General features: G+C 42.0%; 2 long non-coding RNA genes across 2 annotated transcripts; one reads left to right on the forward strand and one right to left on the reverse strand.

Annotated features, from left to right (window-relative positions):
* The first annotated feature begins 24,604 nt into the window (after positions 1-24,604).
* LOC117086651 lies at positions 24,605-27,027 on the forward strand. The gene is made up of 3 exons (XR_004438510.1): positions 24,605-24,907; positions 25,218-25,331; positions 26,540-27,027. It is a non-coding gene; the product is annotated as an uncharacterized LOC117086651 (long non-coding RNA).
* Positions 27,028-39,521: 12,494 nt separating this feature from the next.
* On the reverse strand, positions 39,522-53,164 carry LOC117086652. The gene is made up of 3 exons (XR_004438511.1): positions 52,994-53,164; positions 50,993-51,157; positions 39,522-39,841 (listed from the first exon to the last, which is right to left on the reverse strand). It is a non-coding gene; the product is annotated as an uncharacterized LOC117086652 (long non-coding RNA).
* Between the last annotated feature and the right edge of the window lie 18,925 nt (positions 53,165-72,089).

The raw sequence follows: 72,089 nt of genomic DNA on the forward strand, positions 1-72,089 counted from the left end.
CAAATCAAAAACCATACAATGGATACACACAAAAAGCAAGAAATTAAATCATACCACCAGAGAAAATCACCTTCACTAATCAACAACAGGAATTTTGGAAACTATACAAACACATGGAAATTCAAGAATGTGTTCCTGAATGACCAGCAGGTCAATGAAGAAATTGAAAAGGAAATTGAAAATTTTTTTTGAAACAAATAATAATGAAAACACAACATGTCAATATCTACGGGATACAGAGAAAGTAGTACTAAAAGGAAAGATTGTAGCTGTAAATGCCTACATCAAAAGAGAAGAAAACCTTCAAATAAATAACCTGATGATGCATCCTAAAGAACAAGAAAAGCAAAAGCAAATGAAACCCAAACTTAGTCGAAGAAAAAATAAAGATCAGAGCAGAAATAAATGAATTTGAAATGAAGAAAACAATATGAAAGATCAGTAAAACAGAAAGTTGTTTTTTTAAAAAGATAAACAAAATTGACAAACCTTTAGCCAGACTAATAAAGGGAAAAAAAGAAGACTCAAACAAATTAAATCAGTAAGGAGAAAGGAGACATTACAAGTGATACGATAGAAATCCAAACTATGGCTACTATGAGAAACTGTATGCCAATAAATTGGAAAACCTAGAGAAAAATAGATAAATTCCTAGACATGACAAAGAATACAGGATTTACAGAATTTGTTTGGAGGATTTATTAAACAAACAACAAAAAAAACTATTACACCACCAACAAAACAACACCAACATCAAGTGCTGGGGAGAAAGAAGAATATGATTTCCAGAGTTACTACATTGTATTATTTAAAATATCCAGTTTTCAAAAAAATTACAAGACATAAAAAAAAGTATGGTTCATACACAGAAGAAAAGTAGGCAATAGAAACAGTTTTTAAGGAAGCATAGATGTTGGAATTACTAAAATAAACAAAGACTTTAAATCAGCTATTTTAAATATGTTCAAATACTGCATTCTGAGAAGACTATTCAAGAGATGAAGATGGATAGCCTACATCATAGAGCTGCTAGGCAGTATCCCAAAGCACTTTACTCTATTTGTAAAGTGTTTTGGGGAATTCTTCAATCACAAAGGAGAACCACAACACATCACCAGGCTAAAAAACTCTAGACCCTCTTTGATGTACTTGTGGAAAAGTAGAGCTGGTCCCATGAAGATGTGGCACAGTTTACAAATTTTCTGATACTAGAAATGGTTCCAGAAAATTAAGCTTTGGTTGGCAAATGTCTTTGGCATGCTTGGTTGAATTTTTAGCAAATTCTACCAATATATCATTCTGAGCTAGCAAATGTTCCCAGTACATTTGACCTAAATGGTGATTCTCTTTCTTTAGCAAATTACAAGTGAGCTGGCTTCATTCTGGCCTTTATTTTGCTTTGAGGTACTGTTGTTTGACATTTTGCTTTTTGTGCACTGTGACCCTGGGTAAGGGTAGTCTTTTGTCTTCAGCTAAGTAGTTTACTGACGATTTTCTTCTGCAGACAATAACATGTCTCATGTCTCTAAGCATTGTTTTTGTGCTGTGTAATGGTCAAATGTCTTTTTTTCCCCCCTCTGTGTCTTGGCAGGTTTTATAGCTATTTATGAAGAAATGTGTTAGTTGAGTACTATATAATTTACAATCTTAAGAAATTATCAAGTCGGAACCCAAAAATAGCAAGGAAATGTACAATTTCATCTCTGGCAAAGGGATATAATTCCTGTATTATAGTGTATGTGAATGCAACCTATAAATGTTAATTTCCATTAAATATGAGATTGGGACTCCAATTTCAGAAAGCTATCAAGTCTTAAATGTTTTGTAGCCTGGGTTGCATGTAGCCAACTTTAACTTATCCAAGGAGTTGTGTGAACTTTTCATTCCTTAACAGTCCTTTTATATTGGATTTTAGACAAAGTGGCTCAAGGTTACAAGATGTCATTTCCTACATGGCACTTTGAAGGAAGAAAAAACATATTTCTCATTCTAAAATATGCATTGTAATTTAGCAGGTTCATTTGTATTTTCACACATTTTTAAAAGTACTTTTAAAGAAAAAGAGTAATTTCCCTTTGAAAATGTGATTGCCCAGTACCATATGATGTTACCTCCCTCAAGTGCTGAAAGTTAAACTCTATATAGATTAAATTGCAAAAGAGAAACATGTTCAGTGTGTGTAGTAAACATACATATCTATATATGTTTACTTATATATATGAACAAATAACTAAAGGAAACCATGTCTAAAGAGCTAAAGGAATGTTTGAAAACAATGCCTCACCAATAGAGAAAAACAATGAAGAGATGGACATTATTAAAAAGAAGCAAATAAAAATTCTGGAGTTTAACAGTTCAATTGCTGAAATGAAAAATTCCCTAGAGGGACTCAACAGCAGATCTAAGCAGGCAGAAGAAAGAACCAGAGTAAGAGTCAATTGAGATCAGCTACTCTGAGAAACAAAAAGAAAAATGAACAGAGCCTCAGATACTTGTCAGACACCATCAAGCACATGAGCATATGCTCACTGGGAGTCCAAAAGAGCAAGGAAAAAGATAAAGGGTCAGAAAGAGTATCTGAAGAATTAATGGCTGAAAACTACACAAATCTGATGAAAAACATTAGCACTCATGCAAAAGGTCATCCCAAAGTACCATAAATTCAAAGAGATCCACACCTAGACAAATGTTTGGAGAAACTCAAAACATGTTTCCTCTGCTCTCATACCACAACACAACAGTCAACACAGAAGACTTCTGTGACTCCAAAATATATAAAGATTTCTCCCCATCAGCAGCAAGCAATCCATTCTGCGGTAGACACCAGCTGGATGTCCTTTAGTTCAATTCTGACACAACCTGCTTGGAGATTATGTCATATTCCACAGGTTTGGGGCTCAGTCCTTGAAATGTCCTCACTTTCAGACACCAGTCACAAGCCCAGGACTCTGGGACTTCTGATTGACTAGCTTCAAGTTGGAGTTCCTGCAACCAACTCTTTGGGCTTGATTAATTTGCTAGAGCAGCTCAGAGAATTCTGGGAAACACTTATGTTTGCTGATGTATTATAAAGACTATTACAAAGGATACAGATGAAGAAATGCATAGGAAAAGGCATAGGAGAAGGAGCATGGAAATTCCAGGCCCGGCCCAGGCACACCACTCTGTAGTAGACAAGGAACCTCCACATGTTTAGCTACCCAGAAACTCTCCAAATTCAGGTCTCTTGGTTTTTTATGGAGGCTTCATTACATAGGCATGGTTGATTAAACCATTGAGATCAATTTGATTCTCAGCCTCTCTCCATCACTCAGAGGTTACAGTGTGAGTCTGAAAGTTCTAATCTTCTAATTATGTCTATGTTTTTTTCTTATTAGTCAACATTAGCATGCAAAAATGTAGCACTTTGGAAGTTCCAAGGATTTTAGGAGTTTTATGCCTGGAGCAGGGATGAAGATCAAATATATATTTTACAATACTACCATGCATAATAACCAAATCTCTGAAAGACTAAGATAAAAGAAAAATTTTGAACAGCCAAAGAGAAATGACTAGAATAATCATGTTCAAGGCATCCTCTATGAAATGAATACTTAACTTCTCATTAGAAACCATGGAAGTTGGAAATCAGTGGGATGACATATTCAAAGTGCTAAAGAAAAAATAAAGCTTTCAACTAAAAATTCTATATCCAGAAAAATTCTTCTTCAAAATTTGGGAGAAATTAAGATATTGCCAGATAAACAAAAACTGAGAAAACTAATCACCAGCTGACCTGTTCAACAAGAAATTTGTCCTTCAGGCTGAAATGAAAGGACACCAGACAGTAATCTTAATCTACATAAAGAAATGAAGAGCACTGGTAAAGGTAACTACCTTGATTTAAACACAAAAGATAGCAAAAAGATATTTTTTGTTTGTAACACTTCTCTCATCTTATTTAAAAAACAATTGACATTTTACTTTTTTGGCACTGTGATCATAGGGAAGAGTAGTCTTTTGTCTTCAGCTAAGCGGTTTATTGACCATTTTCTTCTGAAAACAATAACGTATCTCTAAGCATTGTTTTTTTATTTTTTTATTTTTTTATTTTTTTATTTTTTTGAGACGGAGTCTCGCTCTGTTGCCCAGGCTGGAGTGCAGTGGCCGGATGGATCTCAGCTCACTGCAAGCTCCGCCTCCCGGGTTCACACCATTCTCCTGCCTCAGCCTCCCCAAGTAGCTGGGACTACAGGCGCCCGCCACCTTGCCTGGCTAGTCCCACCACCTTGCCTGGCTAGTTTTTTTTTTTTTTTTTTTTTTTGTATTTTTTAGTAGAGACGGGGTTTCACCGGGTTAGCCAGGATGGTCTCGATCTCCTGACCTCGTGATCCACCCGCCTCAGCCTCCCAAAGTGCTGGGATAGCACTGTTTCTTGTGTTGTGTGACATTCAAGTGTCTTTTTTTAATTAAAAGTATTTTCTCCTTTGTGTTTTGGCAGGTTTTATAGGAATTTATGAGGAGATATTTTAGCTAAGTACTATATAATTTACAATTTTAAGGAAGTATCAAGTTAGAACCCAGAAATAGTAAGGAAATCCACAATTTTATATTCTGGCAAAGGGACCTAATTCCTGTATTACAGTGTAAGTAATTGTATTAATAAATGTTAATCTCCCATTAAATATGAGATGGGGACTCAAATTTCAGTGACAATTACAAGTCTGTGTTGGGTATGCAATGAATAAAGAAGTAATCATGGAACAATAACAGCATGAAAGAGGTAAGAGGGAATGGAACTACACAGGAATAAAGCTTTTTACACTATTGAACTTAAATGTATGTTAATCCAAAATAGATTTTTATAAATCAAGATGTTAATTGTGACCCCTTAGGCAACCATTAAGAAAATAACTCATAAAATATATAGGAAAGTAAATGACAAGACAGTTAAAATAGTAGACAAGAAAGTATCTGTTTAACACAAAAGAAGGCAATAACAAAAGCATAGAGAAATAAAAATAACATAAGACATAGAGAAAACAAATGGAAAAATGGCAGATATAAATCATACCTAATCAGCAAGTACATGAAATGCAGATGTTTTAAATACTCCAATCAAAAGGCAGAGACTAACAGTAAGTATTTCTAAAAAATATCCAACCATATGTTGTTTAAAGGGACAAGGCCGGGCGCGGTGGCTCAAGCCTGTAATCCCAGCACTTTGGGAGGCCGAGATGGGCGGATCATGAGGTCAGGAGATCGAGACCATCCTGGCTAACACAGTGAAACCCCGTCTCTACTAAAAACTACAAAAAACTCTCCGGGCGTGGTAGTGGGCGCCTGTAGTCCCAGCTACTCGGGAGGCTGAGGCAGGAGAATGGCGTAAACCCGGGAGGCGGAGCTTGCAGTGAGCTGAGATCCGGCCACCGCACTCCAGCCTGAGCGACAGAGCAAGACTCCGTCTCAAAAAAATAAAATAAAATAAAATAAAATAAAATAAAATAAAGGGACACACTTTAACTTAAATCTAAGATCTGAAATCATAAAAATTATAGAGGATAACCCAGGAAAAATTCTTCTGGACATTGGCCTAGGCAAAGAATTCATGACTAAGACCCCAAAAGCAAATTCAACTAAAACAAAAATAAATACATGAGACCTAATTAAATTAAAAAGCTTCTGTACAGGAAAAAAAAAAAAATCATCAGAGTAAACAAACAGCACACCAAATGGGAGGAAATATTTGCAAACTATGCGTCTGAAAAATGACTAATATCCGGAATCTACAAGGAACTCAAACAATTCAACAAGAACAAAAACATCCCACCAAAAAGTGAGCAAATGATATGAACCCACATTTCTCAAAAAAAAGACATAAAAATGGCCAACCAACATATAAATGCAAAATTAAAACCACAATAATATACCACTTTACCCCTGCAGGAATAGCCATTATTAAAAAGTCAAAAAACAATAGATGTTGGCATGGATGTGGTGAAAAGGGAATGCTTATACATTGCTGGTGGGAATGTAAATTAGTACAACCTGTATGGAAAACAGTATGGCGATTTCTTAAAGAACTAAAAGTAGATCTACCATTCAATCCAGCAATCCCATGATTGGGTATCTACCTAAAGGAAAAGAACTCATTATATGAAAAAGACATCTTCACATGTAGGTTTATTGTAGCACAATTTACAACTGCAAAGGTATGAAACCAACCTAAGTGTCCATCAACCAATGAGTAAAGAAAACATGGTATATATACACCATGGAATACTACTCAGCCATAAAAAAGGACAAAATAATGTATTTTACAGCAGCTTGGATGAGGCTGGTGACCATTATTCTGAGTGATGTAACTCAGGGATGGGGAAACCAAATACTGTATGTTCTTACTTATAAGTGGAAGCTAAACTATGAGTATGCAAAGACATACAGAATGATATAATGAACTATGGAGACTAAAAAAGGGGAGGTTGGGAAAGGGACAAAAGATAAAAACAACTACATGTTGGTTACAATGTACACTACTTGGGTGATGGGTTCACTAAAATCTCAGACTTCACCACTGCACAATTCATCCGTGTAACTAAAAACTACTCACACCCCAAAAGCTATGAAAAAAAAAAAAAAAAAAAAGCAGGCCAGGCGCAGTGACTCACACATGTAATCCTAGCAGTTTGGGAGACCAAGGTGGGCAGATCACTTGAGATCAGGAGTTCGAGACCAGCCTGGCCAACATGGCAAAACCCCATCTCAAATAAAAATACAAAAAAAAAAAAAATTAGCCAGGCATTGTGGTGCATGCCTGGAATCCCAGCCACTCAGGAGGCTGAAGCAGGAGAAGCACTAGAATCCAGGAGGTGGATGTTGCAGTGAGCCAGGATTACTGCACTCCAGCCTGGATAACAGAGTGAGTGAGACTCTATTTCAAAAAACAAAACGAGAACAAAACAAAACAAAAATACCCCGTGAATATATTTGTAAATAACCACATCAGTAGTTCTCAAGGCTTTTCATCTGGGAACAAAAAGGGCTTTGATTTACAATGATATTTACAATACTAGAAATTTAAAATGAGAAATTCAAACAAGACAGAGAGAGACACTTTAAGACCAGCCACTGTGGCTCATACATGTAATACTATTATTTGAGAGGCTGAGTCAGGAGGATCACTTGATGCTGGGAGTTTGAGACCAGCATGGACAAAACCCCAACTGTATATTTAAAATTTTTTTTTAAATTTTAATATTTTAGAAAAAGACACACTTTAGATTCAAAGAAACAAATAGGTTGAAGGTCAAATGACAGGAAAATACATACCATGCAAACAATAACAAAAAAAAGAGATGGAGTGCTTATACCAGTATTACACAAAATGGACCTGAAGACAAAAATTTTATAGACAACAAAAGACACTTTATAACAATAAAGGAGTCAATCCATTTATGAAGAGATAACATTCATAAACATGTACACACTACAACAGAACCTAAAAATACACAAGGTTAACAACTGACAGAATTGAAGGAAAAAATACACAGTTTAAAATTAATAGTTGGAAACTTAGAAAACTCCACAACAGCAAAATATGAATTATTCTCAAGTGCATGTAGAGCATTCTCCAGGCTAGATAATATGCTAGTCTACAAAACAAGTCTCAATAAATTTAACAAACCTGCATGTTGTGCACATGTACCCTAGAACATAAAGTATAATAACAATACAAAAGGATTGAAATCATGTAAAGTACATTCTCCGAACACAATGGAATGAAATTTAGAAATAACTAAAGAAAATCTAGAAAAATTACAAATAGTGGAAACTAATACAGTCCTAAACAACTAATGAGTCTTAGAATCACAAGAGAAATTAGAAAACACTTTGAGATGAACAACAAAAACAACATACCAACACTTATAGGATGCAGTGAAAGAGCATGCAGAGGGAAATTTATAGCTGTAAAAGCTTACATTGAAGAGGAAGGATCTCAAATGAATACCTTAAGAAACTAGAAAGAGAAAAAAGAAAAGCAAACAGAAGGATGAAAATATTAAAGATTAGAACCTTGATTAATAAAGCAATAAGTAAATAAAAATAGAGAAATGTAAAGAGAATCAAGGACACCAAAGGTTGGTTTTTTGAAAAGATCAACAAAACTGACAAATATTTACATTAAACTGACCAACAAATAAAGAAGACTCAATTACTAAAATCAGGAATGATTTCATAATTCATTTAGCAGTGATTTTAGTAATTCAAAAGAGAGAACATTGCCATCAGCGTTACAGAAATAAAAATAATTTAAGAGAATAATATAAGCAATTATACAACAGTAGATAACATATGTTATATGTTATACAACAGTAGATAACATATGTAAAATAAGAGAATTCCAAGAAAAACGCAAAGTTCCAAAACGGACTCAAGAAGTAGAAAACCTGAATAAACCCATAATTAATAAAGAGATTGAGTGGTAATCAAAAAATTTCCCACAACTAAAGCTCAAGACCAGATGGTTTCACTGCTGAATTCTACTTAAAATTTCAGAAAGAATTTACACCAATCCTTCAAAAACTCTTGTAAAAACAATAAAAGAGACAGGAACACTTCTTAACTCATTACATTAAGCCAGTATTACCTGGATGCCAAAACTAGATAAAGACATTACAAGGAATAAAAAACTACATATCAATACTTCTTATAAATGTAGATATAAAACTTCTCAATAAAAAGCTAACAAACTGAATATAGTAACATATAAAGGATTGCATATCATAACCAAGTGATAGTTATCCCAGGAATACAAGATTAGTTACATATAAAATCAATTCATGGACAAATTATTTATTTACCATTTACTTGTGTATTTATTTTTAGATGGAGTCTTCCTCTGTCACCCAGGCTGGAATGCAGTGGCACAATCTCTGCTCACTCCAGCCTCAACCTCCCAGGTTCAGGCCATCCTCCTGCCTCAGCCCCTCAAGTAGATGAGACTACAAGCGTGTGCTACCACACCTAACTAATTTCTCTATTTTTGGTAGAGACAGGTTCTCACCATGTCCCCCAGACTGGTCTTGAACTCCTGAGCTCAAGAAATCTGCCTGCCTCAGCCTCCCAAAGTGCTAGGATTACAGGTGTGAGCACCATGCCCAGCCCAAACCATATTTTAAAAATGAAAAACAAACACCGCGTAATATTTTCAAGAGATGCAACAAAAGACAAAATCCAAAATATTTTCACAAAAAAAAACAACAACTGTGCAATAAACTAAGACTAGAAGGTAAATTTCTCTACCTGATCAAAGACATCTACAGAAATCCCAAGGCTAACACCATTCTTAATGGTAGAAGGTCAAAATCTTTCATTCTAAGACCAGGAACAAAAGAAAGATGTCTGCTCTTACCACTTCTATGCAACATTTTACTGGAGGTTCTAGCCAGGGCAGTTAGGGAAGATAACAAAATAAAATGCATTAACATTGAAAAAAAGAAGTGAAACTATCTCTGTTCCCAGATAACATGATTTTTTGTATAGAAAATCCTAATAAATCCACACACACACACACACACATACATATACATTTAACAAATTTTAGAAAAGTTGCAGGACAAAAGATCAGTATACAAAAATCAAGTGTATTTCTCTGCACTAGCAACAAATAATCTGAAATTACATTAAGAAAATAATTTGACTTAAAATGCATCAAACACAATAAACTACTTAGAAATAAATTTAACAACAACAACAAAAAACCTGTAAGACTTGCATACTGCAAACTACAAAACACCACTGAAGAATAAAATTAGAGAAGACATAAATAGAAATATATCCCATGTTCATGGATTGGAAGATTTAAAATTCTTAAAATGGCAAGACTCCCCAGATTGATCTGCAGATTCAAAGAAATCTATGTCAAAATCCCAAGTTTTTTTTTTGGTTGAGGCTGATCAAAAAATTCATATGGAAATGCAAGGGACCCAGAAGAGCCACAAAGAAATAAAAGCTATGATGACATACTTCTAGATTTCAAAAGTTAAACTGCAGTAATCATGACTCTGGTACTGGCATAAAAAAAGACATATAAATCAATGGAATGAAATTGAGAACCCCAAAATAAACAGTGATATTTGTGGTCAATTTATTTTCAACAAGGGCACCAAAAACATTCAATGAGGAAAAATTGTCTTTTCAACAAATGGTAATTGGACAAATGGGTACCCACATGCACAATAATGAAGTTGTACCCCTACCTCACACCATATGCAACAAATTAACTCAAAAAGGATTAAAGATCTAAATGTAAAACCTAAAACTGTAAAACTTTCAGAAGAATGCATCGGAATAAATCTTATGACACCAAAAGCATAAGCAACTAAAAAAAAATAGATAAGTTGGACTTCATCAAAATGAAAAGCTTTTGTGTTGCAAAGGACACTACTAAGAAAGTGAAGACACAACCCACAGAATATTAGGAACTATTTACAAATCATATATCTGATAAGAGACCATATCCAGATACATAAAAAAACACATACAAACATACAGACTTAAAACTCAACAATAAAAAGGTAAGACAAATAAGCCAATTGCAAAAGAGGCAAAGGGTTGGGATCTACATTTCTTAAAAAAAAAAAAATATATATATATATATATATATATGGCTAATAAACATATGAAAAGATGTTTAACATCACTGGTCATTAGTAAAATACAACCCAAAAGCACAATGAGATATCACTTCACACCCACTAGGATGGCTATGATCAAAAAAATAGACAATAACAAATGTTGAAGATAGTGTGGAGAAACAAGAAGCCCCACACATAGCTGATGGGAATGTAACATGGTGGAGTCTCTTTGGAAAATAGTTTAGTAGTTCCTCAAAAAGTGAAACACAGTTACCATACGACCCAGCAATTCTAGGTATACACCCAAGGCAATTAAAAATATTTCCACACAAGAACTTGTATGTGAATGTTCATAGTACCATTATTTATAATAACTGAAAGGTGAAAGTAACCCAAATGTCCATTAAGATATGAATGAATAAACAAAATGATACAGACATAAAATATAATATTATTTATCCACAGAAAGAACGAGACACTGATACATGCTACAAAATGAGTAAACCTTGAATGTATTATGCTAACTGAAAAAAGCCAGACACAAAAGGCCACATATTGTATGATTTCATTAATATTAAATGTCCAGAATAGGCAAATTATATAGAGACAGAAAGTAGCTTAGTGATTGCCAGGGGTCAGGAGAAGGTGAAGTAGACAGTAACTACTAATAAATACAGAATTGTTTTGTTGTGTGTGTGTGTGTGTGTGTGTGTGTGTGGTGATGAAAATGTTCTGTAATTAGATAGTTGTAATGGTTGCACAACTTTGTGAATATACTTAAAACCACTGAATTGCATATTTTAAAAGAAAAATTGCATAGTATGTGAATTATATCTTAATCTAAAAAAGAAAAAAGTCAACAGTAAATTAAAATAATCAACCAAAAAACGTTACCTAGATTGAGCAAGAAAAAATGAAAGAAGACCTAAATGGCCACTATCAGGAATGAAAGCAGAAGCATCACAACTGACCCTACACAAATGTAAATGCTTACAAGGAAATAAAATGTATAACTTTTGCCAACAAGTTAGACAATTTAGATGAAATGCACAAATTCCCGGAACCACTCCAAATACCAAAACTGATTCAAGAAGTAGAAAAATTCTTAACAAAATATTAGCAGACCAAATCTACCAACATCTGAAAAGGAGTATACACCATGGCCAAATGAGATTTAACCCACAAATGCACGGTTGATTTAAGATCCAAAAATTGATATGATACATTATGATAGTAGAATAAAGGACAAAATAAGATTAATTTACCAATAGACACAGATAAAGCATTTGATGAAGTCCAACTCCCACTCATAATAAAAACTCTTAATAGGGATAGATGAGAACTTCCTCAATCTTTTTTTTTTTTTTTTTTTGATTGAGTCTCTCTCTGTTACCCAGGCTGGAGTGCAGTGGCGCAATCTTGGCCCACTGCAACCTCTGCCTCCCGGTCCTGGGCTCAAGTGATTCTCCTGCCTCAACACCTCAACTGGCTGAGATTATAGCTATGCAGCACTGCGCCTGGCCAATTTTTGTATTTTTAGTAGAGACAGGGTTTCATCCTGTTGCCCAGGCTGGTCTTGAACTCCTGACCTCAGGTGATCCACCCGACTTGGCCTCCCAAAGTGCTGGGACAGGCATGAGCCACTGCACCTGGCTGAGAATTTCCTCAATCTTATAAATGCACCTGTGGGAAAGTCCTACAGCTAACATAATACTTAATGAGGAAAGACTGAATGCTATCCCCATAAGATCTGGAACAGGAAAAAAGTTGTCTCACCTCTTCTATTCCACATTTTACTGTAGGTTCTAGTCAGTGCAATAAGGCAAAAATAATTCAAAGGTATGCAGATTAGAAAGGAAAAGTAAAACTTTATTCACATATGACATGATCCTGTATGTGTAAAATCTTAATGAATCTGCAAAAATAATAAAAGCCAATTGGAACTGAAAAACAAGTTGCTATGGTTTGAATGTGTCCCCCAAAGTTCATGTATTCGAAACTGAACCCCCAATGCAACAGTGTTGGGAGTTAGGGCCTAATAAGAGGGCTCTGCCCTCATGAATGGATTGATGTCATTATCATGGGAGTAGATTGGTTATCTCAAAAGTAGGTTTGTTATAAAAGTGAGTTCAGCATCCTCTTGTTCTTTTGCACATGCTCTTGTTCACTTCCACTTTCCACCATGGGATGACACAGCAACAAGGTCCTCACTAGATGCGTCCCCTTGATCTCAGACTTCCCAGCCTCCAGAATCCATAAGCCAAATAAACTTCTATTATTTATAAGTTACCTAGTCTGTGGTATTCTGTTACAATAACAGCAAAAGCGACTAAAAGTTTAGCAAGATTGCAGCCTATGAGATTAAGAAAACAATGCCATTTACGATAGCATCAAGAAGGATAAAATATTTAGAGAGTATATTAACAAAGAAGTGTAAGCTGAAAGATTAAACACTGCTAAGAGAAATTAAGGAACATGAAAATAAATGAAGAGACATTTCATATATTGGGCTGGAAGACTCAATATTATTAAGATAGCAACACTCTCTAAGTTGAGGTAAAGATCCAATGGAATCTCTGTCAAAACCACAGCTGGATAAAGTTGCAAGATACACAATCAACATACAGAAATCACTAACATTTCTATGCACTAACAGTGAACTCTTTGAAAAAGAAATCAAGAAAACAATGTCATTTACAATAGTTACCAAAAAAATACTTAGGAATAAAGTTAATTGGAAAGGTGAAAGACCTCTACAGTGAAAACTGTAAGACACTGATGAAAGAAATTGAAGAAGACACAAGTAAATGACATGATATCCCATGCTGATGGTTTGGAATAATTAATATTATTAAAATATTTATACTAATCAAACTGATCTATAGATTCAATGCAAACCCTATCAAAATTCCATTGACATTTTTGACAGAAATAGTAAAAACAATCCTAAAATTTGGAGCCACAAAAGACCCAGAATGGCCAAAACAATCTTGAGAAAAAAAATAATAATAATTCTGGAGGCATCATATCGTACAACTGTAAAATATACTACAAAGCTATAGTAATCAAAACATCATAGTATTGGCATAAAAACAGGCACGAACCAATGGAACAAGATAAAGAGCCCAGAAATAAATTCCTGCATTTACAGTTAATTGATTTTTGACAAAGTGTCAAGAACACGCAATGAGGAAAGAACAATTTCTTCAATAAATCATATTGGAAAACTGGATATTCACACACAAAGAAAGAAATTAGGCCAATAGCACAAGCAACAAAAGCAAAAATAGACAAATGGGATTACAGCAAACTAAAAAATATTCTGCACAACAAAGGAAACAACCAAGAGTGAAAAGACAACCTACAGGATGGGAGAAAATATTTGCAAATCATACATCTGATAAGAGATTAATATCCAAAATATACAAGGCACTCAGCTCAATAGCTAAAAAACAAATAACCCAATCTTAAAAATGGACAAAAGACCTAAATAGCCATTTCTCAAAAGAAGACATACAAATGGCCAAAAACTATATGAAAAAATGTTCACTAGGACTGATCATCAGAGAAATGCAAACTAAGACCACAATGACACCTCACACCTGTTAGAATGACTATTATCAAAAAGATGAAAGATAAGTGTTGGTGAGGATGTGGAGAAATGGGAATCTTTTTACACTATTGTTGGGAATGTAAATTACTACAGTCATTATGGAAAATGATATGGCTATTTCCCCCAAAATTAAATCTAAAACTACTATATGATCCAGCAATCCCACTACTGGATATATGTCCAAAGGAAATGAGATATCTGTATCGAAGCGCTGTCTGCCCTCGAATGTTTATTGTGGCATTATTCACAATAGCCAATATATGAAATCAACCTGAGTTTCCATCAACAGATAAATAGATAAAGAAAATGTGGTATATATACACAGTGGAATATTACTCGGCCTTAAAAAAGAAGGAAAGAGTGTCAGTTACAATAGCATGGATGAACCTGGAGGACATTATGTTAAGTGAAATAAGCCAGGCACAGAAAGACAAATACTACATGATCTCCCTCATATATGGAATCTTAAAAAGTTGAATTTATAGAATAGAGAGTAGAATAGTGGTTACCAGGGGCTGGGGGTGAGGAGAAAAGATGCTGGTCAAAGGGTAAAAACTTTCAATTAGATAATAGAAGGAATAAGCTCAAGAGATCTACTGTACAACATCGTGATTATAGTATATACCAATGTATTATATTCTTAAAAATTGCTGAGAGTAGATTTTAAGTGTCCTCACCACAAAAAATAAGCATATGAGGCAATGCATATATTAATTAGCTCAATTGAGTTATTCCACAATGTACACATATTTCAAAACATCATATTGTACACAATAAATATATATAACTTTTATTTATCAATTATAAAAAACACAGCTGGCTTTTTTTAATAAAAATTGACAGACTAATCTTAAAATTCATATAGAAGTGTAAAGGGCCCAGAACACCCAAAACAATTTCTAAAAGAAACAAGAAAAAAGTCAGGATATTTACACCTGATTGATTGGAAAAGTAACTGTAGAACTTCAATACTCAGGACAGGGTAGTGTGGGCGCAGAGATACAGAATACAGTATATAAATCAACCTTTACATTTATAGTCCATTTTTTTACCATGTTGTCAAGGGGATTCAGCAATGGGAAAGGTACAGTTTTTTCAAAGTTTTTCATGCTTCCTGTTTCCAGTTTTCTCATGCTTCTCTGACAACTGAATATTCATATCTCACACACAACCACACACACTCACACTCAGAAACTTAGCCCCTTGTCTCACAACTCAAACACAAAAATTAACTCAAAATGTATCACAGACAGAAATATAAAGGCTAGAACTACAAATCCTAAAAGAAAACACAGTAGTAAATCTTTATGATCTTAAGTTAGGCAAATAGTTTTTAGACATGATACCCAAATCACCATCCACAAATTAAACATTAATAAACTGACTGTACGAAAATTAAAAGCTTTTGCTCTTCATAAAGCACCATCAATAAAAGGAGAAGACAAGCTACAAACTGGGTGAAAATGTTTACACACCATGTATCTGACAAATGACTTGAATTCTACATAAACAACAAACTCTTTTAGCTCAAAAATAGTAAGATAAAACAACCCTATGTGAAAACGGCCAAGATCTAAAGAGCACTTCACCAAAGAAAGTGGCAAATAAGCATTTGAAGAAATGTTCAACATCAGTAGTCATTAGGGACAGGCAGATTTAAACCTCAATGAAAGCTGGCATAGTGGCATGTGCTGGAGTAGCTGAGGCAGGAGGCAGGAGGCAGGAGGGTCACCCGAGCTCAGGAAGCCGAGGCAACATAACACCCACCCCATCTCAAAAAGAAACTCAATGAAATATTACACTCTTATTAAAATGATTAAAATATAAGCAGTACCAAGTACTGATGAGGATACAAAACAGATCTCTCACATATTGTTGATAGAAACGGAAAATGTTAAAGCCACTCTAGAAAGTAGTTTGGCTGCATCTAATAAAGGTAAATATATACTTAACACAAGATCTGGCAGTCCCGCTGCTAGGCATTTACCCTTGAGAAATGAAAACACAGGTTCACAAAAACCTGTATGCATTTTTTAATAGCAGCTTTATTTATAAGCATCAAAAACTGGAAACAACCCACACGTCTTTCTACCAATGAATGATTTTTTTTTTTTTTTTGAGACGGAGTCTCGCTCTGTCGCCCAGGCTGGAGTGCACTGGCCAGATCTCAGCTCACTGCAAGCTCCGCCTCCCAGGTTTACGCCATTCTCCTGCCTCAGCCTCCCGAGTAGCTGGGACTACAGGCGCCCGCCACCTCGCCCAGCTAGTTTTTTTTTGTATTTTTTTAGTAAAGACGGGGTTTCACCGTGTTCGCCAGGATGGTCTCGATCTCCTGACCCCAATGAATGATTCAGGAAGCTGTGGGAAATCCATTGAATGGAATACTACTCAAAAACAAAAAGGAAGAAACTACTAATACACACAGCACAACAGATGAATTGTACATGAATTTTGCTAAGTGAAAGAAGCCAGAACCAAAGGTTATGTGCTATATGACTGTATTCCATTAATATGACCATCTGGAGAAGGCAAAACTATATGGATGGAAAACAAATCAGAGGTCTCCAGGGCCCGGGCATGGGGAGAGGGTAGCTTTAACTACAAAGCGGGTGACAGAAGTGGATTTTGTGAGTGGCAGAACCATTCTAAGTCATGACGCATGGTGGATATGTGACTCTCTCCATTTGTCAAAACCCATAAAACTGTACACCACAAAGAGTGATTTTTACTGAGTGTAAACTTAAAAGAAACTAACCACAGTATGGGAGAAACCCAAAATGGAATACAGATTGTAATAAATGAATTTAACTATATTATAAATGAATAAAAGCAACACACTGAAGGGAGTGGGAAAGAGTTACTTTGGGAAACATCATTTTGGGTATATATTGTGAAACTGAAGACAAAAAGAGCTGCACAAATGGTACGTTTTAATTAATAAATTAGTTTCTCATAAGGGCATATGTTAGCAATTCTGACAGTGCTTTATATGCATATCAGGGTTGAACAAACAAATCGTGATATTTTCCTTTTATTAAGTCCCTCAGTGTTAGAAAAAGATATTAGAAATAAGGAAAGAGGACAGTTAGAAAAAAACTCTGGGGTGTGAACTGCAGTCAGAAGTATCATTATAAAACTCAGTTTTTAAATAAATATTGATGTTTGTATTTGCATGGGGGAATACAGATATGTATAACTGCAAGATCTGTCCTGCTTAAAAGACACACAAGTAAGAAAGCAATGAGCACATTCAGTACCTGATCTTGTTTCTAAACACCAATTTCCAACATAAAGGAACCAGGACCCCACCAAAAATGCTGTTTCTAGGCTCATCAAGCTTCTTCAAGTCTTTGCTCAGATTGTACCTTATCAAGTAGGCTTTCCCCTGACATTTCTATTTAATATTGCAACCCGCTCCCCCACTCTAGAACTCCTGATCTGCTTACTCCTTTCTCGTTATTCCCTAACACTTATCACCTTCCAACATAGTAGAACATTTATTTCTTATGTGTATTGTTTATTGTCTTAACTGTCCCCTAGTCTACTTCCTTCTCTGATGTGACCCAAACATGTAGAACAGTGCTTGGCACATAGTAAGAGCTAAATAAATATTCATTGAAATAAATGAATGAATAATGAGATAAAGACAAGTAACGATAGTGCAGCTGTGTTACAGTGCTGCTTAAGAGCCATAGAACTGACAGCCAGCATCTGAGCTGGTTGAGATCCTTTGAGCAGAGGACTAGAATTCCAGAACACTAGCCAGCAAATAGCTGCCTGCACTCAGGGCCGCTGCAAACTCATGAAGTACTTTTGTGTCAGTTACAAAGCACGCCCCTTCCTCCTGGCAGATGCAGCTCTGCTCCAGGGTGAGGGCTTGGCAACTGAATTTCGCTCCAACCCAAATCCCTTGGCTGGGAGACACTGTGTAGTGCACAACCTGCCCAATTGTGCATGATGGCCCTGCACAGGGCACAGTGGCCACACATGGACTTTCAGAAACAGCAGGTGCCAAAAAACTCTCTGTCTACTGCCATGGCTATGTCTGGGGGCATCTTGTACACACATCCTGCTCCCTGGTGCTTGGCCCCTATGGGTTCATCCAGCACCCCGCCCTGAGCCTGCTTGCTCAGAACCGCCTGGGCACCATGGCAGGGCCTTTGCCTCAGAGTTGGTTCTTCCTCCTTACTCCCTCTTTTGGTTTCCAAATCCTGGCCCATGACACTGTCTCTGGACTCCATTTGCTCTACGCCTCAGAGTAACAGCCTCTCCTCTCCTCTTCCAGGCTAACCTCTCTTCCCGAAACCCAGTCTAAGCCCAGCCATGTGGGCTTTCTGCTTGCCTTGAAGCGGTATCCAGACTCACTAAATTTCCCCATCACCCTCTCTCCCCTGTGGTCTTCAAGTTGTGCTCCAGAATCTCCAGGGCTGCTGCCTGAGCTGTGTGGACTTGGAGGGAAGGGGAAAGGAAACCCAGGGCCAGGACACAGGCTCCCTCAGCCTTGCTTCAACAAAAGCACCTCTGCTCACAGTATTTATAGCTTTCAAGTACAGTTTTTGCCCAGGAAAAAAAAAAAGTTATATGTCTAAACATTAGAATATAGACATTCTATGCCTTCAGAATGCACAGTCATTTTAAAATGGAGAAAACTTTAAGTAATACTCATCTCCCACTTAAAAGAATTTTAACAGAGAGCCTGAAGAATGATTGGCCCTGAGTGATGGAGTCACCTGGTGAGCCCTTCCAGATTAAAATTCCACAAAATGCATGCTTTTGGTGACTTGCTATCTAATATTAGAAACCAGATTAAAGTTTGGACAGATCAGCTGTAGATAATGACTTTGATTTTAAAATGCTTGATCTGTAGCTGTTCTTCCTGAAAATCATCATCTAGCAAGGCCAGATTTTTTCGGCAATGTAAGTGTTCGGCTCCTAATTTATCTACTCTGGAAGCTCCCATCGTAGTATGCTTGATGGTGCCCAGCTGTTCTTACGTGGGGCCCAGTAGGTGAATGATGGGAGTGACCTATTGCGAGTCATATTCCTACTTTGCTGAAATGTGACATAAATGTTTCCTGGGGGTGAGACGGTCAGCTTGCCAGACCCGAGGGAAGAGACGGGAGTGGAGGATTAGAGAACGGGAATGATGGGAGCCTCTAAAAATGGCCCTCTGAATCAACACCAAAAAAAAAAACCCAAACACCTGGATTCAAAATGGGCAAAGGACTTGAATAGGCATTTCTCCAAAGAAGACAGACAAAGGACCAAGAAGCAGAAAAAAAGATGCTCAGCATCACTCATCATCAGGGAAATGAAAATCAAATTTACAGTGAAATACCACCTTACACCCATCAGGATGGCTACTATCGAAAAACAGAAAATAAGCGTTGGCAAGGATGCAGAGGAGTTAGGACTCTTGGGCACTGTTGGTGGCAATGTAAAACAGTGCCACCACTGTGGGAAATAGTATTGCAGGTCCTAAAAATAATAATAATGGAATTACCATATGATCCCGTAATTCCACTTCGGAGTATACCCCCAAAAGAACTGAAGACAGGGTCTCAAAGAAATAGTACACCCAAATTTATGGCAGCATTATTCCCAAAAGCTGAAACACAGAAGAAAACCACGTATCTATCAACAGATGAATGGGCTAGCAAAATGATGTATGCCCATAAATGGAACATAATTCAGCCTTAAAAAGGAAGGAAATTCTGACACATGCTACAATATAGATGAACCATGAATACCTTATGCTAAGTGAAATCAGCCAGATACAAAAGGACAAATATTGTATGATTCCACTTATATGAGCTACCTACAACAGGTAAATTCGTAGAGACAGAAAGTAGAATACTAGTTGTCAGGAGTTAGGGGTAGGGAGGAATCAGGTGTTTGAATTTAATAGGTATAAAGCTTCCATCTTGTAAAGACACGCCAGGCTGGCAGGAGTGGACCCTGGTATGATCTTTCTGGAGGATTGTGTGGGAATATGCATGAAGCGCCTTATACTGTGTCTGTACATGCCTTCTGTGCCCTCTGACACAGCAATTCCACTTTTTGGCCTTTCCCACTTAGAAACAATCATAGATGTCCACAATGTGTATGTATAAGGGTGAACAGCTGTTTATAATATCGAATAATTGGAAACAAATGTATAAAAGTGGGGCATAGTAAAATAAAGTATTACACTACCTATATACAATTAATTTTAAAAAATTGTCAGAGAATATTTAGTAGTCTGAGAAAAAGTTCTCAGGATATCACTAATGTTAAAAAAGCAGATTATAGAACAATCAGTTCAAAATACATACATTTTTACTAAAAAATTATATACATGTACACATGTAAAGAGAGGGAGAGTTATAATACAGGTGATTTTAGATTCATTTTTCTATTTTTCTTTATTTTCCACATTTCCATATTTGTATATGTATTATTTATGTGATCTGAAGCAAAAAGACTGTAAAAATATTTTTAAGTTAAATCAGTCTTCTCAATTTTTTATTAAAGAACACTGAGCCTAGGTGAGGTTCAAATGTTTCCTTCACAAGTGTCACCAAAAAGGGGTGCAAAAAAATGCCACATTTTTATTGCTGTTAAGCCAGAATTTACTGTCAAAAATCAGATTGTAAGAGAGGGTTTAAAATGTTTAAGAGAATAAATTTCGCAATCACTTCAGAAGTACCTATTTGCATGCAAGTCAATGGTATGCTAATTTCCAATCATTCCCTCTTATTCATTAAAACCCCAGTCACCCAAGGCTCTCCCCAACCTGATAATTCAGGGTGAGTGTGAGAAGGAGGAGAGAGGGAGAGAGGAAGGGAGGGAGGAAGGGAGGGAGGGAGGGAGGGAGGGAGGAAGGAAGGAAGGAAGGAAGGAAGGAAGGAAGGGCCGCTGGCTCCGGGAAATAGAGCTACAGTTACTCTCATATCAATTCTCTAGTTGGGCCTGCCATTCGGATTCTCATTCTCCCCTATTCCGTCACCCAGGAACATCCATGCTTTAACTTTGAGGCTGTAAACTGACGTGTTTGCATTAGTGCCCCATGTGGACTTCTGCTGGAAATCTGTATTTTTTTATTTGTCATAATATTAACGTGGCTTAGATTTGGGCGCAGCATTATGGAAAAGGTTGCCAGACAATAACTGAGATGGCCGCTCTGGGATCCCCGAGAGAGGGGCACAGTAAGAAGAGAACAGACGCCCGGCTGTGCCGGCCTGGCCAGTGGTTCCCAGCGCGCACTGGGGCTTGCGGGGTCCCCCGAGCACCACCTGAAACGCACCAAGGAACCCCACTCTCCTCGCCTCTTAAGAAAACCGGGACAAACCAGCTGCCACTGAAGCAGAGAACTCAGGAAGGCCCAAGGGGACCAAGACGCGGCACGGCTGCAGGAGAAAGCTCAGCCTTGTGCAGTTCAGAAATTCTGCCTTGAAGTTCACAGGAACCGGACCCAGCCGCCCTAGAAACACGGAGACGCTCTAGGGCCGCGTGGAACCTCAGCGCAAGAACTTCAAAAAAGACAAACGCAGGTGACCCTTGAGGCCGTACTCAAGGCTAGGTATGTGGACCACATTCTGTGAGGGCAAACAAGCGGGAACGTCTATTCAGGGAGGAAAAACCATCCAGAAGAGCCGCGTTGACCCAGCCAGGAAGCGTGAATGTGGCGTTTCTCAAAGGACAATCAGCTTGGTTCTCCTGATTTCATGAAGTGCAGAGGGAGAGACCGTGGGCTCAGGTTGGTTCCACCATCTGGGGCTCCAGCACGTGGGACTCCAGCACGTGGGACTCCACCACCTGGGGCTCCACCTACTTGAGGCTCCACCCACCTGGGGCTCTACCCATCTGGAATCCACCACCTAGGGCTCCACCCACTTGAGGCTCCACCCACCTGGGGCTCCATCACCTGGGGCTCCCTCCACCATGTGGGACTCCACCACTCCACTTATCTGGGGCTCCACCATGTGGGACTGCATCTACCTAGGGTTCCTGGCTTCACTTACCTGGGGCAGCATTTCCTGGCTTCACTCACCTAGGGCTCCACCTAACTGGACATCACTTCTTCTCAAGCACCAAAGGGTCTCCTGTGGATCCTGGCCAAGGTGCCATCTGCAGGGAGTCTTTGAAAGACACCATTCTAATCAGCCCCTGCATTAATGTCTTCTATGCCTCCTTGACACCCTCAGGAAAGTATCTGTTCTTAAAATGGTGTGCCAGGCCCTTTCGTTACCCCACATGCCTACCAGGCAGGCCTTTGGCAGCTCTAGGTAGACCTTGCAACTGGTTTTCCCACCTCTGCATGGGTGGTACCCACCGCCTGGGGTGCCCATCTCTCTTGTATCTGCATGACAAACTTCTATTCCAGCTTGAACTCCAGCTCAAAAATCACCTCCTCCAAACTCCTCAGCCTACTCCAGCTTGGCTGCACCAACTCTGACTTTGTCACATGAGACAAAGAAGGTAAATATCTCTTTCACCTACCTCTTTGAACTACAGGTCAGAAAGATCTGAGTTTGAATTCTGGCTCTCTTACCTATCAGCTGGGTGGTCTTGGGTGCATCAACCTTGCAAAGCCTCATGCTACTCACCTGTCAAATATGAACAGTAGAGTCCACTCCACAGAGCTCTTTGAGAGAATGAAGTAATTACACTGCCTTCACCCTCTCCCAAACTGTAAGACCCTCAAAAGCATCTTATTCGTGTTATCCCCAGGATTTTGCAGGGCCTTTACCACTGGAGGGGCCCCCAAACTATCTTGTGAATGAATGATACTGGTGACTCAAGAGAGAGCCAGTTTATAGAATTTTTCTTAACAGGCCAGAGTCATGGCATAGCTCTGCTGTGGGTTTAGAGGGTGGTGCTTTACTCAGATCCACATAATAATGCCTGAGGAGGTTTAGAACGATTCTGCTGCTCCCACTCAAAGAGACTGCTTCTGGGAGAGATGCAGAGTTGGGGAGGGAGCTTTGTTGGTAGACCCCCATGGCCTGCAAGGTGCATAAGGGTGGGTTTACAGAGGTTTCCCTCCTCTCCTCCCTCCCAGCTCCTTTCAAGCTTTGCCTCTCCTCCTGCCTCTTCCTGGGCTGTCACAGATAACAAGCAGCCACCTCTAGGGACAGCCAGAGGTAAGGCAGGGATCAGTAGGAAGTGGGAGGAGGAATGAATGAGCTTTGAACACAAAGCACAGTGGCTCAGGGTGACATGTGGCTCACCTCAGTTGCAGGGACTAAAAGATGCACTTGTCCATAAAACAAGCAAATGTATCCTGCCAGTCATGAATTTTGGCAACTGCATGCGTGTATTCCTGCAAAGTCAATGAATACAACAGTGTAGCCGGGATCCTTTTTAGGCAATGGCCTGAGGACCAGTACAAGTACGGAGACTGTGCAGGTGGTGGTGGGCCGGTCAGTTAAGCCCGTTCCTAGTCCCCAAAAGGTCATCTTGGCCCTCCAAAGCTGGAAGGCAGCAGTGAAGGCATCCCAAACAGTCACTTCAAGACTCAACCCTGGCTCAGTTTACCTCAGCCACTGTGATTCCTGCTTCTTTCTGCAAAAATCTCAGCAAGGAATGTTCTCCCCCACTTGCACTTGGGCTGGAGAGAGACTAGGGTCAGTCAGTCAGTCTGTATGTGTGGTACCCACTGCCCGGGGTTGCTCACCTCTCTTGTATCTGCCTGACAAACTTCTATTCCAGCTTGAACACCAGCTCCAAAATCACCTCCTCCAAACTCCTCAGCGTACTCCAGCTTGGCTGCGCCAACTCTGCCTTTGTCACATGAAACAAAACCCAAGAACAAAACCACAGAAATTGGCTCATATATTCCTCTTCTCTCAGACTCTGGGCACAAAGTGCCAGCCACCTACTCCCAAGAAGCTGCTGAGGATTTTTAAAATGCAAATGCCAGGTAGGGGAAAGGGCTTAGAGCTTATTCTGAGAGAGGGAAGTGAGCTCCTTACCCTGGTCGCTGGTAAATGGCAGTGCTGGTGACACGTAACCATTTTCCCCATTCCTCCTCCCTCTTTTCTTCTCGGCTTAGACTCACTCTAAGGTGAAGCAAATTGCTGATGCCCCTCAGCTCCCTCTGCCACTCCATTCCTGGGAAAGGGCTGCCACCACGGTTCCACACCCCACCTCTCCTCTGGGAGGGAAGGATTGGCAGGATCGACGACCTCTGGCTCCAAGAGGGTGATCACCCATCTTGAGACTTTCAGTTCTAGGGACACAAGCATGGCCTTCGTCCACCTCTCATGACATCACCTGGTGTCATACGGGTTTTTCTTCTATTGTTAGATCACAACTGGGCTCCCTGGATTCTCTGACAATGCCACAATTGGCAGCATCACTGGCTCTTAGCTACTGAAAACGTAATAGAGATGAGTCTTGCAACAAGAAATCAATGTGATGGATGATAGGCAGGAAAAGCAGCCCCCATAGAATAAGGGAAGGCCCCACTGAGTCTAATTTTCATTGACCCAGTTTCACTGTCAAAGCACAGAACATAGCAAGATAGAGTGACCTCCAGAGTCAAAAAGCTTCAGACTACACTGCAAATGAAGCCACCATGGACTGCCTCTCTCTTTCTCCACGAGCCCATGGATGTTAACCACCAGTGAGTGAGTGACAAAGAGAATTCTCACCTTAGAAAGGAGCAGTTGAATCCACTCGTCATTTAAGACAGGTGATTTTCATATGTATAATGGGGGAAAAATCACTCTATCCCATTCTTATATAGGAATGTAATGGGATGGGGAAGGGGGCTCTGGGTGGTAAATGGAGCCAATCATGCTTGCATTTCACTTCCATGTATCACTGCACTGGCAGCATTAGCTCCCAGAAGCAGAAAGGAGTGTGAGGTGTGGATTGATCCTTTCTTAAGAGGACCACAGTCCCATGAACAGTCCGCGCACATTGCCAAAATGTGGAAAGAATGTCAGAATGATTTTAAGAGTTTCGGGTTGACTAATACAGCCTCGGATTTCATTATCTAGGCAGTGAGTGATGATGGCTGCACTAGCATCCTGAGGAGGAAATTAAAGCATTCGTCGAGGGCCTGACTCAGGAACGGGTGGAGGAATGGATTATGTCAGCCACAGGAGACTAAGGTGAGGGTACAAGGGAAGGGCCAGGAAATTCGACCCTTGAATAGCATCCGGAAGCATGAGAAGTGGTGAAACGTTTGAGTGATGAGTTTTTTAATATGATACTTCTGTGGAACAAAACTTGGTCTGTCTCCCCCAAACTTCGGTAAAGTCTGTTATCCACACAAAAGCTTTAGTGAGGTGCTTTTTTTTTTTTTTTTTTTTTTTCCTACCTCCAAGCAAGGGGAGTTGTGAAAATGAGTAAAATGGCTGAACTCCCCATCTGGGTCAAGGCGATGGGGAGCATGGCACGGTGCGATGTAGAAGTAAGGTCCCCTGTGAGCCGGAGAAGACATGGGCAGGAAAACCCATACCAAAGCCTTCCATAAATCTCGAGGAAGAGTCGGGTAAGGTGGCTCACGCCTGTAATTCCAGCACTTTGGGAGGCCAAGGCAGGCGGATCACCTGAGGTCAAGAGTTCGAGACCAACCTGGCCAACACGGTGAAACCCTATCTATCTCTACAAAAATTAGCTGGGCATGATGGCGGGTACCATAATCCCAGCTTCTAGGGAAGCTGAGACAGGGAGAATCACTTGAACCCAGAAGGCAGAGGTTGCAGTGAGCCAAGATCATGCCACTGCACTGAAGCCTGGGCAACAGAGCAAGACTCCATCTCAAAAAAAAAAAAAAAAAAAAAAAAAAATCTCGAGGAAGACCTCTGGTTCTCCATAATTGGAGAACCATAAGCCAGGCCCATTTTGTTCTTAAGGGTCAGGGTAGCCCAGGTACATCTGGGTTGCATACCTAACATGAATTGAATTTGCATTGCAACTAGATTAATACTTCTGATTTTTATACAGGGATAGAAAAGAAAAACACAGCTATTAACATGTCCATATCTATAGTGTTTATCAATCCACTAGCACCTTGGGAGCACGTGCAGCATGCAGGGTTCCATTCTACAGGTGCTGCTGGACAAACTGTCTAAGGTGAAGGTGCAGCTGCTGTCATTCCCAATTCATGCGTTGTGATGTGTGGCCCTACTATGAGTGACTTGTATGCAGTTTGCACCAGACAGGACTCACCACAAAGAATTCAGCAGCACCCAATCTGGTCCATTCCCTGTTTAATAAAAGAAAACCCATGACACATGCTTGGATGCCATGCCAATGTCCTGTCACTAGGAGCATTACTCAACTCTTATTCTCTCTTGCTGTGTTCTCATTTCAGATCTTGCGTGCTGATGGACACTGATCTGCACACCAGCATGAATAACACTGGTCTAGGGCATACAAATAAGTACAAAATCATTGCTCTCAGGGAGCTTACAAACTTTCTGTTATACTAATACACAGTGAAATATGTTCACACCATGACAAGGCAATCATAAAATCTACTTACAAGACAGAAATGATGAATTGCAAAGTGAATTCACAAATAACACAAATTAGGAGTTTAAGAAAGGAAGCCATTTGGAGAAACCAGAAGATTAGAAATGAAAGAAAGAAAACTAGGTTTCAGGTCTGTGGAGGTGAGAGACCTTGAGCTGAGTCTTGAAGGTTGTTTAAGATCAAGGTTATTTTACATCTCACCACAAAAAGCATAAGTAGGTGAGGTAATGCATACGTTAGCTCCATTTAGCCATGTCACAATATACACATATTTCAAAACAACATGTTGCACACAATAAATATATACAATTATTTATCTGTCAATTTAAAAATATTAATGGGCTGGGCGCAGTGACTCACGCCTGTAATCCCAACACTTTGGGAGGCCAAGGCAGGCAGATCACTTGAGGTCAGGATTTCTAGACCAGCTTGGCCAACATGGTGAAACCCAGTCTATACTAAAAATAAAAATAAATTTTAAAAAGCCAGGCATGGTGACTGGCACCTATAATCTCAGCTACTGGGGAGGCTGAGGCAGGAGAATCACTTGAACCTGGGAGGCAGAGGTATCAGTGAGCCCAGATTGTGACGTTGCACTCCAGCCTAGGCAACAGAATGAGACGCAAAAAAAAAAAAAAAAAAAAAAAAAACCGAAAAAATTAATGACCCCAAAACCTTATGAAGAAACAAAATCCAAAAAGGATCAGGATAGTTCCAGAGAAATCAGAAGTATATGAACAAAGGTCACACCTTTCTGTGTGAATTGAAGAGACAGTAAGCAGACCTGTTTGGCAGGGATGGAGAGCTGGTTAAAAAAGTAATGGGAAACACAGGTTAGGGTAAGAAGGTAGAAGACATTGAATGCCAGAAATACAGAGCATAGATGTCATCCTGTACATCATAGACCACAGACAGAAACAGGGGGACAGCATTTCATGATGACTTATTTAGCCCATACTTTATCTGGTAAACACTGTGAGACACAAGAGACTGTGTGAGATGCTGAGGGAGGTACAGGATGCACCAAGGGTCAGGGAAGTGAGTACGGAGGCTGTAGCCCAAGGTTGAGGAATGACCCTCCTGCCTGAACTAGGGCAGTCATGGATAAGGAAGAAATAGAGCAAATCCAAGAAGCGATTCCAAAAAAAAAAAAAGAGGAAGGGTATCTTTAATTACTATTTGCATTGTAAGTGAGGAAGACCTTCTTCACACTATGCCTACCCAGTTTGCCAAGCTCTTCTGTGTTAGTCCAAGTTCTCTAGAGGGACAGAACTAATAGGATAGATGTATATATAAAGGGGAGTTTATTAAGGAGTATTAATTCACATGATCACAAGGTCCTATGATAGGTCATCTGCAAGCTGAGGAGCAAGGAAGCCAGTCTGAGTCCCAAAGCTGAAGAACTTGGAGTCCAATGTTTGAAGGCAGGAAGTGTCCAGCATGGGAGAAAGATGTAGGCTGGGAGGCTAGGCGTGTCTAGTCTTTTCACATTCTTCTGTCGGCTTTTTATTCTGGCCATGCTGGCAGCTGATTAGATGGTGTCCACCCAGATTAAGAGTTGGTCTGTCTTTCCCAGTCCACTGACTCAAATGTTAATGTCTTTTGGCAACACCCTCACAGACACACCCAGAAACAATATTTTGCATCCTTCAATCTAATCAAGTTGACACTCAGTATTAACCATCTCACTCTCCATCACCCTTCAAGATTCAGCTCAACAATCCCCCTTCTGCAAAACCTCCCTCAAGAGGCATTATTGACTTTCTCCATGGCACATCTCTTCCCGACCAACTGTGAACTTCTCACTAAAAAAGGGATGAATGAAAAGGGGAGAGAGGAGTTGCAGATGACTCTGAAGATTTCAAGAAAAGATAACCTGGAAAATAGTAACATGCAGTGCCGTTTCTGGACAAGGCCCCTCCCAGAACCCCTTCCTGGGAGTTATGCCAGCAAACAGCCTCTTGGGCCCTTGTTCTTAGTAAATGCTAGTTGCCACTATAGTAAAGCACATATAAAATGCTAGGTTCACATCAAATAATGAAAATACACACCTATATACACACTTAACCTCTATTTGTATATAAATAATCTTACTGTATTTGGTCTGTGATGCTTGCCCACTTCACAGTTGACATCATTGGATAAATACTTGGAAAAAGGAATAGCAAGTGCAGTAGCTAAACAGTTTCACCATCATAGTAACTCCCTAACTCCTCCTAGGTCTGCAGTGATCAGGAAGAAACTGTGAGGCACCATCAACTTGTAAGGTTTTCCTTACAAAGTGTATTCAGTCAAGGACACTGTATGTGTGTGTCAAGATGCTATAGGTACTAAGAGGAAGAAGAAAACTAGACACATAAATCATGACAAGATGGTGACCAAGAGGTCAACTTTCTTATAGATCATACTTTTCTGTTGTTGGCTTTTGTTTTTTGAGAAAATAAATATTATGTGAAGGAAACAAGCAAACAAGCATTATATAGAGAGAGAAATTGATTCCCTGATTCTTAAAAATGTATATGTGTATACCTGTGTATAGATAAATAGATGTAGGTATATAGCTATAAATATAACCCTTATTACTAAAGTCAAGGTAATAACTCATTAGGTTTTTTAAATTAAACACTGAACTCTAACATATTAAGTTTAAATATTAAAGTTTTATATTAGCATATAGTTAGATATTCACATGAAGGGAAATTTTTGTTTCCTACGAAAAGTGTGGTTCTCCCAGGTAGAAAGAATGGAGAGGTGAACAGGGATTAGCTCTCCATTCTGCAGAAGATGACCCCAGGTTCTATAAGCCAGGGATTGAGGAGGGGTGTCTTCCCTGAATACTGGGGGGATTCCAAACTCCAAAGAGGGAGAAGAGCTGGGACACTTATGTTAGAAGCCAAGAATGGAGTTCAAATAGGTTAACCCAACCAAAGGGGACAGAGGCCAGGATGGACACTGGAAAACAGAGTCGGGGTCCCAAGAATGAGCAGGGGTGAGTCTGGGACAATTGTCTGCACCAGCTATGCTGTGGTATGGCATGGCATGGTATGGCGTGGCAGGGTGTGGTATGGTATAGTCTAGTGTGGCATGGTGTGGCATGCTCTGGCATGGCATAATGTAGTCTAGGGTCGTGTGGTCTGATGTGATGTGGTGTAGTATGGCATGACATCATGCATGGCATGGCATAGTATAGTAAGTGGAGCTGATAGACAGGAGAACCAGAGATAGGATGGACTGTGGCTTCGAGAGCATGGTTGGGGACTGAACTAAAAGGACCAACAGGAGAGCTAACCAGAAATGTCCTGAAGCAGCCAAAGATAGATATAGAAAGAATTGCATTCCAGGGAAGAGCAAGCTCTGGACGTGCGGACTTCAGTCTTCCTCTGGAGGGACGTGTGATGTGCTGAACACTGTGTACAAGGGTCCAGGTGCTTCACATACATCTCTCACTAAAACCTCTCAACAACCTGCATGACAGCACACTCAAGAAACTGAGGCTCAGAGAGCTGGAGTATTTTGTCCTAGATCATACAGCTGACAAATGATGGAGGCATAGATGAACCCTGGTTTACTTTATTCTGAACTTAGGCTTACAACACCCATTATCTCCAAGTAAGATTTCCCTGTTGGAGAGTTCTGAGCAGTGATTCTGGAAACGTAGCACAGCACAGAAGAAGAAAATGAGTACACACCCCTCAGACGACACAGTACAATGTTTTGCAGGCCAGAGATTGGGGGGCAGGGAATGCATATAGTTTGATACCACAGCCATTGTTCCAATGTGTTTTTAAATCCATACTTATTTTTTATTAGAGGCATGGGTTTTTAAAAGCTTGAGGAGCACTAGTGTAAAGAGAGAAAAATGAGGGCAAATGCTTTGGCAACATCTTCATTCAAGAGATAAACTAACGAAGAGATCACAAGTGAAGGTTGATGCAGCAGGGGTGGAGACAAGTTATGACTAAGCTCATTGGCCTTGGAAACTGGGTGATCATGGTGGCCCTGAAGAAGACCATTGGGAGCAGGCGCCAGAGTCCACAGGGCCGCCACAGCAGCGTGGCTGGACAGACCACCACACCTGCCCAGAACTCTGCAGGTCTCAGCAGTGCTGGGATTGGGAAAACACCTCCAGCCCAAAATTCACCTGTAGGTGCCAACAGAGGGACTCCATCACCAGAGATGAAATGAAGCCCATGGATAATGGCACCATACAGAAGGAAGAGGCCGAGAGGGTCAGCAGAGCCAGAAATAAGAGGACGCACAATCACACATATATTCCCACTCACACATGCTCGTACTCACACTCACATTTGCATTCATCCATCACATTCACATGCTCATACACGCTCACTTCCACTCTCACACTCATGCTCTCACACACACTCATGTTCACACGCACATTCACACTCTCGTGCACTCACACTCACGCACAACGCCACCATACACACAGTTTTGCGAGCGTACTTCTGGAGTGCTTTGCTAGCAGCTCTAGGAAGGAAACCAAGCACAGAGAAACGCTCCAATTAGGTCCAGAGTAGAATGAGGGGGCGTGGCGAGAGGGCCCCGCGGGAGCTGCCCCTCCATTCCAGGAAGGAGCGTGCCCCTGCTTTTCCCTGGGGCTCCTTGCACCAGCTGTGACATGGGGAAGGCGCATGATAAGTGCCTTCACGCGCCAGCTTGCTGCTGGGACCCCCAGAAGCCTGTCCCGTCCTCCTCCCTTTGTTGTGTGTCAGGAAGTTCTGAAGACAGCGTTCCTGTTTGCTGCGGAAGTTCCTTTTTACAAGGTGAGCTGTGGTTCACTGAATGAGGGGTGAGCGTCTCTCTCTGCCTGCCCTGGGCTGCCACTGCCCCAGAACTTAGGGAGGGAAAGTTCTGCTTCATGCAACTGGAGAAAGTCACTGAAGCCCACACTTTCCAGACTCAGGTGTGGAAAAATCCCTTCCTACTTGGCCTGGTGGACACATGACAGTTGGTTTCTAAATTTGACTTGAGTTTCTGCTGCAGCCCACCCGGAGCCCAGTCCTCACTGCCTGCAGACCTTCCTGCCCCCTCCCTCCCTTGGCAAATGAGCTCCCCTTGGGCCAGACCCTACATCAAAGTGCGCTCCTGAGCCACTCTGGAGGGTTTCTGCAGTGAAAGGGTAGAAAGGCAGCCCCAAGCATTGCATTATCATGTTCTCTTGGCCCCGAGGGTGCTGGCTTCAACTGCATCTCTACACAACTTCACATCTCCTGGATGATTCCCCTTCCGAAGTGCTTTGGACACCACTAGAAGCAGGGGTGACATGGCATGGCATAGCGTGGTGTACTGTGGCGTGGTATGGTGAGTGAAGCCAATAGGCATGAGAACGAGAGATAGGATAGACAGTGGCATCATCAGAGAGAGGGTGGTTGGGACCAGGCTTGAAGAGGCCAACAGGAGAGCTTAGCAGAAATGTCCTACAGGCAGCCAGAGAGAGATCCAGGAAGACTTGCATCTGAGGAAAGAGTAAGCTGGACACCTGGACTTGAGCCTTCCTCTGCAGGGTAAGTAATGTCCTAAGAGCAGGAGGGCCATGTGCCAAGCACTGTGTACAAGGGTGTAAGGGTCCAAGCCGGGTGCTTTACATACATTCTTTCACTAAATCAGCCCAACAGCGCTGTATAATGGCACACAAGAGAGCAAGGCTCAGAGAGCTGAAAGATTTTGTCCAAAGTCACACACCTGATAAATGATGAGAGCATATGTGAATCCAGGTGTACCCAAGTCCTCTCATCTGCTTTTCTGATGGGTAGAAGGGGAGCTTATATCTAAAGGAGGCTTTCACGGAGATTTTCAGAAGATCCTGTACCTGTATCTAGGGAGAATAATAGAATGATTCTAACAATTGCAACCCACCTGCATCAGTTAAATAATAAGGTTTGGTGGTGGGTAATAGAAACCCCAAATAGTGGCTTAAATAAAACAGGGGTTCACAGAGCCACTGGGTGACCTATGCCAGGAAGGGCCATTCACAATTATTCTCTAGGCTGAGCCACTGGAGAGGCCAGTGGCCCTGGGGGCTTGTTTTTTCCCCCTCATGTTAAGATAATTCAAAGGAGGGCAGGCCAGAGCTGGTGTGACAGTTCCCCAAGGTCATGAGGAATCCAGCTTCTGTCTAGATCACCACTCTACCATCTTCATGTTCACACTTACAAGGTGGCTGCTGGTACTCCAGCCATCACATCCCTGTTCTAGACAGGAATAAGGAGAAAGGGCAACAAGCAAATGGAACGGACTGCCTGAGCTCTCTATAAACTTTCCTTAAACCTGGAAGCCCACCTAGTCATCTCTGTTCCTACCTCATTGGCCAGAACTGTATTGCATCATCATTCTTACCTGGAATGTGAGGATGAGAGGTGCAGCTTTTTAAGCTGGGCATATTCCTAAACCCAAATAAAATTAGGGCTCTGCTAGCTGGTAAGCAGAGAATGGATGTCGGAGCTCCATCTGGCAAGACCTGCCACCTCATTTTCATCATCCAGTTATGCCTAGGTGCTCCACTACACTCGCAGATGTCAGCCCTGGGCATGGAAAATCCAGCCTCTGAGCAAAGACTTGCATAGTTAAATGCGACAAACATTCACACAGAATATAGATTTGAGGTCAGAGAATGGAGACAATGCATTTTAGACCACGTATGTCCTCACTGAGGGACTGGGTAGTGGGAAGCGTAAGAACCGTCGTCCTATCGTGCTATCGCTAAGACAGGACCACTTTCCAAATGGGAGGAATTTGGGCCTTGTGTCCATTGGTGTGTCCACTTAATGCAGTTAGTTCCTAAAGTAGTAAGCCTTAATAAGGTAGTATTCTTTAAGGGGGCATTGTCTATCTGCTGTGCACAGCCTGTACTCCAGGATTGTGGCAGAAATTGTTGCCTGGGAATAGCCTGAGCAGACATCCATCCTTAACAATACCAGGAGGGTTCTGAAATGGGGCTGAATTGTGTCCCTTCAAATTCATAGACTGAAGTCCTAACTAACCTCCAGTTTCCCAGAATGTGACTGTATTTGCAGACAGGGTCTTCAAAGAGGTAGTTAAATTACAATGAAGTCATTAAAACATGCCCTGATCCAATACAACTGGTGTCCTTTCAAGAAGAGGAGATGAGGACACAGATGCACACAAAGGGAAGACCAGTGAAAACACAGGGAGAAGATGGGCCCTACAAGCCAAGGAGAGAGGCCTCAGGAGAAACCAGCCCTGCCTTCTTCTCGATCTCAGACTTCCAGCCTCCAGCACTGTGAGAAAATAAATCTCTGTTGTTCAAGTACCCATCTGTGGTACTTTGTCAATGACAACCGTAGCAAATTAATACAGGTTCTTTGGCCAAAGAATTCACTAAGCACGACTGAACCTGTGCATGTACAGTTGAGTAAAGAGTTAACCGAGCAAATTCTTCACGTATGGAGCTACACTTTCTGCACCACGGAGTTCTGTTACTGTCAATTCCTCCTCACTAGGAAAATGGACCTGGCTGGGGTCAACGTCTCTTCGTTTGGCTTGGCTACATCGATCCTTTCCGTCTGTCTCATGCTTCTTTGGATTTTTAATACCAGTCACATAGAAACCTTCATCCCATTGTCTGCCAGTCTTCAAAGCTCTGTTTGTCAGTGCAGTGTTTCCATCAGCTACAATTCTAGACTCTGGGTAAAGCAAGCCCCCACGTGCTGTTGAAATGCACAATGCTTTTCCTTCCCTCCAGCCGCAGGCTCCTCAGTGTTCAGGCAACAGCTGCTCGTCAGCTGGGAAATGGCTTCCCTCTCTATTCATGCTCTTGGCTTTGTGGCTGTGAGCCTGGAGCTCTGATCTGGTCTCTGATTTTGCAGCAGGAGGGGAAATATATGACCCCCTCATTTTGGTGGGAATAAAGCAACTTCCTGTTTGGTTACATCCCCCACAATAAAACACCTTTCTAGCTTTCCCTCAGGCTTCCTTGTTTCCACAGTGCTTCTAATTTGACAGCACACACCACCTCCCTTCCGTGCCCTAATTTTGGTATGTAGCTATTTTACACCCACTCTGGGTAGGTTACAGGAGCTTTGCCTACTCTTCCTTGCTAGCTGTCTTTGAATCAAAATATTCACCCAAGGAGAGAAAGAGAATTCCATGAAAGAGGGCCAGAAAGAGGCATTCTACAGCTGAGTGAAGCCCAGGCTCTCCCCAGCTCCTTGCTTAGGACAGAAACTGCCCCCACAGCTGATATGTCTCCACCCCATCCACCATGGAGCCTAGACCTCTGGCTCAGCACTTACGGGGGAAATCAGTTCAATAATATGACTAAAATTAGCAGAGAGAATAAATTATAAAGGTAACAAAGGTACTCTGAAATAACAGAAAACAGAATGAAACTAACAATTACAGATAAAAGCTAGAAAGTTTTGAAAAGTAAATAACTAAATGTATGCTAAAGGATCACATTAAAAGAATAGAACAGGATGACACCATTCTTTTAGATACAATGTTTGCTAACAGAGTGCAATGGCCAGGCATGGTGGCCCACACTTGGAATCCTAGCACTTTGGGAGGCTGAGGCAGGAGTTCAAGACCAGTCTGCACAACATGGCACGATCCTGTCTCTACAAAATAAAAAAATTAGCCAAGCATGGTGCTGCACAGCTGTAGTCCCAGCTACTCCAGAGGCTGAGTTGGGAGGATCACTTGAGGCCAGGCTGAGTTGGGAGGATCACTTGAGGCCAGTGAGCCATGATTGCACCACTGCACTCCAGCCTGGGCGACAGAGTGAGACTCTGTCACACCAGAAATATTTTTTATATAATAAAAAAAAAGAATGCACAACCAGATGCGGTGGCTCCACGCCTGTAATCCCAGCACTTTAGGAGGCCGAGGCGGGTGGATTACGAGGTCAGGAGATCGAGACCATCCCGGCCAACATGGTGAAACCCCGTCTCTACTAAAATACAAAAATTAGACGGGTGTGATAGTGCATGCCTGTAGTCCCAGCTACTTGGAAGGCTGAGGCAGGGGAATCACTTGAAGCCAGGAGGCAGAGGTTGCAGTGAGCCGAGATCGCACCACAGCACTCCAGCCTGGTGAAAGAACAAGACTCCATCTCAAAAAAAAAAAAAAAAAAAAAGAATGCACTCACAGAGGATAAAGTGGAAATAAGAGCCATGGGAGCCTTGGGCCAGTGTTGAAGCTCATCAGCAAGGCCCTGAGGGTCTGCTTCCCTGGAGGCTGGGGCTGAGGCCCCGGGACAAGCTCTGTAAGGGCAGAAAGCATCCACACCAGGCACATTTGCCCTGGAGGCTGACAAGTCTGAGATGAATGAGCCCGTTAGCTATTCCAGATGATTTCCCTGTGGCCCAGCTAGCATGTAAATCCACCACCCAGTTGGCAGGCAAGATAATTCCTCAAACAGAGAGGCCACCTGCCAGAATGGGGCTGAGTGTTCCGATTAGCTAACCAAGGAGAATAGAAAATCTGCCAATGAGGCCGTTTCTAAACACAAAACTGTCTTGAGGAAGGGAAAAAGAAAGGACTGTAATTCAGTCATGGAGAAGGATGTATAAAAAGGGCTCTGGGCGGGGCTCTATTCCCAGCTTGGCTCCTAACCAGCTGCATATTTACTCTGTGTTGTGGTGTCCTTGTAAGTACAAGAAGAGAGGAGGCTGCAGGAGCTGTGAGGTCACTTCCACCTCCCATGGTAGACCAGCTCCACTCATTCCCCTCAGTCTGGTTTGAGGAGGTGCAGTTGCCACCTTTGTCCACCTCACCTGCTCACAAAGCAGACCATGCATCCTGCCTGGTGCCAGGGTCCAACCCAAAGCAAGCGGGGGCTCTGGGGAGTGAGCCCCATGCCCAGGCATCCCAGCCTGTCTGCCCAGCAGGGTGGTCTCACCACAAGCTGTCAGCACCAAGGAGCAAGGCACAAGCACTGAGGTCAGATGCCCCGAGGATGCAGGCAGAAATGTCCAGCCTGGGCAAACAAAGTGGAGTCTGACCTGGTTGGGATTCAGGAGAGAGCCTGCCAGGACCTTCAGCCGTGAGTAGGATGAGCTGGAGACTTGGAAACTGCAAGCAAAGCTGGGCACTTGGACAGGCAGGGCCCAGGTGAGGAGCAAGGCTACAGGTGACCAACGACAGGTACAGGTGGTCAGGACTACGCTGAAAGCTCTGATAGAGGCTCCACACCCCGACTTGGGTGTCTCTGAACATGGCTGACAGTGTGAAGTGCCACCCAGCTCTCTCTTTGAAGCAGGACTTCTTGTCCAGGTGTGGGGCATGTGGTCATTAGGCAGCCTCCTCTCGCCAGCTCCTACAGGGTCTGCCTCAGCTGCACCTCTCCCAGAGGAGCCCATGTCCTGAGACTGAAGGAGCACAAAGGTTAGCTTCGAGGCCCTTAGAGGACGGGGTCACAGTTTGGCTTCTCCCTCTGCCCAATGTTACTTCCTCCCCAAACTCCATCTCAGGACCTGCTTTCAGAAAACCCAATCTGCAGCTCTGAATGGCTCTGCTAGCACCTACAGTGTTCAGCTTGAAGGCTGCCTCACGGGGCCTCTTCAAATGGAGGTCACAGTGCTGTGCTGCAGTCAGTGGACACTGGCCTTCCAGAGTCAACTGTGTGCATCTCTTCCCAACTCTGTGTGCAGTGATGGAGGGTGGCAGGTTGAAATCGGCCATGGTGGCTGTATTTGCACCATGGAAATCAACAAACACTACAAATCACAGCTTTTTTTTCTCCTGGAGATCTGGTTGTTCAACATTGACCAGCACACCACTGTTTCTGGAGCATAGTAGGATTAGACCATTTCTTGAGACCCACTTTGCTCTATGTCACAGTGTTCAGAGAGAAGTTAGGGAAGAGGAGGGAAAACCAGGAGAAATGTGGAATGAAATTGCAAACAGATTATTTCAAGAGCAGACATTTGGCAGGGTTGGGGAGTGGGTGTGTCTTAGATGCCCTGTTCTTAGGGAGGACTCAGCTGAGCTGGCAGCAGCAGCAGATGAAAATCCCAAACCTGGCATTCCACGTCACCTGGAGGAAGCCGGCTGGGCAAGAGTGTCTCTTTCATGCAGGGAACTGAAGGCTTCCCCACTCATCCCAAAGGTGGTTTGTGGGATCATTTCTTAGTAGCGTACAAGGCAGCCACCACCACCATGCTAAACTCTACCATTTCTGCTGTCCTGGTGAATTACTTCTGGTCTCCCCATCCTGCTAGTAAGGTGAACACAGTCTCTCCTTCTTCTTTTTCCAGCCCCCAACAATTGCTAGGGTCACAGAACAGGCACCTTCCCATCCTTCCCGTATGCCTAAGAAAGTGGAGTCTCTGACTTGGCATTGTACTTTGAAAATGTCACCCATAATGCAAGAGGGAAGCTGTGGAAAGTACTGAATACAATCTTTAGAAAGCAAAGCCTTTTTAGTGAGGAATGCACATTTATTTGACAAATATGTGTTCAGTGCCCACTGCAAGGCATTTTGCTGGCTGTCATATTCTATGAAGAGTGGTGAAAGCAACCCTATAAAGGAGTCTAACTGGGATGGGTCCCGGCATAGAAGACAATGAAGCTCTGGGCCCTGGAGAAAGTGCAGAATAGATTCGCTGTCCATTAAATAAGTATGGAGAGAAATTTTTCATTAGGCTATTACATTTGCCTCAGAAAGAATGGCTCATAGGAATGCAATTCACCCATTTTCTAACAGCATTCTGATATGGCTCACAGTGGAAACATAATAGACACTTGTTAAGTGAATAAATGAGCCAATCTTGACTTTCAGATTACCAGGGACCCACTCTGGGATGATTAATTCTGCCTTGGGATATGCAGATTGAATAGACACTTAAAAGATCACCAGAGATTGTATGTATGAGCTGAGAGCATGCATATTGACTTAAAGAATGTATATGTTAAGAAAAACAGGAAGCTCGCCAGGAAGCCAAATCAAAACTGGAAAAAAAGATATTCCTGTCATCTGCATAGCCTAACAGTGACAGACATCAGAGTGCACTTATTCTCTTTTCAATTATTTTCCTTGATAACCAGAGGAACAAGTAATATAAACCTCCTTGAAAATGGGAAGAGGCAGGTTTTAAAATTGAGGTCTCCCTCAATGATGTATTTTTTTATAAAGACCAAAATGTCAGGGTCCTCGCTTTGAAAACCCCAAGCACCCAAGAGAACTCTTTCCTGAGCATTGAGTGGCAGGCTGTAGAAAACCAGAGGACAGTTATGATGGGGGCAGCTGCGAGAGGATGAGGGCGTTGTCAGTACGCGTGGCATGTTTTCTTTCAAGGATTCTAACCTCTCCAGAAGTATGTCGTCTTCCTTTTTTGTGAGATGGATGAGAGGCAAAGAATCTTCCTGTGCATTGAAAATCCTGCCCAGCCTCCAGTGACAGGTGAGTCTGGCCCCGTTGTCCCCAGGTGGACCTGACTGCTCACTTTAGGTCTTGCCACATGAAGAAAGCTGTTCTGCCTGGCAGACTTGCAGCAAGCCTGATGTTTGACCCCGAAAGCAGAAAATCCTTTGCCCTAGGCACATTCTTTTTGAACTCCATAATAGGGGAGGAAGCTAAGGAGAATCATGCATCAAGAGAAAAAATGTTCATCTTCCCACTGGAAAGGAAGGTGGGTCAATTTGAAAATATGGTCTAACAGCAAGTGCTACAGAAGCCCAGCCTGGAAAACAGTGCTGTGATGCCCAGGGAATAAAACCACCCCGGCGCTTCCTGGGGTCAGGCCAAGGTCTGCAGTCATAACCGCCTGGTCTCCTTCCATTCCCTCCAGCCTCATGGCATGTGGTTCGTGTAGATGGCCCAAGTACAAAGGTTATGTATATATCAGAGCCCTCAGACTGAGAAAGAAAACTTGTTCCAGGAAATCAAGTACTTGATCTGCATGGAGAAAACCAGAGCCCTGAGAGTAGTCAACCCAGGAGCTTCCAGAGTCCCCCCAGAACGGAAGCCCAACCTCCCTGGGCTCTGAGATACATTGTCATGAGCCCAAAGGGCAGCCCAGAGGTTGAGGGGTGACAAGAAGGGAGGAGAGAGCCAGCAGACCTGAAGCTCCCCTGCCTGTAGGTGTGAGTCCCCTCCATGCCACCATCTTGAGGCCATACTTCCAAAGATGGTGCTTATCCTAGACATTAAGAAAAAAGGGGGCTAACAGAACAAAAACACTTGGGTAAAATCATATCTACAAGGTAGGAAATTTGGAGAAGATTTTTGAAAGGTTAGAGAAGAAAAAGTTTTGAAAGGACTAAAATATTTAAATATTATTATTATTTTCAAGGAGTTTGGAATAATGAGATAATAATAGATATGTAAAAGAAAAGATTCGATGTCTATGAGATTTAAAAGTTAAAAATACAAAAGTAGCATTGAAAGCTAAAAACTATGGAGACGGTAAGTTTACAATGTAAAAGCAGAAGGTATTGAGGATACAGAACAAGGATAAAAATACAAAAGCTATAAAAGTAAAGAGGGTTTCTAAGAAATGTTTTTTGAGCAAAATAAAAGCAAAAATCTTGACGATTAGAGAGGTGGTAGAGAGGTAACAGGAAAATACAAAAGGAACTGTTCAAGAGTAAGTCAAGGTAATAAAATAAGCTGCTACTTTAGCAAGGTAACAAGTTAATATGTATATAATATATGTCAAAAGCCACAAGTGTTCCCTTGCCAATTTCTATTATGATTTCCTCTTTAACCCAAAAACAATTTTGGGGAATTGGTTTTATAGTTTTCAGACACATAGATTTATCTCATGTCATATACTCTTTTTTTAACTGTGGATTTCTAATTTAACTGCATTATAGTCAGAAGATATGATTGTTTTATCAAGAGGGTCAATTTTTGTTAAGTATTCAAAGTGTGCTTGAAAATAATGCATAATCACTTTGTTAGGTGCAGAGTTCTCCATTTATCTAATTTGACCAACTTTTTAACTATGCTGTTGAAATCCTTTATATCTTTATTTTTTTTTACCAGCTTAATCTATTTCCTTATATTCCTTGTAATTCTATTGGTTTTGCTTTATAAATATTGAGGTTATCCTGAGAACATACAAATCTGTTAATTCTTGCAGGATTGTTCTTTTCCTATTGTAAATGTTCTTTTTTTTTTTTCTTTTTTTCTTTTTTTTGAGATGGAGTCTCCTCTGTCGCCCAGGCTGGAGTGCAGTGGCGTGATCTCAGCTCACTGCAGCTTCCACCTCCCAGGTTCAAGTCATGCTCCTGCCTCAGCCTCCTGAGTAGCTGGGACTACAGGTGCACACCACCATGCCCAGCTAATTTTTGTATTTTTTGTAGAGAAGGGTTTTCACCGTGTTGGCCAGGCTGGTCTTGAACTCCTGACCTCAAGGGATCCACCCACCTGGGCCTCCCAAAGTGCTGGGATTACAGACATGAGCCACCGCACCCAGCCATAAATGTTCTCCTTTATCCCTATTTATAAATTTTTGACCTAAAATTTATTTGGTCTGCTATTAAATTTGCTATGTCAGTTTTCTTTTTATGAGTGTTTGTCTGATTTAGCTTTTTTCATTTAATTTTTAGCTATTCTGTGTCATTTCTTCTTAACTATGTCTCCTATAAATAGCACAAAGCTGAATTTCAGTTTTAAAACTCAAATCTAGGCCAGGCACAGTGGCTCACACCTGTAATCCCAGCACTTTGGGAGGCCGAGGCAGGAGGATCACTTGAGCCCAGGAGTTCAAGACCAGTCTGGGCAACATGGCAAAACCTGATCTCTACAAGAAACACAGAAAGTTAGCCAAGCATGGTGGCATTCACCTGTGGTCCCAGCTACTTGGGAGGCTGAGGTGGGAGGATTGCTTAAGCCTAGGAAGTTGAGGCTGCAGTGAGATCGTGTCACTGTACTCTCACCTGGGTGACACAGCAAGACCCTGTCTCAATAAATAAATAAATACAAATAAAAATAAAATGTGAACATCTATGTCTTTTAAAAGGCCTTCATCTGCATCTGTTGAGGACTGTAGCTTGAAAAAAAAGAAGAAATAAAAAGCCTCCAATAATTTACATTTATTTTAACTACTGAGCTATTTGGGGACATTTCCACCATCTTATTCCTGTGGTGTTGGCTTTGGCTTTTCCTTTTTCTTCTTCGTTTTTCCTTTCCTAACTTCTCAAACTTTGATAAAGTTTTCTTTATTTCTTAACTTTTGCTGCTTTGGAAGGATATATTATGGTCTGTTCTTTAAGTTTTACTCCTTGATTTTTAGCAATTATAATTAACCATAAATATTTAAAAGAAAGTTAAATTTATTCAGTTTTTATTCTCCTCTCAAACAAGACAAGAATCTCAGCATGTTTCAACTACTCACTGAACATCCTCTTCCTTGTGAATGCTGTCTAGATGTTGAACATTTTTTAATGTACACACAAAAAGTAGACTTTTTTCTCATTGATTATCTTTGTAAAATGTACATTACCAAGTATTTTATTTGTGTACATCATTGCTTCTTAGATCCTGTACTTTCTCTCTTGGTTCACTTTTCATCTCATGGAAATTCATGTCTGTTAGTTCTTTCTGTGAGAATCTGTAGTTGGTAAACTAATTTAATCTTTGTCTGACTATTTATTTTGTCTTAATTTGTAAATAATAGTTGTCCTGGGTATAAAATTTTAGGTTGTCCATGTTTTCCATCAGCACTTTGAAGATACTACTTCGTCTCCTCAAATCTATGATTGTTAAAATGTCTGATGTCATACTAATTATCATCTTGTATAGGTTTACTGTTTTTTTCCAGTACCCTTTAATATTTTATCCTTATTCTTGATATCCAATGTTTTATTACACTGGTGTTGTGTATGCACAAGGCATTTATGTGTGGATTTATTTTTACTGATTCAGTGTACACTTTTAACCTAAGAGCCAGTGGCTTTCTTCAACTCCTAAAAATTCTCATCAATATACAAATGCTCTTCAACTTGCAGTGGGGTTATGTCCCAGTAAAGTTTCAGGATGGGTTTATTGAGATATAACCCCATTGTAAATTAAGGAGCATATTGCTTTTACCCCATCATAATGTAAAATATTCATAAATCAAAATATCATAAGTCAAGGATTATCTGTATCTTCAAATATGACAATCCACCATTGAATCAATTATTGACTTTTTCTGGAACTCTTATAAAATGATTATTAGAGCTTTTTGAACTCCCTTCTGTGACTCTTCACTTCTCTTTCATATTTTTTGTTTCATTTTCACTCTGTAGTACTTTCTGGTGATATTTCCAGTTCATCAATTTTTTCTTCAATCGTGTTTGGTCTAAAGTTTCCATTCAATTTGATCTATTGAAATTTTAGATTTCATTTATCATTGTTCTTATTTCTAGGATTTCAAGTTGATTCTTTTCCATACTCACCTAGTGATATTTTATTTCTGCCTTTTTAAAATTACTTCCTATTCATCTTTTAAATAAGTTTTCTTTCCTTGATATCTTTGACCATCCAAAGAAGTAATGGCTCAACACAATAGCAGCTATTTTTGATCATGTAGCAGCCCTAGGCAGGCGAACAGCTGTCCCCCGAAGAGTCACTAAGGCCAAGGTGGACAGATCACCTGAGGTCAGGAGTTTGAGGCCAGCCTGGCCAAGACGGTGAAACCCCATCTCTATTAAAAAAATACAAAAATTAGTCAGGCATGGTGCCATCCACCTGTAGTCCCAGCTACTTGGGAGGCTGAGGCAGGAGAATCGCTTGAACCTGGGAGGCAGAGGTTGCAGTGAGCACAGATTGCACCACTGCACTCCAGCCTGAGCAACTCCGTCTCAAAAAAAAAAAAAACCAAAAAACAAACAAACAAAAAGTTTTAGTTTATAGGCTCCTATTGAGTGGAAATTCTCCACCCCGCCCCGCCCCCCCGGCCAACTTCTTCTCTCTCTTTCTCTTTCTCTCCCCCTCCCTCCTCTCACCTCTCTCCTCTGTTTCTTCCTCTTCTCTCTCTTTCTCCACTTACCCCACCCTGTCTAGCAGTTTGCTGGTCACCTCCACCTGCCCCTCTCTCAGATCTCCCAGTCTTGAACCAAATCTTAAAATGATGGCTTAGGAATTCCATGTTGTGGTGAGTGAGATACCTCAGATTCTGCCTTTGATGCAGCAGGCAGCTTAGCTCAAGTCCTAGATACATGGCTGGATCTCCTTTCTCCAGCCCTCCTGGATAGTTGTATAAGCCAGAGGCCCTGAAACAGAATATGCAGCCAGCAGTAACTTTTTTCAGCCTCCTTTGCAGGCAGAGTCCAATCCCACTGCCTAGGTGCATGTAATGAGCCTGGCCCAGGACCCTTGCCCCATGTGAAGTACATTTAGTGCTCATGACTTTGCAGCATATAAACTCTCATCTACTGTACCTGTTTTAGGACCTAAATCCAAAAGTCCTGTGACAGCACATCCCCCTGAGTTGTGCTTCTGTTACACTTCTGATCCGTGCAAATTTTGTCCTGTTTTTTAATGTTTCTGTGATCTGTTGTCTTCTCTTTATATGTTCTCTATCACTGATATGTGATTTTTTTGAAGATTTATGGTGGGAATAATGAACTTACAACACCATCTGGATCCTGGTGAAACACAAAACCAAGAATCATTGTGGGGAGGCGTAGAAAAAGTAGATGGAAATTAACTGAAACTGGCAAGCAGTGCGAGGGACCAGTGGCCCTCCCTGTCAGGTGCTCGCTGTCATTCAATGCCCTGCATCCATAGAGAAGAGATACAGGTAGCGTGGTCCCTCCACCCATAAATCAAAGGCTGTTCCTCAACTCACAGATGTCTCCATGTAAGGGCAGGGAGTAGAGTCTTTATACAAAGATCCCTGGGTCCCAGGATAAAATAAGTTGTAGTTATTCTCACTCCTATAAACTTCCTTGACAATCAATGTGCTGTATAAAGTAGCAGCATAGCACAGTGTGGTGGGAGAGGGCTTGAGTATTCTGGCCAGAGAACCTAGGTTCAAGCCTCGTCTCTGCCACTTTGACCTGCAAGACCTTGGGCAGATTGGTGAACCTCTCTGAGTCTCAGCTCTCTCATCTGCAAAATGAGTATAATAATAGTATCTTCCTAAAAGTTGTTTGTTTTAAATGAACAAGTATGCATAAAGTACCTGGTCTATAGCAGGTGCTATGTAAATATTTGTTAAATTAAAACATACACATAAAGCCAAGCACAGTAGCTCATGCCTGTAATCCCAGTACTTTGGGAGGCCAAGGCAGTCAGATTGCTTGAGCCCAGGATTTCGAGACAAGCCTGGGCAACATGGCGAATCCCTGTCTCTACAAAAAAAAAAAAAATACAGAAATTCGCTGGGTGTGGTGGTGTGTGCCTGTAGTCCAGCTACTTGGGAGGCTGAGGTGGGAGGATCACCTGAGTCTGGGGAGGTTGAGCCTGTAGTGAGCCATGATCATGCCACTGCACTGCAGCCTGGGCAACAGAGCGAGACTCTGTCCTTAAATAAATTAAATTATATTATTATATTATATTATGTTATATTATATTATATTATAATACACTCTTAAGAAGCGGGACTTTACACCACTACTTGGCCATCCCATCCACTGTCAGGGCCTCCCCATCACTGATGACTAATTCGAATCTCCATCTCCAGCCTAGGCTCTCTCCAGACTCCTAGCTGTTTATTCCCAGTGGCCTATGGGTTGTCCCTACTGGGATGTCCCACGGACTCCTCAAACACCGTAAGCCCAAAACTACATCACCTTGCCCTGCGTTCCCTCCTCAGTGTCAGCAGCATCTTCCACAGCCAAAGAGACTCAGAGTCCTCCTCGATCCTGCCTTCCATATCACTCCCCACTCCCCCGCCTCCTTCTCTCCAGTGTGCAAACCACCTCCTTCTAATACACCTAATCTTAGCTAGTCTTCCTCCTTCACACTCATCCTCTGCTCTCCACCCTCCTATTACTCACCATTAGGTCCTGAACTTCTGCAAGTGTCACATGAACTGTGGTTTCGTATCTGGTCTTTGAGTCTCTAAATCTGCCATTCCTCCCCCATCCTTCCACCCTGCTGTCAAGAACAGTGTTGTATTACAAACCCAATTACCTCTCTCTTCTTAAAACCCTTCAATCGCCCTCAGAGCAAAGCCCAACCTCAGGATTCTGTGATCTGGACCCTCTTACCTGGCAGATGTGCCCTCCCTCTGCAGCAGCCACACCTGGACCCCAGAGCTGCTTCTCCCTGGAACGCCCTTGTCCACTCATTCTCTATGTACCTGGCGAAAACCTGTGCCACTTGCAAGACTCAAATCAAGGGTCACCACCTTTTAAAAACTTTCTTGACTTTGTTTTGTTTTTGGCTCCATTCTACCCTATACAGACTTTTATCATAGACTTTATTCGACGTATTTGTTCACACAACCCGATTCTGAGCTCCTGGGAGGCACAGGCTGGGTCTTCTTCACCTGAATCTTTGTATCCTCAGCACCTAGAACAGCATCTAGAATACCATGGGCTCTCACTTTATGACAAAGGAACATCGCAAAAGGCCTCAGTTGAGTGTCCATCCTGACAGAGCAAGAGCTAAGATCTTGGGGTAGAAACCAGACTGCTTGGGATGGATGAGGATGGGGAGGGGCAGGGCTTAGCAGTATAACACGCTTTATACAGAATTTAATTCTTCAGGTCATAAGGCCTTAAGCAAAAGACTAATACATATTATAACATAAAAGGCAAAAAATGTTAACCAGAAAAAACTATCCTAAAAACAAAGTAGGTGAAATATTTGCAATTCATATCACAAAATCATATTGTAATTTTCTCAATATACAAAGAGCTCTTACAAATCAGTAAGAAAAAAAAATCATTCATTCAATGAAGCAGCCAGAGTATATAAATAGGCTTTCACAGAAAAAATAAAAATGATTTTTTTTTTTCTGAGACAGGGTCTCACTCTGTCACCCAAGCTGGAGTGCAGTGGCGTGAGCTCGGCCTCCCAACCTCAAGCTGTCCTCCCATCCCAGCTCACTATCCCCTGAGAAGCTGGGACCACAAGCATGCACCACCAGGCCCAGCTAATTTTGTTTATTTTTTACAGAAATGGGGTCTCACTATGTTGCCCAGGCTGGTTTGAACTCGTCCTCAAGCGATCCTCCCACCTCAGCCTTTTAAAATGTTGGGATTACAGGCATAAGTCACTGCACCTGGTCAAAAATGATGTTTTAACCGCATGAAAACATGTTTTACTTTATTTATGATTAAAGAAATACAAATCCAAACAATAACGAGTGCCAATTTTCGGAATGGAAAAAATGCATAAGTCTAGTAATATTAATACATCATGTTGGCCCATGTGGCCCAGGTATGGAGGAGCCTGCATTCATCAAGGCTTTGGTGAAAGTGGAACTTTTTGCAACATTTCCATAGAGAAATTTGTCAATGTCTTTAACATTTTGAATTCACATACATTTAATCCAAATAATTGTATGGGGAAGGGAACAGGGAGGGAGTTGAGATAGGGAAAAGCTGGGCTGTGATTTCAGAATATATTTATTCTGCCATGACTTAAGCCCTGGGCTCTGCTCCAGAATTCTTGTCTGAATAGTTTGCTGTTCACGGAGGCTGTTTACATTATTGGTTCTTTTCTCGGCAGTCAGACATTGTTCCTTGGCTCTAGCACCAAGGAGTTGTGCTTCCCATCATTAGAAAGATGATGCAAGAGGTCTGCCTTCAGTTTGACATGCTTGTTGGGATGAGAGCTGCTTGTTTTCAATAACAGGAATGTGTTTGTACAGCTCTTTAGTAAGCACTGTTACTGCTAATTCAACATCCATTCTCCCTTCTTTTTTTCTAAGAGAACTTTGAAATTTTTTTAGATATCTACCTCTCCTAGACACAGCCCACGTATCCCAATGAAAGATGACCCCACCCCAGCTCCAGAGGCAGCTTTGATCCGTTGGTCTAAATAAAGGTTTTTGTATCCCTCTTTCAGTGACTGGTTCAGACATGGCTGTGAAAGCTGATAAGAAACAAGAGGATGCTACTATCAAGGAAGGACAGGATGTTGGGAGGGAAGACTACAGCAATGGGAAATTGATTACACACTGGGGATTAGTCAGATGAACAAATGCGATGAGAACTATGATAGCCACGTTTGTCACTCTTGGAGTAGTGAATCACAAACATGGAAAGAGAGAAACTAGTTTGACCCTGTGGTGTTGTGTTGGAATTGGAGACATTGGTGTGAAGTCATGGATTTCAATTTGTAGATTGATCAATGTAGAAATAGACATAGATGTAAATGCAGGCATATATAACAGCATAGAGTCCCTAGCCCTGTTCACTGAGAGACTCTAGAAGCAATGACAACCCAATAGCAATGAGAATACTTAGCATCCAAATTTTGGCTTCTAAATATCTTTCTCCACTAAATGGAGCTAGGACTACTTACCAAAAAAAAAATGCCTGGTTCCATGATTTGAGCAAGGAAAGGGCAAAATAAGTTTGGAACATCTTATTGTACCAGAAAGTAAGAAGTGCCCAAAGAATTAGGAGACATTTCAAAAGGACACAGAGTCCAGATTAAAGGAGTTCCGACAGTCAAATAAAGGAGAAGCTCAATATCAAAATAAACAACAGTAGTTAGAGATCATAACCCATTAAATGAATTAGGAATTCATGAGTCCATACTAATATAAATATATAGATAAATTAAGATATTAAATGTTTGATAAGAAGGTATATATTCACAGTGTCTCAAAGTACCTTCCTACAACTTAATAATTACAAAGGAAAAGTAAGTTAACTACAGTGGAGAAGCCTGGCAGATAGTGCTTTAATTAAGTGGTCAAAACTAACATCTCCCATGATGACACAAATCAAAATCATGCACCAGGTGATACGATGCAACGAAACAAACACCACATTACTTTTTGTGATATTCCTGCCACAGATGCAAAACTTGAATCCAATCATAAGGAAACATCAGATAAACCTAAACCAAGGGACCGTCAATAAAATAGTCTTTTAAAATATCAAGGTCATGAAAGTCGGACATCCTTTACAAGGACATTATCAGGACAAGTGGCAAAACTGGAATGGAAGACCGGGTGCAATGGCTCACGCCTATAATCCCAGCACTTTCAGAGGCTGAGGCAGGTGAATCACCTGAGGTCAGGAGTTTGAGACCAGCCTGGCCAACATGGTGAAACCTCAGCTCTACTAAAAATACAAAAATTAGCCGGACATGGTGGCATATGCCTGTAGTCCCAGCTACTAGGGAGGCTGAGGCAGGAGAATCACTCGCACCCAGGAGGTGGAAGTTGCAATGAGCTGAGATTGCACCATTGCACTCCAGCCTGGGTGACACACTGAGACTTCATCTCAAAAAAAAAAAAAAAAAAAAACTTCAATGGTGTCTGTGATTTAGAATTTTGGCTTTGTAGGAGAATGTCTTTGTTCCATAGGAAATATACACTAAATTGTCCTGGTGCACAGAATTTCATGTCAGCAAATTACCCTCAAATAATTCAGAGAAGTAACTTTTTTGTACTGTTCTTGAAGCTTTTCTCTAAATTTGAGATTGTTTCCCAAAAAATACAAAGAAAATAAAGCAAATGGAAAGAAATGCTCTTAAGATACGAGGAGACTATTACTATTACTGAAAACTTCCAAAAATGTCTTTTTTCCTTCTCTGAAGACTTTTTGAAAGAAACTTATTTCCTCCCTGGATAATGCCAGGCATTGAGATTAGACCCAAAAAATCATGTGATCATCTCACTGCCAGCATGAGAAGAAAGCAGAGCCAAGAGGATCACCGGGAAAGATCTGGGGCCACTGGATTGAGCCCGTCCTGATTCCTCTGGACTGTCAGCCACAGGAGTGATTAAAATTCCTTGTTGTTTAAGCTTGTCATGTTGGGTTTTCAATTATTTGCCACAAAAGACATCCTGACTTACACATAATCATTGAAGAAGGATTCCAGTGTCCTCTGACAATGAACTCCAGCCTCATTGTGACACAGGTTATCCATTTACAAAATCCCTATGTAGAAACCTCCCTCATGGGTAATAATGGGTCCTTGTTATGACATGGATGATGGGTAAACAAGCACAGTGTAACCTCTTGAGCACCTCCACGGAGACTTTCAAATTCCGAGTAAAAAGCATTCCAGAATGTGAAGGAATATGCTGAGCTTATCACACGGGGCATCGCAGTACGGAGCTGTCTAGCAACCAAGTTGAACTCAGTCCAAGATCATTTTTACCACTCTGCAACAAATGTCCCCAGGCCTTCCCTTTCTACCTAGAAACCTTATTTGATTCTATTTCAATGTCTGTTAACTTGACTCTTCTGATTGAATCTTATCACTCTCTTCTCAGAAACCTTGAATAACTCAACCAAACCTGAGAGACAGAGTCTTTTATCTTATCATGGCACTCAGGGACCTCCCTGGCAGATCCCAAACCATCCTTCACATCTGTCTTCTCTATCTCAGTGCACTTTATTCTCCAGGAACACTGTGGAGAAGCGAGTTACAAATATGGAAAGTGAGGCCAGGCACGGTGGCTCACACCTGTAATCCCAGGACTTTGGGAGGCCAAGGCAGGTGAATCACCTGAGATCAGGAGTTCAAGACCAGCCTGTCCAACATGGTGAAACCCCGTCTCTACTCAAAATACAAAAATTAACCAGGCGTAGTTGCGGGCGCCTATAATCCCAGCTACTCAGGAGGCTGAGGCAGGAGAATTGCTTGAACTGGGGAAGTGGAAGTTGCAGTGAGCCGAGATGCGCCATTGCACGTTTGTTACCTGGACAACAGAGCAAGACTCCATCTCAAAAAATACATATATGTATATGGAAAGTGAGAAAACTAAACTAAACCCTGAGGTGCTGTTCGGAATTGAAGACATAAGTGTAAAATCATAGATTCGAATCTATATCAATAGGTATGGGAATCTATGTAGGTATGTTCCTGATATAAATCTAGGTATGTTCCTGATGTAAATCTATCTGATATAAATCAGGAACACTCCTGGATAGATTCCGTGTCCACTGAGAAGTAGAAGCAACAGTACCCCGGTATCAACGAGAACGCCTAGTTGCTGGAAATATCCTGAACTTTTACATCTTTATGCCCATGTATACCTACTCCTACAGTTTTCTACATTAAAACACCTCGGCTATGCTCTGCCTACCAAAATTCCATTGAAGTGAAATTATGAAATGTAAAGCACCAAATACATGTCATCAACAATTTTTAATCCCTGACTCTCAGTCAAAGTCTGGCTCAAATACTCTCTCTCCTGTGACACTTCGTTGGGAATATGCAAGCAGAAGTCATATCTCCTACCTCTATGCCCATGAACCATTTCCCGTGTGCCTCTAGATAGCATCAGTGCATCCTTCTGTGTGTTGGTGATGGCTGTTTACAAGTTCGGCTCCCCAACATCTCGTGGATTTTTGTGGGAGGATCTGACTCTGTTTCTCTCTGTCCTCCCAGCCCCTAGCACAGGACCTGGAAAATATTAGGTGGTCAAGGCATTTTGAATTAGAAGGAGTCTTTCTCCACAAAATAGACTGGAGCTCATTGACCTGCCTCCACAGCCAGTCCCTAGCCTTGGCCTCATTTGCACGGAACTCTGCTCAAGGAAGCTGACCATTCACAGGGAATCCAGGACAAAGCCACCAGAGCCCTTTGCTCTGCCCTATTTCTATAGACCATTTCACTTTGCTGAACAAGAGGATGTCTTCAGAGAGCTGACGTGCCTGCTTGCCAGGTCTTTCACAGAAATGTTTTATTTGATGCTTTGCTTTTGCTGCGGAGTAAGTCTCTTTCCACTTTGCAGCCAGAAGTACTGGACACATGAAACGAATGTTCCTGTTTTGATAACAGCTTCCTTAGAGCTTGGCTGTACTGGGCTGGGCGAGGAAATGACCACATTCTGGCTCCCAGGGAAGGCTGTGGAACTCCAAATATGTGGGACTGAGGGAAGCTCCTGCCCAGGAAGAAAGCTGTTGTGAGATGGAGATGAAAATCCCAGTGTTCTTGGCTCAGAGTTTTTTCTTCATTAACTGTGCAATTGGCAAAGAGCAGTAGAGAGATGCTTTGCAGCCCAAGGATCTTAGATGGCAAGAGGCAATGGGAGATCTTCCCATCAAGGTCCCATCTGACCTCCATGATGGCCTCTATTCATTTTCTATTGGTGCCAGAACAAATCCCTACAAATTCAGTGGCTTAAAACAACACCAATGTATTATCTCACAGTTCTGTAGCTCAGAAATCTGGGTACAGTGTGGTTCAACTGGGTCTTCTTTTTGCTTTTGTTTTTATTTGTTTAGAGATAGGGTCTTGCCTGCTCTCTCATCCAGGCTGGAGTGCGGTGGCACGATCATAGCTTGCTGTGAAACCACCTTTGCAAAATTATAACTGAGACAGTGAAATAGATCTGACCTAACCAACTCCATCTTGCTTCTAACCTCCAAGCTGTCCTCGTTCATTCCTGGGTGTAGGCCAAAGTAACTTTGGGAGGAACTTAGTTTGTAGCTTATAGTTTAAAACAGCCCTTTCCCAAAACAAACCTTCTTCATGCCTGGGGACTAGACTGACCTTGTAGGACTAACAAATTAGCCACAAGATTAGAAATTATGGCTTAAGAGTCATGTAACTGGAGGCTACAAGATTCTGACCCTCCCCAAATTGCTCCTGGGGATAACATCACTATTATAAAAACTAAGATCTGTGCTTGAGATATTTTGCAGACCCTGTACTTGATGGATCCGCTGGCACCACTCAGATTGATAAACTGGCTCATCTGATCTTGTGGTCCCCACCCAGGAACTGACTCAGCATAAGAGGACAGCTTCAACCCCCTATTATTTCATCTCTGACTTTACTAATCAGCACTCCCGACTCACTGGCCCCCACCCACCAAAGTATCCTTAAAAACTTTGATCCCTGAATGCGCGAGGAGGCTGATTTCAGTAATCATAAAACTCCGGTCACCTGCACAACTGGCTCTACGTGAATTACTCTATTGCAATTCTCCTGTCTTGATAAATCAGCTTTGTCTAGGCAGCAGGCAAGGTGAACCTGTTGAGCAGTTTCTGGTTTTTTGTTGTTTGTTTGTCTGTTTTTGTAGAGATAGGATCTCACTATATTCCCCAAGCTGCTCTCAAACTCCTGGGCTCAAGTGATCCTCCCACCTCAGCCTCTCAAAGTGCTGGGGTTACAAGTGGGAACCACCACACTCAGGCTGGGTCCTCTTTAGAGTCTCGTGGGGTGAAATTGAGCTGTCAGCAGAACCACAATCCTTAGTGGGGGCTCTGGAGAAGAATCTGCTTCCAAGCTCACCCAGATGCCTGGCCGAATTCAGTTGCCTGCGCTTGCCAGTTGAGAACCATCCTCAGTTCCTAGAGACCTTTCCTGAATCCTTGCACAAGGCTCCTACTTCTCAGAGCCAGCAATGGCACAGTGAATCCCTTCTCAGAACTGCAAGTTGAATCTCCTTGACTTCCTTTCTGCTGCATCTCTCTGACTCCACTCAGAAAGAGTTCCCTGCTTTTAAGAGCTCAGATGATTGAATGGAGCCCACCTGGAGAGTCTCTCTATCTTAAGGTCAGTAACCCACTTACATCTGCAAACTCCCTTTGGCCACGTAAGGTAACATGTTCCCAAGTTCCAGGCATTATGGTGTGGACTTCTTTGGGGGACCGTATTGGACCCATGACAAGACCCTACATTTCATTACAAAAGTAGGACTCCACCTGGCATGAGTATAATTGGGCTTTTTCTTGGGAGAGTACAGCTGGTCTTTGTTTTGCAATTTGCAGAAAAAAAGTTTTAAATCTCCAAACATAGAAAATCTAGGTCTTTGAGCATGTTTCCAAGACACATTACTGTTTATCCTTACGCTTATGAGATTGTACCCACAGCCAATCCCTGACATCTGGGAACTGCCAAGAGGGGCAGACAGATCCAGAGAGCCCAGGAATGGTGTCCAAGAGGTCCCTCAGGGCCAGGTGAGAGACCAGTATTAGAATACACACAGCCAGGTATGGCAGATCATGCCTGTAATTCCAGCACTTTGTAAGGCCAAGGCAGGAGGATTGCTTGAGTCCAGGAGATCAACCTGGGCAACATAGCAAGACTTTGAATCTAAAAAACAAAACAAAACATCAACAAAAACAAAAAAACCAGACAGCATCAGTTACTAAAGGACATGCACTTAAAGTTAGGTCCAAAACAGGATGAAATGCCCATTTTTTGATGGCATAGCCAATGCTCAGGGTCTAGAATCGTATCTAAGACAAGCTGGAAAAACTGATGATGGGCACAAGTTCTAACAGAATCAACCAGCCTCCATTATCAGAAATGGGGAGACCTACTTGCAGGTATTTGGTACAACCAAGGGAAACTGAAATTCAAGAAAGGAAATCCATTTTCTGGAAGAGCTGGGGTAGCAAGCAGGGACTATATTATAAGGAATAAATGCAGAAAGTGGGTTTCTGTGTCAAAGCAGGTCCAAAGATGGGATCAGCTAGATAAGAACAGGTAGGCCCTATAGTGTCCCTGCTTTGGGATTGAATCAGATCCACTGGGCTCTGGGACAAGGTCAAAACTTTAGGGAGTGGGGAGGAGGCCACTTATATGTCCTGTTCAAGGCACAGTAGATACAACCGTGTGCAAATCACATCCCTGCCTTCAAGGATCACACAGTCTAGGAGGCAGTTATTCTGCCAGGTGGCGGGGCTGTGGCAGCACACAGGAAGAACGAGAAAGGCTTCTAGAAGTGGTTCTGCATAAAGACCTAATGATCAAGGAGAAGTTAGGTTAATGAATAGGTAGTCTGCAGCCAAGATGGGGCAAGACCTAGAATGGGAAGAGAACATGGCATTTTAGGAGTTTAGCAAGTAGTTTATTGAGAACATGGTGTATGTCATATGAAGTCCACTTTCCTCCCACTAAAATCTCACTGTCTAATGTTTCATTTTCAGTTCAAGCATTTGGTCAGTGTTTTAATGCTGTTACTACAGTGAGAATGTCTGGAATTGGCTAGAAATGTCTCCCTCCTTCTCCCCTCTTCTTCTCCCAATACCCCTCACCCCAAATGTCAGGATTCAAGACTAACCAATTAGCACAAAATTTTATTTCAGCACTAAAAGAGTTGGAGCCAAGACTGCTCCTTCAGTGCCTCTTCTATTTGCTGAGGTCCAGCTCACTTCTTGGCCGCCTGGTGGCCTTGGGTGCCATCATAACTGGCAGCCTTCTGGGGTTCATAGTCACCAATTTGGAAATGAATCTTGGAGCAGAAGGACACACTTCTCTGTTTCTCAGAAATGACTTCCAGCCAGAAAGACATGTGCTTTATTTTTTCCACTGAATCTTTATGCTATCTACTCTCTATGCTATCTACTTGATTTGTCTAGTCAAAGTCCCTGCTCAATCTGAATGGTCAAGACAATCACTCCATTCAACAAGCATGGTCAAAACCATAAAGCTATGCGTTGTATTACACCAAGTCAGGAATGCTAATTGGCTGAAATTTTGTTGAGCCAGAATATGAAGATAAATTAGAATACTTGAGGGTTAACCATCTACTTCAGAGTAAAATTCATTATTGAAGAGAAATTATGTTCTAATGCTGTGCTTTCTGTTTCATATCTGTTTTTTAATGTTGAGTCAAGGGAATCCTACTTGGCAAGTAATTATCATGCTCTGCTTTCTCTAAATAACATTCAAACATCCCCTTGTAAATGTAGCAAATACCTCTCTCCAAAGTTTTAGCATGCTTGGAATTGTCTATGGCTTGAGCCCAACCAAGTTTTGCTAATAGCACACATAACCAAAGGCAAGCAGGAGTGAAGCAAGGGGCGCTAACTCTGAAAGGTCTGTCTGCTCCAGCTGGTTTCTCCTCCTTCCTGGGTGCAGTCCCAAGAATGGAGGTACTAGAAATCTGTGGAGCTGCCGTAACTAAGCCTCTAAACTAGTCCGGATTCTCCAAAGAAACAGAACCAGTAGGATGTAGATATACAGAAAGGGGATAAGGGGAGGTTTCTTTTAAGGCAGTGGCTCACACAATTATAGAGGCTGGCTAACCCAAAATCTGCCGGGTGGCCTGTAGGCTGGAGACCCAGGAGAGCCAATGCTGCAGTTCAGTTGCAAAGGTCATCAGGCTGAGAACCCAGGAAAGAGCCAATGCCTCAATTTGAGTCCAAAAGCTGTCTGCTGGCAGAATTTCCTCTTGCTTGGGGAAGGTCAGTCTTTTGTCCTATTCAGGCCTTCAACTGAGTGCATGAGGCCCACCCATACTGTGGAGGGCAATATGCTTTACTCAAAGTTGGCTTTACTCAAACTGATTTAAATGTTAATCTCATCCAAAACACTCTCACAGAAACATCCAGAATAATGCTTGACCACATTCCTGGGCCATGGCCCAGACATACTGACATATAAAATTAACCATCATAGCCTCTAATTAGGAGATTCTCCCTTTCCTTCTCTGACAAAGGTCCCAGGACCTTTGTAGCTTCCCTCTCCTTTCTGTGGCTGTCCCACCTCTTACTCCCCTGGGTTCTTCTGTCCCAAACCTGGCTGAAGAGAGAACTCAACCTACCTACCTTGTAACACTGAAGACGAGCAGGTGTACAGGCCCATTCTGTCTGCAAGGTTTTCTACTAATCATGACCAGAAACAAAGTATAGTGAAAACTAAAAATGGGGAGGTTCCAGGGTTAGACAGTCACACTGTGCTCTTCCCATTTGTTCTGTCTCCCTTTCTGACATTGTAACTGGACATTTTGGGCTTCTGTTATCTATGGATGTCCTTGAAGGTTGATCTTAACTGACCGTGGTTCTCTGAACATGGCAAGTTTCAACAGGGCAAAACAGAAGCCAGCGCGAAGGCCTTTAATCTACAGAGGGTGGTTTGCATTTCTGAGGAAACTTCCAACTGCTCCCTCTGGCTTTGTTCTTGCAGGGACATTCCCTTGGGACATATTCTCTCTGGAGGCTTGTCCCTAGAGAGGAATTTATAAAATCTTTAGAACACTGTGTATAAAACCATTTCAAGAACTTAGGTTTTTAACTTGGCAGAAAACAAACAGTTATTAATCCTTTCTCCTCCTCTACCCCTCACTTTACAACAGTAAAGTCAAGAATTCCACCTTTTCTGAAAAAGAACACAGTAGCTCTGTGCTGAGGCCATCAGCACTGCCCGCTGTCCAGCCCTCTCTCCCTCTCAGATCCAGTGCCTGCCATGTTCCTTGTCCCCATCCATTCTTGGGCTCACCTTCCAGCCCTTTTCACAGCCAAGTCAGGTGGACAAAACTGTGGCACGTTGCAACTTTTTCTACCTCTTCTCAATTATTTAGACTCTTTTCTGACGTTTACTATTATTATACTAGAGGGGGAAAAAAGGATGTAGAAATTTAAGCATGGTAGAAACCATTGGAAAAGGCCGTGATATGAAAATGTTTGCTGAGTGCGTGTTTAGTTCCTCTCCTGGCTGTGCTTTCTTTCCCATCAGCTCAGAGATGAGTTGAGAACCTCACCTGGTTGCCTCCTCATGGTCCTCCATCCTATCTGCCCTCTCTGCCCCTCAGTCCACCCTGCACATGGCTCTCAGGTTACTCTTCCCCAAAGCATCCCCTTGAGAGATATTTTCCCACTCAAACATTTAGATGGGTCCCCAGTCCCTACACAAGACCTTCCACAATCTGGTCATAATCCGCCTTTCTCAACAGATTCACTCACTCTCTCATTCACTCATCCATTCAAATACATTTCTATGGAGCATCTGCTAGGTGCTGGGCCCTGGAGACCCAGGTCAGAAGCAAGCTATCTTCCACCCTGCTACATTCAGAGACTGAAGGTAGCCATCTCCCACCCTGCTACCTTCCAGTCTCTGCTCTCAAGAGCTCACAGCCTGGTTGGGCAGATGGAGACACCCATAAATCATTTCAGTGAAATGTGATGATGATGATGATGATGACAAGAAGGAAAGATGGCACTGGGATCTTCTCCCCATTTGTGTGGGTGAACTCTTTGCACTTGGCTAGTTTCCTCATCAAACACTGAAAATGCAACACGTTCCATCCTCAGAGCATTTGCTCAACCATCCTTCTCCCGCTGTGGTTCCTCTCCCCATGTGCACACCCATCTGTCCTGCAAGGCCCAGGTCCTGTCCTGCCTTCTCTGCTGAGTTTTTTCTCATCTACAAAACCTGCAAAGAACTCTCATTTCCACGCACCTAACACTCATAATGAGCCCAAAGCAGGGTCACGCAAGAACTTCTAGGCCCCACGAATGCATCATCCTACATTCCGTTTTGTCGCAAGAGGAATCCATGTCCAAGTACTCCCAACCCACATTTGGGGGTGGCAAGAGACCACACATCCCCACTCAGCCCTCACCCAGCCCTCGGAGCTCTAGGCACTGCGCACATGCTGCCTGCCTCTTCACAGCCACACTGCAGATATTTGTCACTGCTGCTTTGTGGGGAAAAACAGGAGGCTGCAAGAGGTGTACTATAGTGTTAAGAGTGTCCTCGTATTGTCTGGCCACCTGCAGGATGTGACCAGGCCTGTCTCCCGCAGCCTTCACAGCGCTCCTCCCACACTGCCCCCTCACCCAGCCCCCACCCCCCACCCCCAAGTCAGGAGCTGGTTCCCCACCAGGGCAGAGCACCATGGATATTCCAGGGACCCCTAACTTGCTGACTTTCTAGAAAAGGCACCACTTTGCTGCAGTTATTACCCCCAGGTCTGAGCTGCAAACAATGCCACATGCGAGCACATGAAGGCTCAGGACCCCCAGCCCATCAGTCAGTCACACACCTGTGATCAGACTTGTTATCTGTCTTCCTTCAGAGGTGCAGTATCCAGTGGAAGCTGGACCGCAAGACAAAGGGACCCCAGAGAACAAAAGCAGTGGCACGGTGGGTGCATGCTGGCCTGGGAGGTGGCCTGGGCCTCAGATTCTAGCCCTGTCTCAGCCACAAGGATTCGGAGCTATCACTTACTGTGGCTTATGTGTCCAGTGTGAGCTAAATTCTTCACAGCTGTGTCTTGTCAACTCCTCTAGTCACCAGAGTCTGGTGTGCAACAAGGGAGGGAGCTCAGCCAGTGACACCCATTGACTGGGTGCTGGACACAAGCATTTCTCAGTTCTCTACAGAGTCCTTGTGTCAACTGGCAGGTGCCTGCACTGCTCCAACTAAAGGGCGAAGAAAATAGGCATCACTGAAGGCAAAGACCTGTTCAGGTGAGAAGGGATTCCAAAGCATGACACATGAATTCTGTCACTCTGTCCTTCCTAAAAATATGCACACATAGCACAGCCATCTGCACTCTCTTTGTTCTCCACGAGTTTCTGGAGCTTCCCAGTTGGTTCCATACCACCGCCATTATTCTACCAGGCCCTGGAGGATGTGCTGACTTCACCCTGTGTCTACACATAGGCACATACGCGCACAAACACATGTGCACACCCACTCTTACTCTTATCTCAGATTCACAAAATGAGAGTGCTGCAGGAGTCATTAAAGAATCTCCAATGGGCAATAACAAAACATCCTTCCATATCAATAAGTGTTTCCCCATAACACTAATCCATTTGTAAAAATAACATTGGGAGGTAGAGCTGGCCTGTCATTTCTAAGGTTGCCTCTCTCCCTGCCCTTCTGATCTCAAATGGCTTAGGCTTCCTGGTAATGCTTTGGAATTGACTTTTCCCTCTCATCAATCTATACTAGCCTACCCCAGGAGGCCAGTTCACCCGTGGGAGGTGGGGAAGCCATCTCCCACCCTGCTACCTTCAAATTCACAATTTCTTTTGGATGGAGTGACTTCTCAAGTCCCTTGGATGTCTTCCCAGAGACGGTTCCTGCATATCCTTAGTGGGGAGATTGGCACAAAGCATCAGGAGTTCCAGGAGACCCTAAGCCCTCCTTTATCTCTAGGGGATAAAGACCTTCTACTGGCTTTATGGACTTGGAGACCTCTCCCACTCTCAGTTCAAGGTATCTTTGGTAATTACCACTTTCAACTAACCTTTTTGATAGTTATCTCACCTTCATCTCCCTTACATCGCATTATCATTCTTGTTCTTTTCTTTCTCAGGATAACGTAGCAGTTAAAAGCTAGGGCTTTGGGGTCAGGCTCAGTGGCTTCTGCCTGTAATCCCAACACTTTGGGAGGCCAAGATGGGAGAATTGCTTGAGGTTAGGAGTTCGAGACCAGCCTGGTCAACATAGCGAGACCCCATCTTGATCAAAATAAATAAATATTAAAAAAAAAAAAAAAAGGCTAGAGCTTTGGGGTTAGCTTGCCTGGACTCCAGCCCTCTGTCACCCACTAGCTTTGAGATTTAGCCACTCTGGGTATCCATTTCCTTTCTGTTAAATGGGAATATGATAACACCTGATCAAGCGGAGTAGAGGTTAAATGAGATAATGCTTACAAAAAGGCCAGCAGAGTGACTGACATATACAAAGAACTCTGTTGGGATTATTTATTATCCTTTCTCATGCAGACTCACAGGCATTCATGTTCACAATGCTTTTACCCCTGCCACTACAGGTTCTAGCAACAAAGAGAAAATGTGTGACAGAGGCCTACTCAACAAGCCAGTTAATTTCCTGGAGTCACTTAAAACCAGGAAGATGGGTGTCCTCATAAAACATAAGACTGGCCCAGTCATAAAGGTGAAGCTAAACATGGCTTGGCTGTGGGAACTGTAGGGCTGAATGGACAGAGCTGAAAACCAGATTTCTTCACCTACAGACTGACAAAATTGTCTATGATCCTTTGATTCTGGCTCATGCTATCTTGTTTTTCCTTTCTCCTAAGCATGGACCTTTGCCCAATCCCATCTTCTCTGTTTCCCACTCCACACTCTTCCCTCTGGGGACAATCCACATCCAGGGCTCCCTTCTAGCCCTTGTCTCCTGAATCTGTTGCACTAGCCCCAATGTGTCTCCAAATTTCCAGGGAGCTGCAGATGTTTCCACCCATGTCCCACTAGCGCCTCAACCCAGCAAATGGGAAACAGCTCATTATCTGCCCCACATACCAGCTGTTTTTCCATTCATTCTCCTCATCATTGGATCTTGAAAACCTAGGCCATCTCTGTCCCCATCTGCAGCCCTCAACTCACTCTATAGCCAACACCTGCTTTTTCTTTCTTGGAGCATCACTTGCTTCTTGCTTTCTATCTTCCCTCCCAACTCTGTGTGTCTGATCCTTTTCACCACCTGCCCAGACCTCCTGTACTAGCCCCTAACTCATTCCCCTGGCTCCAGCCAATCATTTGCTCAGTCCAGCCTGTACTCTGCCACCAGGCCAGTCTTTAACCCAGGCATGCCTCTACTTCAACATCATTTGCCTTCTTAATCACCTATGAGATGAAATCCACTGTCCCTGTTCATAGCAGTAGGAGGGACCTCCTCAATTCTACCTCAGTGTAACTCCTCCCCTCTAATCATCCACAGACCCAGCCAAACCAGCATCTCCCCATTCTCCAAACACACATCATCCTTGCTGCCTTGTGCCTTTGCAACCTGCTCTCTCAAATCCAACTTCATCCCCACCCCCGGTTATTCATGAAATCTTTCCCCATTCCCCTGGCCAAAATCATCCCTCCAAAGGTCTCATTTCTCTGAATCCCCAAAGGTCTTTGAGCTCCATTTGGATGCTCACAAGAATTGAATTCAACAAACACACACTGGCACAGATCACATGAAAGAGGGTTGTCCTTGGCGCTGGGGGAAGGGAGTGGAGGGAGACCAGTTCCTCTCCTCTCCATCAGATCCTTGAATCAGCAGCTATGAGAGATGGCAGAGCTAGGCTAGAGTTTTAAGAATGTGTTATTAGACAAAAGTGGAGGCAAAGATCTGACTGCAGTTGGCATAGTTAAACAGAAGAGCTTGAAGCCCTGTATGTGAATCCTGCCTCCACTATTTCCTACTTGCAGAACATGGGCAAGTCACTTCACTTTTCTGAGCATCCATTTCTTCACCTGTAAAATAAGCATAGTAATAATTCATATACGTTGTGAGGATTACATGGGTTTAGCTCAGTGTCTGTCATATAGTATGATTCACTAGTCAGGCAACCTTAGGAACAATACTTAACATCTGTGCCTCAGTTTCTTCATTTGTGGGGAAAAAGAGAGATAGTAGTTTCTACCTCAAAAGTTGTCATAAGGATTAAATGAATTAATGTATGCAAAGTCCTTCAAACAGTTCCCGGCCCAGAGAGAGGATTAAGAAATGTTAACTATTTGGATATGATGATGTTGATACTGCAGTTGCTGTTGATGATGGTGGTGTTGATGATGATAATGACAATGATGTTGATGATGATATTGATGCTGCTGCTGCTGCTGATGATGATGGCAACGGCCATGCTGAAGCAGGAGATCATGTGTGTGACATTTTCCCTATGAGATTGTAAATTTGGGGAAAGATACTATAATTATTAATATATTAACATATCTCTATGTGTGACTAGCATAGTACCTGATGCTCTTGACCAGATGGTAAATATTTTAGGTTTTCAGGCCAGAGGTCTCTGTCACAACTACTCAGCCCTGACATTGTGGTGCAAAAGCAGCCACAGAGAATATGTTAACAAATGAACAAGGCTGTGGTCTTTGGCCTATGGGCTGTAGTTTGCTGGCCCCTGCTCTATATACATTCATTAAATAAGCAAGTGAGTGAATGAATAAACAAATGGATAAATGGTTACATAAAGGAAACTGACCGTTTCTCTTCCTGGGGAACTTTATCAGGAATCCCCAGGACTCGAGCAAGGACATGGGATTCGCCTCTATCCTTTTCTTCTATTCTGAGAAAACTTGGGATGGGCGATGGAGGGGGCAGTGTGGATTCTATGCAAACACCGTAGACAACATCAGGCCTGGTCGCCTGTGAATGAGAGTCAGGGACGTCAGTTCCTTGCTGCTCGGTATGTAGTTGTCCACAGTTCTTTCTGCCTGCTGCACAGACAAAATGGCTGTGGCATTGCAGTAGAGAGAGTTTAGTGATGTGAGGCTGGCCACGTAGGAGAACTGGAGTTATCACTCAAACCTGTCTTCCCAAACGCTGGGAGGTTAGGGTTTTAATGGACAATTTGGTGGGCAGGAGGCTAGGGAATGAGTGCTGCTGATCGGTTGGGGGAAAAAATCATGAGTGTGGAAAACAGTCCTCATGCACTGAGTCCACCTCTGGGTGGGGCCACAGGAACAGTAGAGTCACGAATCATGAGTCTGGGTGGGGTCAGTCTGAACAATATCTCAAAAAAAAAAAAAAAAAAGCTTAGCTTCTACAATAGTGATGTTATCTATAATTGAGAAAGTCACAAATCTTGTGACCTCTGGCCACATGACTCCTGAGCAATAAGGGATTATAGAAATGATACCTCTCTGTAACCTCTGGTCATGTAACTTCTGAGCAGTAAGGGATTACAGAAAGTATGCCTACCTTTTGCAGAGTTGAAGCCCCTCTCATAATCCTATTCTTCTGGCCTTTCATTAGTCTTACAAAGGCAGTCCCTGAGCAAGGAGGGGGTTAGTTTTAAGACAGGACTATTATAACTATAAACTAAATTCCTCCCAAAGTTAGCTTGTTCTATGCCCAGGAATGGCCAAGGACAGCTTGGAGATCAGAAGCAAGATGGAGTCAACTATGTCAGATATCTCTTACTGTCATAATTTTGCAAAGGTGGTTTCAGTTGTGATCTCCAGGTCAGTAACATCAGTGACACAGGGAGCTTGTGAGAAATGCAGACTCCCAGGCGCCACCCCAGGGCCTGGCTCTGGGGCACAAGTCCATTTGCTCTGGAGATGGTGCTTTTCCTTCAGCCTCACTGACTTCACACGAAAGTAGCATACCCAACCCTTCATTCCCTTCACAAATCCTTAGACTAACAGAGTGGGAAGGGCCCAAGGGGACATCTCTATCCCTTTGTTTTACTATCAAAGAAGTTGTTCAACAGCTCTGCTATTTGGGGTGGTAATAAAACTTTCCTGTTCTCTTCTGGCTGCCCTCTTTAATGTCTGTCCATGAGCTACAGTGCAGCTTTCAGTCTCCAACATTCTCTGCTTGGGCAGACTCCTCATCTGCCCAGGACCAAACAGACCCTCAGCCTCACTAACCCACCCACCCCTACAGCCACCTGGCTTTCCTACAAGAGGATCAGCAGCCCTTTTCCCCACTAAGACCCCACTGCTGGATCCTTGAGTACTATAGCAGGGTTTCCAAACTCCCTTGCAAAACGCCCAGCTTTCTCTGGGAGCTTGTGGAGGTTCCAGGTGACCTTTTTGGAAGTACAGGCAGGCTTTGAATATTTTGTGAGATTACCTCCCCTTATTGTGCTTTGAATATTGTGATAAGATTAAGTCCGAATCCAATTCCCTTCCCTGCCTTTATCCAAATTATAAAATACCTAGAAAATGCTCATTTTCTCCCAAATACAAAGAGTAGGCCAGGGAAAGAACTCAATGTCACCCAGAAGAGGAAAATGCATTTGATTTGTCACACTGTGGTTTAGGTAATAAACAAGGTAAAATGGAAAGGAAAACTGTTATTATAGCTCCTCAGAGCCTCTATTCTTAACCTTAATAGATCAGTATTTCCTTTTTATCAGGTTTTTTCAGACACCCCCTCTTCTATTCCACCCCAGCTCTACCTTGATTATGTTACCAGATTAACCACTGTTCTCTGTTCCCTCCAGAAAACATTCCATGATGCTTATGAACCCAGACAGCAAGGAAGCCACTCACCAGCACACCCACATACTTATTTCCCCATTTTTTGCATGAATTATTGCATCAAAATTTACATACACTTACATGAGCAATGCCACATACATAGCACTTAATGAATAATCAGAAAGCAGACTCTGTAACTCCTCTTGAGGGTTCATTGCTAATACCCGGAAGCCCCCTTGTTCCCCTACTCCTAAGAGGTAACCCCCTAGGTCTACATCACCAAGTGATACGTACCAGAGATTCATTTTACCTGCTTTTTAACTTTATATAAATGTGATCACATTGTAGTCTTTGTCTTGCTTCTGTTAAGAATCTCTCACTTTGCTTGTGTAGTAGTGTGTCCATTTTCATTGTTTTGCAGTATTGTATTGTTTGGCCATGGGACAATTTACATGTCCATTCCATAGGTGATGAATATTTGGATTGCTTCCCAATGCAGCTGAGGTGAGTCAGGCTGCCATGAGTATTCTTGTACATTGCAGACCTTGCTCAAGGTGCATTTGCCCAAGGTTCTCTAGGTATGCACCTAAGAGTGGAATTGCTGGGCCATAGAGTATGTGAGTTTTTTTAAAAAATTTTTTATTTCCATAGGTTATTGAGGAACAGGTGGTGTTTGGTTACATGAGTCAGTTCTTCAGTGGTGATCTGTGAGATTTTGGTTGCACCCACCACCCGAGCAATGTAGACTGCACTCTATTTGTAGTCTTTTATCCATCACCCCCTTCCCACCCTTTCCCCCTGAGTCCCCAAAGCCCATTGTGTCATTCTTATGCCTTTGCATTCTTATGTCATAGTTTAGCTCCCACTTATGAGTGAGAACATATGATGTTTGTTTTTCCATTCCTGAGTTACTTTACTTAGAATAATTGTCTCCAATCTCATCCGGGTCACTGCAAATGCCATTAATTTATTCCATTTTATGATTTTATGGCTGTGTAGTATACATATATATATACACACACACACATATATATACACACTACATATATATATATATATATCTCACAGTTTCTTTATCCACTCTTTGATGGGCATTTGGGTTGGTTCCATGTTTTTGCAATTGTGAATTGTGCTGCTATAAACCTGCATGTGCAAGTATCTTTTTCCATTTTTTTTTTTTTTTGAGACGGAGTCTCGCTCTGTCACCCAGGCTGGAGTGCAGTGGCCGGATCTCAGCTCACTGCAAGCTCCGCCTCCCGGGTTTACGCCATTCTCCTGCCTCAGCCTCCCGAGTGGCTGGGACTACAGGCACCTGCCACCTCGCCCGGCTAGTTTTTTGTATTTTTTTTTAGTAGAGACGGGGTTTCACTGTGTTAGCCAGGATGGTCTCGATCTCCTGACCTCGTGATCCGCCCGTCTCGGCCTCCCATATCATGACTTATTTTCCTCTGGGTAGATACTGGGTAGTGGGATTGCTGGATCAAATCATAGGTCTACTTTTAGTTCTTTAAGGAATCTCCACACTGTTTTCCATAGTGGTTGTACTACTTTACATTCCCACCAACAGTGTAGAAGTGTTCCCTGTTCTCTGCATCCATGCCAACATCTACAATTTTTTAATTTTTATTATTTATTTATTTATTTGTTTGTTTGTTTATTTTGAGACAAAGTCTTGCTCTGTCACCAGGTGGAGTGCACTGGCATGATCTTGGCTCACTGCAACCTCTGCCTCCTGGGTTCGAGCAATTCTCCTGCCTCAGCCTCCCAAGTGCCTGGGACTACAGGCACACACCATCATGCCCATCTACTTTCCTTTTTTTCTGTATTTTAGTAGAGACAGGGTTTCACCGTGTTGCCCAGGCTGGTCTTGAACTCTCAAGCTCAGGCAATCTGCCTGCCTTGGCCTCCCAAAGTGCTGGGATTACAGGCATGAACCACCGTGCCCAGTCTATTTTTTCATTTTTTTTTTTTTATTATGGCCATTCTTATAGGAGTAAGGTGGTATCACATTGTGGTTTTGATTTGCATTTCCCTGATAATTCGGGTTGTTGAGCATTTTTTCACATTTTTGTTGGCATTTGTATATCTTCTTTTGAGAATTGTCTATTCATGTCCGTAGCCCACTTTTTGATGGGAGTGTTTGTGTTTTTCTTGCTGATTTGTTTGAGTTCATTGTCGATTCTGGATGTTAGTCCTTTGTCAGATGTATAGATTGTGAAGATTTTTCTCCCACTCTGTGGGTTGTCTGTTTACTCTGCTGACTGTTCCTTTTGTTATGCAAAAGCTCTTTAGTTTAAATAAGATCTAGCTATTTATCTTTGTTTTTATTGCATTTGCTTTTGGGTGCCTGGTCATGAAATTCTCCTTGCCTAAGCCAAAGTCTAAAACAGTTTTTCCAATGTTATCTTCTAGAATTTGTATAGTTTCAGGTCTTAGATTTAAGTCTTTAATTCATCTTCAGTTGATTTTTTTATAAGGTAAGAGAAGAGGATCCAGTTTCTTTCTCCTACATGTGGCTAACCAATTATCTCAGCATCATTTGTTGAAAAGGGTGTCCTCAACCACTTTATATTTTTGTTTGCTTAGTCAAAGATTAGTTGGCTGTAAGTATTTGGGTTTATTTCTGGGTTCTCTATTCTGTTCCATTGGTCTATGTGCCTATTTTTATACCAGTACCATGCTGTTTTGGTGACTATGGCCCTATAGTATAGTTTGAAATCAGGTAATGTGATGCCTCCAGATTTGTTCTTTGGCTTAGTCTTGCTTTGGCTATGTGAGCTCTTTTTTTGGTTCCATATGAATTTTAGAATTGTTTTTTCTAATTCTGTGAAGAATGATGGTGGTATTTTGATGGGAATTGCATTGAATTTGTAGATTGCTTTTGGCATTATGGTCATTTCCACAATATTGATTCTACCCATCCATTAGCATGGGATGGGTTTCCATTTGTTTATGTCATGTATGACTTCTTTCAGCAGTGTTCTGTAGTTTTCTTTGTAGAGATCTTTCCCCTCTTTGGTTAGGTATATACCTAAGTATTTCTTTTTTTTTTTTTTGCAGCTATTGTTAAGGGGGTTGAGTTCTTGATTTGATTCTCAGCTTGGTTGCTATTGGTCTATAGGAGAGCTACTGATTTGTGTACATTAATTTTGTATCCAGAAACTTTGCTGAATTCTTTTATCCGTTCTAGGAGCTTTCTGGAGGAATCTTTAGGGTTTTCTAAGTAAACAATTATATCCTCAGCAAACAGCAACAGTCTGACTTCCTCTTTACCAATTTGGATACCCTTTATTTCTTTCTCTTGTCTGATTGTTCTGGCCAGGACTTCCGGTACTATGTTGAAGAGGAGTGGTGAGAGTGGGCATCCTTGTATTGTTCCAGTTCTCAGAGGGAATGCTTTCAACTTTTCCCCATTCAGTATTATGTTGGCTGTGGCTTTGTCATAGATGGCTTTTATTACATTGAGGCATGACCCTTGTATGCCAATTTTGTTGAGAATTTTAAAAATAAAGGGATGCTGGATTTTGTCACATGCTTTCTCTGCATCTATTGAGATAATCATGTGATTTTTGTTTTTAATTCTGTTTATGTAGTGTATCACACTTATTGACTTGCATATGTTAAACCATCCCTGCATCCCTGGTATAAAACCCACTGAATCATAGTGGATTATCTTTTTGATATGTTGTTGGATTCAGTTAGCTAGGATTTTGATAAAATGTTTGCATATAGGGATATTGGTCTGTAGTTTTCTTTTTTGGTTATGTTCTTTACTGGTTTTGGTATCTGGGTGATACTAGCTTCATAAAATGATTTAGGAAGGGTTCCCTCTTTCTCAATTTTGTGAAATAGTGTCAGTAGGATTGGTACCAATTCTTCTTTGAATGTCTGATCGAATTCTGCTGTGAATTATCTGGTCCTGGACTTACTCTGCGTGAATCTGTCTGGTCCTGGACTTTTTCTTGTTGGTAGATTTTTAATTACCATTTCCATCTCGTTGCTTGTTATTGGTCTGTTCAAGGTATCTAATTCTTTCTGATTTTAGCTAGGAGGGTTGTATCTTTCCAGGAATGTATCCATCTCTGAGTGTGTGGATATTCAATCTCATAGATAGGGCAACTGCTTTCCAAAATGGCATTCATAGTTCACAACTTTCGCTAGAGTTCCTGTGGCTCTAAATCCTTGCTGACGATTAGTATTTTCAGAATGTTTAGTTCTTTCCTGTCTCCTATGTAATGCTATCTCATTGTAGTTTTAGTTTACATTTTCCTGATTACTAATACATTTGAGCCACTTTTTCATGTTTCTTGGTCATCTGAATTTCCTCTTTGGTTTTGTGCCTGTCCAACAAGCCCCTTTTCTTATTGGGTTATTTCTTTTCCTTATTAATTTGGTAAAGTTCTTTATGTATATCTGAAATCCTAGTCATTTGTCAGTTTACGCGTTGCAACTGTCTTTGCCCACCTGATGCTTGTCTTTCCACGCATTTTGCAGTATGCTGTACACATCTGTTCCTCTAACTGAGTCTGTGCTTACAAACTGATAACTGTGTTTGTCCCCAAGCCCATTTAAGCAGGTTGTGAATGTTATTGTCATTTCCATAATAACTTAAATGCTTTGGGAAAACTTTACAAAGCTTAGTTGTTTAAACACTTTTATAGACTGATAGTGATAGAGGTACAGATTCAATATAGATATGGAATTAGGTGGGGCAATGCAATTATGAAAGAATTGGGCTTGGGGAAGGGTCAGGAAACCTAGAAGGAATCTGCATTCATTGTTCTTCATAAGTGTCTTTAAAATCTATAACGATTTCTAACAAATTTTATGTTAATGACTCTGAAACTGCAATTTGTAAATGATGTACTTGGAGTGTGGTTTATGTAAGAAAGACCATGCTGAATTCTTCTCAGCAAATCTAAGTACGAAGAAAGAATCTGATGATTGGTGAATAAATATAGTAGAGAAGCATCATGTTAGTAATTTCCCACTTTAATTTTTTAATTAATTATTCAATGATTAGTTTCACTCATATCAAACAAGAGGGCTATATGCCAGCACAAATTATATTTGCCATTATTTCTTATACTAAATTTAAAATGTTAAGATACATAAACATCCTAGTATTTGCTTTTTGGTTTGTTTTTTGTTTTGGGTTTTTTATTTGTTGGTTGGTTTGGGGTTTTTTTTTTGTTATTGTTGTTTGAGACAGTCTTGCTCTGTCACCCAGGCTGGAGTGCAGTGGCATGATCTCAGCTCACTGTACCTCCACCTCCCAGGTTCCAGTGATTCTCCTGCCTCAGCCTCCTGAGTAGCTAGGATTACAGTCATGCACCACCACACCCAGCTAATTTTTGTATTTTCAGTAGAGATGGGGTTTCACCATGTTGGCCAGGCTGATCTCAAACTACTGACCTCAAGGGATCTGCCCGCCTAGGCCTCCCAAAGTGTTGGGATTACAGGCGTGAGCTACCACACTTGGCCATGCTTTTTGTACTGTGGTAGATATGCATACCATAAAATTTTAACCATTTTTAAGTGTAAATTTCAGTGACATTAAATACATTCACATTGTTGTGCAACCTCCACCACCATTTTCAGAACATTTTTCATCTTCCCAAGGTGAAACTCTGCATCCATGAAGCAATAACTTCCTATTACCCAGTGCCCCAGTCCCTGGCAGCCACCATTCTACTTCGTGTCTCTGGGAATGTGATTACTGATGTAAGTGGAATCATACAGTATTTGACCTTTTGTATGTGGCTTATTTCACTTAACATGTTGTCCTCCAGGTTCATCCATGCTGTAGCATGTATCAGAATGCTCTTCCTTTTTAAGATTGAATCACATTCCTTTGTGTGGATATGTCACTTTTTTTTAATCCACTCATCTGTTGGTGGATCCTTGGTTTGCTTCCACCTTTTGGTTATTGTGAGTAATGCTGCTATGAACATGGGTGTAGAAATATCTGTTTGAGACTCTGCTTCCAATTCATGTGTGTATATATTAGGAAGTAGAATTGCTGGATCATAAGGTAATGTTGTTATTATTATTATTATTATTATTTGAGAAATGCCATACTCCAGTATTTGCCTTTACTATGAAGACTGTACAGCGTCAGAATGTTTGTAAGCCCCCGTCTCACAGGATCCAGCTATACAGGCCATATTTCCTCTCAATATTGTCTTAGAAACGAGTCTTGGACCCTACAGCAATCTGACAGCAAATCAGAAGGGATTCTAGAGGTCATCTAGGCCAACCTCATCGTCTTATCAAAGAGGATGTGGCGGCCCAGAGAAGTGATGTGACTTGCCCACGGCCACACAGTCTGTCGGGAAGAGCCTGGGCCACAGCCAATACGGTGTCCACAAGACCACAGAAGATATGCCAGAAAAAGCAGGTGCTGAAATCCCTGAAGTCCCAATGGACATGTGGCCCCCTAAGAAGGAAGAGCTCTGGATTGAGTTCACCCTCGCGGTTGCAAGGGTAGGGCCTGCCCCACTGCACAAGCCCCGGGTGCTGGGCCTGACAGATGCTCTAATGGCTTTATGAGCCACCTCACCCTAGGCCCAGCCTACCTTGCCTGGTGCCAGCCAGCCAGTTCACACCAGGGAGGCCAGGCCCAGCTGCACACAAGCCTGCTTCCTTATTGTCCTTCAGGGCGTCTCCTATGATATCTGCCCTGCCTGCTGGTCTATGTTATTCTTGTCAATGGCCCATCCTCTCCTGCCAAGTCTGAAACACACACACACACACACACAGACACACAAACACACAGAGTAGCTTCTGGAAGGTTTGCCATTTCTTCATCACCTGTCTGTTGACAAAATGCAAAACAAGTGAGGGAGCTGTTGACAAAATGCAAAACAAGTGAGGGAGCTGTTGACAAAATGCCAAACAAGTGAGTTATCTTTCTTTTCCCTTAGAATTTTATTTCCTCCCCACTTTGACTGCCTTCTCCAAATTCCCAAAACTCTGAGGTTGTCCTCAGGATACCAGGAGCTTCCCACCACAGCATTCAACCTCAACCACATGACCTCTATGGGCAGGAATTTTCTCTCCAAATTTGTCCCTTAGAAACTGAAGCATTCCTTATATTTCTCACTCTCGGTGAGTTGCCATATTGGAAAGCAGACCAATACAAATTTTGTTTTTCCAGTGACAATAATGAAATGATCTCATACATTGTCAGATGAGCTTTATTGTACAAAAATCAATTTCTTGTCCATTATCTCAAATGATCCCAACCTCAGTCCTGTAGAAATACGTGAGGAAAAGATGAGACTCATCATTTCATTGACAAGAACACTGGTGTGCACTGGGCCCAAGAGCATGCAGTTACGACTCCAGGCCTCAGAGGACTCTTATTATGATGCTCTATTATGGAGTTCTACAAGGGATCATGCCAGACGACAGGCAAATGGACAAATCACCATGGATTCTAAACACTTCAACACAGGACTCGGGGATGTTATAGTTTGGGAAAGGAGTGGCTCTTCAAGGAACCTTGCTGAGCCTCGGTTTTCTCAACGGAAGATGAGGCCAGCATCACCCCCAGGAACATCACGAGGGTCGGTGGAGCCCAGGGTGAGGTTCACTGGGGACCTGCAAGAAACTGGGATTTGGGAGGACTCATTGGGGCACAATAGGAGGGTGTCTTCTGTAAGGACTTTCAAATCCCACCAAAATACTGAATGCCTAAGATTTGGAGTGTCAGAGCCTTACCCTAGGGCAACAGC

This window comes from Trachypithecus francoisi, unplaced genomic scaffold (genome assembly GCF_009764315.1).
Source record: "Trachypithecus francoisi isolate TF-2019V2 unplaced genomic scaffold, Tfra_2.0 Lachesis_group10, whole genome shotgun sequence".
NCBI classification, from domain to species: domain Eukaryota; kingdom Metazoa; phylum Chordata; class Mammalia; order Primates; family Cercopithecidae; genus Trachypithecus; species Trachypithecus francoisi.